Source organism: Schistocerca cancellata, chromosome 2 (assembly GCF_023864275.1).
Source record: "Schistocerca cancellata isolate TAMUIC-IGC-003103 chromosome 2, iqSchCanc2.1, whole genome shotgun sequence".
Classification (NCBI taxonomy): Eukaryota; Metazoa; Arthropoda; class Insecta; order Orthoptera; family Acrididae; genus Schistocerca; species Schistocerca cancellata.
The window spans coordinates 671,267,651-671,339,739 of record NC_064627.1 but is presented as its reverse complement, the minus strand read 5'-3'; the positions used below and the strand labels follow the sequence as shown (position 1 = coordinate 671,339,739).

Here is a 72,089-nt window from a genome sequence, read left to right as displayed (position 1 = left end):
ATTTCAAAATTCGGCAAACAGTAGTTTGACTAATTCCCAATTAACAACTTAATTACAGATTACTAATTTAGGGGTTGTGATTCACTGCAGCTAATACTGCAATTTCATTATTGTCTCTGGCAACTGTTCTTTGATGGTTTCTTTTTTGTGGCTATACAGTTCCCTCAGTGCAGAACTATTGAATATCCCAACAGAGAAAAGCATGGATCACACACTGTTTGGGAAATGTTGAGTATAAAGGCTTACAGCATTATCTATATTCCTGCCAGTTTCTCCATAGATGTAAAACATTTCAATGTTGTCTTTTACCTAATAGCTTGCATTCTAACTATTGACACAGGCCTTTTTTATTGCTAGTTTAGTTCCCCGCAAATGGAGTGGGCTGGCAGTGAATAAAAATTGCTCTTCGGCTATAGGTTACACAAATTAAAAGATGATTTAAAATACATAAAAACAGATGACAATATGTGATCATTTTTTAAAAACACAATGGTTAACAATATTTATGTTATTTACAGAAAAGCAGATACCAGAACTAATATTTTAAAAAATACACTGGAGAACAATATTGGAGATTTTTAAAAGTTATATAGATAACTTCATATTACATTTAAAATGAAATCACTGGTGATAATGTGAATGATGTTGTGCTATATTGATGATGATGGTGGTGTATGAAAATGAGCATGGTTATGACAAAGTTGGAATGATGTGTATGACTAAGGGGCCCTGTGGAACTGTAGGAAGTGACTGAAAAATAATAAGGCAGATTGCATGTCTTTATAGGATTTCAAGGGCCTTATAGAATTTAGGGAAGGCAGAGATCCAGGCAACATTGGCATATATGAGGATGAGGCAGATGAGGGATTTATAGGTGAGGATAATGGTAGAAAGATGTAGACTCCAGGTGTGGCCAGTTATTAGTTCCAGGCTTTTTAGTGGAAGGTAAGGAGATGTGCATTCCATGTTAGTTTTCTATTCAGAGTTAGTCCCAAAAACTTTACTGTGTTAGTCAGAAGGGTGGGTTTTTTGTAGATGGAGAGATGGAAATATGAGTGACGGTAACACTGTGTGGTGTGACCAAAACTGGTGACTTGGCTTTACACCACTTGACCAGGAGAGCCAGGTGGAGTTGGAAGGAAACATGAGAGTGTTGAATGGTGTGGTGAGTGGCTAGGAGGTGGTGCATAGGTTTGTAGCCTGAAGAGCAATCCAGAATGCCATACCCAGTCAAAGGCTTTTTGAATATCATGGGAAACAAATTTGGTGGACTTCTGTTTATTTTGTTAACGAGAGATTAGGTGGGTAATGTAAAGAAGTTTGTCATTGATGGAATAGTTAGGACAAGAGCCCCATCAAGTGTTGAGAAGGGATAGGTGGATTGAAAGATGCTGATTGATTTGTTGGCTAAGAAGGGTTTCAAAGCTTTTGATGAAAACTAAGATGGTGCTGATAGGTCAATAGAATGAGGTCTTTGAGCAGGGCTTAAGTTTCAAGAAGGGGAGAACTTTGGACACTTCCCATTACCATGGGCAATGATGAGAATAGGGAATGGTATTGTAAAGTATGGCAAGAGTTTTGTGATAGTTTCCAGGATATTCCCTGATGTGACAAAAGGGTACTGTATATCGACCAGGATCAGTGTTTCAGTCTATAGTGATTGTCTGTCTCATGTTTTCAGTTGTTTTTGGTGTGTTTAGTCCTGTTTGTGGAGTGCAGTGTAAGTATTGGAAGTTTGGTGTGAGAAGTTGGATAGTTGTGTTGGTACATCCATATACATAGGGGTCCATCAAGTGTTTACATTCCGCACTGACCAGTTGCAGCTGTAGCGGCGCATCGTAAGCTAAGTACTAATTAATTGTTTGTGTATAGTGGTTTATTTAGGAACTTTAGTAGTCTTCAACCGGTGTTCTTGGTGTTTTCTGGTGAAATAATTTCAGAAGAACCTTTTGGGAACTGTTTACAGCTTCGTTACTGTGTCATTAGACGTTTGATTCTCTTTCTGTATTAGTCTTTTGTTATATTCACATTTGTTGTTTATTAATACTGTTAATAATAGTAGTTACTTCCCTTGTAGAGTAAGTTTGTGATTATTGTAGTCAGGTTTTTAACATCTTCTTATTGTAGTAGCGGAACTTAGAAAAAGTAAAATTTTACCATGAGTGAGAAGTGTGGGCTTTGCCGTAGGTTCGTGAGTAAAGGATTATGGTGTGAGACTTGTTCGAAGTATTTTCACTGGGGGGAATGCAGTGGGGAAGCCAGTGGGCATTCTGGTGAGATCCTCTCCTGGAACTGCAGGTTATGTAGCAAGAGTAAATTGATAGAGGAGCAGGAGCGTAAGATCTGTGCCCTTCAGGTGCAGTTGAAAAACGCACAGGAGGAGCTAGATAGGATGAGGAGGGAGAAGGGGGTTGGGGAATGGGAGCTGGCTGTTGGAAAGAGATCTGCTAGGAGAAGAAGATTTTCAGATAGTTTTACTATTGGTGTTTACAATAGATATGACCAACTGTCAGAGTCTAGTGGAGAGGAATCTCTAGTAGCGGTAGATGTAGGAAGTATGCAGCAGACCTCAGTAGTTACTGTGCCTAGAACAGTTGCAAAGTCGAAGAGGAAGAAGAAGGTTCTGCTGTTAGGTAGTTCTCATGGCAGAGGTGTAGGCCAGCAGTTGCAGGAAGTGCTGGGGAGTGAGTACCAGGTCACCAGCATTGTGAAGCCTAATGCAGGGTTGGCTCAGGTGACTGTTAACATAGGGGGGTTATGTAGTGCTTTTACTAAAGAGGATCAGGTAGTGATTGTAGGTGGGGCTGGTAATAGTATTGATAGGGATGGGGAGTATAACATAGATGGTGACCTGGAAAAGATAGCCACTCAGACTGGCAACACGAATGTGCATTTCGTGGAACTGTTTCAGCGTCATGATCGACCTCATCTTAATACAGCCGTCAGGCGTAATAACATGAGACTTGGGGGTGCGCTGATGACAGAAAGCATGGGGCACATTTCAGTGGTGTCGGTGGAGTATATCAGCAGGACGGGTTTCACAAGACACAGCCTGCACCTCAACAGGTATGGGAAGGGGAGGTTGGCAAAGCTTATAGGTGACAGCATAGGTGGGGTTGGTGGGATCACTCATGGGAAAGTTCCTGCAGTAGTGGGTGTTAGAGCTGCACCTTTTTTAGATTGAAGTCAGCTGATAGGTATTCCTGCTTAAGAGAAGTCTCTCTAACAAGGGAATCACTTTTGACAAAGCTTAGGTATCCGAGTAATGAGGGCATTAGTATATTTCATCAAAATATACAAGGTATTAGAGATAAAGTTAGTGAACTGCTTATAGATGTTGACTCTGAAATTATTGGTATATCTGAACACTTCTTAAATAAGGAGATAATTCAGAGGCTTCCTTTACCAGGATACAGGTTGGCTGGCTGCTTTTCAAGGAGCTCTTTGCGGTGTGGGGGAGTAGCCATGTATGTGAAAAACGGCATCGCATTTGAGTCAATTGATGTTTCAAAGTACTGCACTGAAAAGGTGTTTGAATGTTGTGCAGGTGTGGTTAAATTTAACGGAGCTAAACTTGTAACTGTTGTTATTTATAGATCCCCAGACTCCGATTTCACAACATTTTTGCTAAAGCTAGAGGAGGTTCTTGGTTCACTTTATAGGAAATACAAAAAGTTAGTTATATGTGGTAACTTCAATATTAATTGTATAAGTGATTGTGCAAGGAAGAGGATGCTGCTAGACCTCTTTAATTCATATAATCTTGTGCAAACCGTATTCTTTCCAACGAGAGTGCAAGGGAACAGTAGAACAACCATAGACAACATTTTTGTTCATTTCTCATTACTAGAAGGACATTCTGTTAGCAAAAAGGTGAATGGCCTTTCAGATCATGATGCGCAAATTTTAACTTTAAAAGATTTTTATGCTGCAACACGTGTTAAATATAGTCATCAGCTGTTCAGGAAAGCTGATCCAGTTGCTGTAGAGACCTTTGTAAACCTTACAAAGGAACAAGAGTGGCAAGATGTTTATAGCGCTGATACAGTAGACGATAAATATAATGCTTTTCTCAAGACTTTTCTCATGCTCTTTGAAAGTTGCTTTCCATTAGAACGTTTAAAAAAGGGTACTAGCACAAACAGGCAGCCTGGGTGGCTGACTAGAGGGATAAGAATATCTTGTAGAACAAAGTGGCAATTATATCAAAACGTTAGAAACAGTCAAAATCTAAATGCAGCAGCCCATTACAAACAGTATTGTAAGGTGCTTAAAAATGTTATTAGGAAGGCAAAAAGTATGTGGTATGCAGATAGAATAGCTAAGTCTCAGGATAAAATTAAAACCATATGGTCAGTCGTAAAGGAAGTTGCTGGTTTGCAGAGACAGGTCGAGGACATAGAATCAGTGCATAGTGGGAATGTCCGTGTTACTGATAAGTCACATATATGTACAGTATTTAATAATCACTTTCTGAATATAGCAGGCGAACTAAATAGAAACCTAGTCCCAACAGGGAATCATATAGCGCTCTTAGAAAAAAGTGTTCGGAGACTGTTACCTGAAATGCTCCTCCATGATACTGACAAGAGGGAGATTGAGTTAATAATTAAATCACTAAAGACCAAGAACTCTCACGGATAAGATGGGGTATCTAGCAGAATACTGAAGTATTGTTCTATGTATGTTAGCCCAGTTCTCAGCCATATCTGTAACTTTTCCTTTAGGAGTGGTCGGTTTCCTGACCGATTAAAGTACTCGGTAGTGAAGCCACTTTATAAAAAGGGAGACAGTGATAATGTTGACAATTTTAGACCTATTTCTATGCCATCGGTGTTTGCTAAAGTTATCGAGAAGGTTGTATATACAAGGTTACTGGAGCATTTAAATTCACATAATTTGCTGTCAAATGTTCAGTTTGGTTTTAGAAATGGTTTAACAACTGAAAATGCTATATTCTCTTTTCTCTGTGAGGTTTTGGATGGATTAAATAGAAGGTTGCGAACGCTAGGTGTTTTCTTTGATTTAACGAAGGCTTTTGACTGTGTTGACCACAAAATATTACTGCAGAAGTTGGACCAAAAAAAATGGCTCTGAGCACTATGGGACTTAACATCTATGGTCATCAGTCCCCTAGAACTTAGAACTACTTAAACCTAACTAACCTAATGACAGCACAAAACACCCAGCCATCACGAGGCAGAGAAAATCCCCGACCCCGCCGGGAATCGAACCCGGGAACCCGGGCGTGGGAAGCGAGAACGCTACCGCACGACCACGAGATGCGGGCACCAGAAGTTGGACCATTATGGAGTAAGCTTACAATTGGTTCGCCTCTTACTTTAAGAACAGAAATCAGAGGGTAATTCTCCGCAATATTGAGAGTGGTAGTGATATTCAGCCCCAATGGGGCACTGTTAAGTGGGCGTTCCCCAAGGGCCGGTGCTGGGGCCACTGCTGTTTCTTATTTATATAAATGATATGCCTTCTAGTATTACAGGTGATTCAAAAATATTTCTGTTTGCTGATGACACCAGCTTGATAGTGAAGGATCTTGTGTGTAATATTGAAACGGTAACAAATAATGTAGTTCATGAAATAAGTTCGTGGCTTGTGGAAAATAATTTGATGCTAAATCACAGTAAGACTCAGTTTTTACAGTTTCTAACTGACAATTCAACAAGAACCGATATTTTGATCAGACAGAATGGGCATATTATAAGCGAGACGGAACAGTTCAAATTCCTAGGCGTACGGATAGATAGTAAGCTGTTGTGGAAAGCCTATTTCCAGGATCTTGTTCAGAAGCTAAATGCTGCTTTATTTACCATTAGAACAGTATCTGAAATAAGTGGCACTTCAACACGAGATGGTATTATTTTTTGGGGTAATTCTTCTGATTCAAAAAGGGTATTTTTGGCTCAAAAACGGGCTGTTCGAGCTATATGTGGTGTAAGTTCGAGAACCTCTTGTCGACCCCTATTCAAAAATCTGGGAATTCTGACATTGCCCTCACAGTATATATTTTCTTTAATGTTGTTTGTTGTTAGCAATATTAGCCTATTCCCAAGAGTTAGCAGCTTTCACTCAGTTAATAATAGGCAGAAATCAAATCTGCATGTAGAATGCACTTCCTTGACTATTGTGCAGAAAGGAGTGCAGTATTCTGCTGCATCCATTTTCAATAAGCTACCACAAGAACTCAAAAATCTTAGCAGTAGCCCAAACTCTTTTAAGTCTAAACTGAAGAGTTTCCTCATGGCTCACTCCTTCTATTCTGTCGAGGAGCTCCTGGAAGAGCTAAAAAATTAAGCAAATTCCAGTGTTACATTGTTGATTGTCTTCATTTAAACTTACGACTTATCACCTGAATATGTTTTTTTTTATATTTCATTTTATCTGTTTCTAATATCGTGTTATAATTTCATGTATTGACTCGTTCCATGACCATGGAGACTTCTCCTTAATTTGGTCCCACGGAACAATAAATAAATAAATAAATAATAAAGTAAAGCAAGCTCGGATCATGTGAGATGGTGTACTTGTCTTTCAGGCAGGATGTGAAGTTTTAGGCTTTGGTGTAGTTGTGGGGACATTGTCTGTTGTAATGTAGGATTGGATTGATGAGATTCGGATTGTTTCCAGAGAGTCCATGAGTTTATAGCTGTTTTGTTTAGTATAGTGCATATCATGTGGCAGTCCCAATGTCATTTGACTTGCAATTAACTCCAAACATGTCACTCAAGCAGTTGGTAATGTGTGATCATGTTGCAGTCATGAGCATAAAGGAATTCTTTGTAGACACAATGGGTTCTTGGAGTAGAGCAAGAGCACATGGAGGGAGAGTAGGACAGTCATAGCAGAGAGTTTGGAGAGGGGTTTGATTGGGAATTGCATACCAGATGGCGTGTTGGAGGAAGTCAGCCTTGTTTTGGATGTCATCAGAATTTTGAGCATTGGGTCATGGCTTTCGATTAGGATGTGGATTTGAGCACAGTATGTATTCCAGTCTACATGGGAATAATCCTGAATTTGTGGGATGGATGATTGAGAGTGGGATGGATTGGGTTTGGTACTTGGCGTGACATCTGGAGAAAGACAGTTGGATCTAGAACTTCTGCTGTGGTACACCTCAAGAGGTTAGAGGAGACAATAATGGTACCAGGGGATGTACCTCTGTCATGACAGGTGCAGACAGGGATATGGAATTGTGGCCATTGATATACTGATGCTACCATTGTCTTTGGGGAAATGTGCAATAGTGAAGGTGAAGATCAGCTATAGTTATGTATAAGGTAAAGCTTCGGCACTACATGTGTTAGAAAATCATAAGGGATGTGATGTGATAGGATGGCATCACCATAGATGGCAATGCATGCTCTGCAGTGTGCTCCAGTGCTGGTCACAGGATTGGTAAGGAGATCTTGTGGCAGGGCATCCCATTCTTCCACCAGTACCATTGATAACTGCTGAATGGTCAATGGTGCAGGTTGATATTCTGCAACACATCTTCCCAGATCATCCAAAATGTGGTCAATGGGATTTAAGTCAGGGGGTCAGGGGAATGGACAGGTCAGTCCTTTCACCGAAATCCTCTTGCTCCAAGAGCATCTATGCAGTCACGTATTATCAAAATAATAATGATAATAATAATAATAATAATAATAATAATAATAATAATAAACCCCGTGGAGGCCCGGGAAAAGAATAGGCCTCCAGTATGTTCTGCCAGTTGTGAAAGGTGACGAAAAGAACAAACCACTAATAGGGCTAACCCCCCTTTTAGTGTGATTACTTGGTTCAGGACAGAACTAAAGAAGCCTCGGACAAGTGCTGTCATGGTCGGGGACGACGCTTGAACCCTATGACCGCCCACAATGGTAACAACACTGCTAGCCAACTGGAAAATGATTTAAATCCAAATAGAGGTGTTTTGCAGGATATGCTTCCTGTAACCACCCTAGAAGGAAAACAAAGACAGAGGATGAGATGGTCAGATGAAGTTAATCGACACCTCATGTTCCGTTATTACCAAGCAACAAACCTAGGAACCAACACAACTGGATACAGATCACAAGTATACACAACATTTATTACCAGATACCCAGAATTAAAATTTTTAACAGAACAATGACTAGCTGATCAGATCCGTGTAATAATAAAAAATAACAGGATACCCCAGTCAGAATTAGAAAACATCAAACAACAAGTACAACAAATACTGGAACAAAATAATGTACAATCAGAAGAAGAAGAAAATACAGTAATGGACTCAAACATCCCAGAGCAAACAAACAAAGACCAACACGCATCAATTAAACAATCAGAGGAAAACAAAATCTTAAGACAGCCACCAGAACAAGCACAAATAGAACACGAAGTGACGCACATGTTAGATATAGAAGAGAAATTTCAGCTGACATATATAGAATACAAAGACACAAATACAGACATTAGACCATTCTTGCATAGACCGCCAAATAACCCACAAGTCGAAACAATAATAAAAACTATCAACACAATCATGCACAACAAAATAAATGAAAAGACAACTATGGAAGAGTTACAACTACTGGTTTATATAGGAGCACTCACTACACTAAATATACACACTAGGCAGAGATCAGAACCAACCAACACACAGAAGAAACCCACAAAACCAGCATGGCAACACAGGCTACAGATCAGAATAGAAAAACTGAGAAAAGACATTGGACAGCTAACACAATTTATAAGAAATGAAATGTCAGAAAAAAACGAAAAAGGTTAGGTAAAATCTCACAACAAGAAGTGATAGAGCAATTAGATGAAAAGAAGCAGAAATTACTAGCATTGGCCAAACGACTTAGAAGATACAAAAAAAGTGAAAATAGAAGGAAACAAAACCAAACATTCAACACAAACCAAAAGAAATTTTACCAGACAATAGATAACACACACATTAAAACAGACAATCCACCAAGCATAACAGACATGGAACACTTCTGGAGCAACATATGATCAAACCTGGTACAACATAACAGGCATGCACGGTGGATACAAGCAGAAACAGACACATACAAGATGATACCGCAGATGCCTGAAGTGATAATTTTGCAACATGATGTCACCGAAGCAATTAATTCTACTCACAATTGGAAAGCCCCTGGAAAAGATAAAATACCAAATTTCTGGCTAAAGAAGTTCACCTCAAGACATTCACATCTAACTAAATTATTTAACATATCTAAAAACAAAGATGATGTGACTTACCGAACGAAAGTGCTGGCGGGTCGATAGACACACAAACAAACACAAACATACACACAAAATTCAAGCTTTCGCAACCAACGGTTGCTTCGTCAGGAAAGAGAGAAGGAGAGGGAAAGACGAAAGGATGTGGGTTTTAAGGGAGAGGGTAAGGAGTCATTCCAATCCCGGGAGCGGAAAGACTTACCTTAAGGAGAAAAAAGGACTGGTATACACTCGCGCAAACACACACATATCCATCCGCACATAGACACAAGCAGACATTTGTAAAGGCAAAGAGTTTGGGCAGAGATGTCAGTCGAGGCAGAAGTACAGAGGCAAAGATGATGTTGAAAGACAGGCGAGGTATGAGCGGCGGCAAATTGAAATTAGAAATTAGCGGAGATTGAGGCCTGGCGGATAACGAGAAGAGAGGATATGCTGAAGGGCAAGTTCCCATCTCCAGAGTTCTGACAGGTTGGTGTTAGTGGGAAGTATCCAGATAACCCGGACGGTGTAACACTGTGCCAAGATGTGCTGGCCGTGCACCAAGGCATATTTAGCCACAGGGTGATCCTCATTACCAACAAACACTGTCTGCCTGTGAACATTCATGGGAATGGACAGTTCGTTGCTGGTCATTCCCACATAGAAAGCTTCACAGTGTAGGCAGGTCAATTAGTAAATCACATGGGTGCTTTCGCACGAGGCTCTGCCTTTGAGCGTGTACACTTTCTGGGTTACAGGACTGGAGTAGGTGGTGGTGGGAGGGTGCATGGGACAGGTTTTACACCGGGGGCGGTTACAAGAGTAGGAACCAGAGGGTAGGGAAGGTGGTTTGGGGATTTCATAGGGATGAACTAAGAGGTTACGAAGGTTAGGTGGACGGCGGAAAGACACTCTTGGTGGAGTGGGGAGGATTTCATGAAGGATGGATCTCATTTCAGGGCAGGATTTGAGGAAGTCGTATCCCTGCTGGAGAGCCACATTCAGAGTCTGATCCAGTCCCGGGAAGCATCCTGTCACAAGTGGGGCACTTTTGGGGTTCTTCTATGGGAGGTTCTGGGTTTGAGGAGATGAGGAAGTGGCTCTGGTTATTTGCTTCTGTACCAGGTCGGGAGGGTAGTTGCGGGATGCAAAAGCTTTTTTCATGCTACTCTATAACTGTTAAAGTCTCTTCATCTCTAACTACTGTAACCTACATCTTTTTGAACCTGCTTACTGTATTCATTTCCTGGTCTCCAGATTTTGAACTTTTGGCTATTTCAGTCGTTGTCCTTCTGCCAGTTAAACATTTTTTGTCTCTGTAAGGACCTCCCTCTGCCATGCTGGAAACCTCTAGTAATTTGTCAGAATGGAGACCAAGGACCTGCGCAGCATTGTTAGACACAATGGGGCAATATTCTAAATTATGCCATGTACTACTGAAAATACAAATCATTGCTGCTTCTTCTGCTCTGACTGGTGGCTATGTAACCTGGAGAAGAATTCACCAAATCCAGTAGTAGACTTTTGGCAGCCAGGGCGCTGCATCAGCTTGGAGTGGAAGTTGATGACTCCCTGATGTGACGATTTTGCTGCCTGCTGGTGATGTAGACCCTCCCAGTTGGTAGCTCTGCTTTTGGAGATGGTGGTGCCCATGATGTGTGCATTTTGATTCACATGTCTTTTTGGGGTATTCTCCTTCCTTCACAGATCACTTCCAATGTTTTCCTTTCAGGTGACCCAATGTTGGATGCTGTGTAGTCATGCTGAATGCTAAACCTGGCCCACCAGTATGGTAAGCCTACAGACTCAGGTGACGGTGGACTTTAAGGCTGGACTGAAGTCATGTTGGTGGGCTCTCAGTCTGACTGCTGTGCTGATGTCAGTACTGGATGCTGGACTGAAGCTTCAAATCATTGATTTTCTCGTAGGCCAGCAAGTGGAATATCAACACCAGAACATTCTCCCACACAAGATTTTACCATACTGTAACCAGAAAATCAAGTGTGAATGACATGAATGCCACTGATCTTACTGATCGAGTGCCGAAAGCTAGTGGAGTGGAATATTTATGTCATTGAGGGGATGCTCTGCTCTACGATGTCATTCATAATGACAAAACTGATTATACTGTTCCTGAGTTATCAGCAGTCTTCAGTTCTACTAAATTTACTTAGTGAAATTGTTACAGGGTCTTTACTGCTTAGTCAGACTCTTGCTAGCTATTGTTGTGTCCTCCACTGTCTCTTGTGTAACATTACGGAAGTAATAAAAGATGTTCAGCCTGCACCATTATAACCATTTTCTGCTGAGGTGCTTATGGTCTCTTCCAGACTTAGCAAAGTGGCTGTTTTGCCTGGCCCAGCAAAGGTGTTGAAATGTTTACGCTTTCCTGTTTGCAACTGGCGACACTTCATTGTGGTTGAGCAACACTGGCTGTTAGAAAATTTTTACTCTCCAGTTCTCTTACTAGTTCTGCTGCATAACATCTCTTTTAGCATCTGCAGAAGGCATGACAATGCTGCTGCTCGGCGTGTTCTGTACAGTACTTCACAGTCACCAGACTCGGTTACAGCTGGGGACAGAAGCTTGTGAATATAATGAAGTCACTATGGGAAGCAGAGCACCTGTACCCACATAGATGTGCACACTACAATAATTCAGCATGCAAATGTTGTGATCTAACTGTGCAGAAGGACTGGCCTATTGTGCTTACTGCTGCTCACACGTAAACAGTTCCATCAGCTGATCTGTCCATATCATATGATGCATGTACCCTCCATGGCAGGTTCCTAGACTACTCCATAGTTTTATCTAGGTCAGCTCATCTGCCTCTGCTGGGATGCCTGATGGTGGAGAGACTAAACCTCCCTTTGTGTGTAAACCAAACTCCTGGTAGGGGACTTGAGTTATGGTTCAATTGATATTGTTGCTTCTGAAATGAGAAGTTTATTTTCATGTGTTTATGAATATTCCAATAAACATGTTATGCATCATTTAGTGGCCCTTAATCTCTGTGCCTGCCACCAGCATGAGACATATCAATTACTAGCTCTAATATTTTGCCATATGTCTTGTAATGAGAAATCTCAGTTATGTGACTCGCAGGCATTTGAAAAACGTTTGCACTATTTAACAGTTTACACTAGATGCAGACAGCTGGGGTACACTCTTTCCATCCTGGAGGATATTGGGTGGCAACAGGAAGGGCAACCAGCCACCCTCTGTAACTAACCTTGCCAAACTTCATAGTAACAACACATACCCGGCAGTTGCTGGAGCGGGGTCCAGATATAGATAGGTACAGTTTCCCTTTTGTTTTACAAAATATCTTTATTCTGTGAGTAATCCATGGCTTCTTTGTAGACTTTGGTATAATCTGAGTTAGGTTTTGGGGAAACAGTGTTCAAATAAGGTAAGGACTTAATTAATTAAAGTGTTGTATTTTTCATTCATGTCATGAGCACTGTGTTCATCACTCCAGTTCATGTGTTTGAGGAGTGACTTAAATTAATTAATTTTTGGTGTAACCACTAATTTCATGAACCCAGATTTAGTAGATTTATATCATGTTTTGTATTAAAATGTATTCATATTAAAATACTGTCACATTGCAAAAGGCCATTGACTATTGGTTTTGTAATACAATTTTGTTCATTAGACCTATCTATAAAGAGGTTATCAATGGTTGTTTGTACACAATTAGCTACCCAAGTTGGGAAGTGTACAGCAGAAAATAAGGTGAATGATAATGTTACTGGCTGCAGTAAATTCTTACTGCAAGAGTAACAATCTGCTTTAACATCACCAGCAAACACTGTTTCTTTATTTTTTGCTGAGCTTCAAGATAGTTTATGACCAGATTAAAATTATCTGCAGGTTCTTAGTATGTGCTTACTATTATGAAATTCTACTTCATTACAAAAGCTTCTGTATGCTGCTCCAGGAAAAATTTATGAATGTCTGTGTTCTTGTATCTATGATAGTTTCTGATTAATGTGCAATTCCTCCTTTCTCCATCTCTACTTTACAAAAGTGAGATGCAAATCTAAATCCTGTAACACTTAACACATCTATACTGGTGGTCACATGATGTTCATCGAGGCAGATTATGCCAGCTGTGTTTGTTGGCTCTAATTCATCTATGAAAATAGGTAGTTCATTAATTTTACTTCTTATTCCTTGAATATTTTGGTGCAATAAGGATATCTGGCGTTACACATTGAGTGAGATAAAACTGGGTGTAAATAAAATTTCTGCTGACTGCTGAAAATTTTTGTCAAGGTGCTGTTTGTCCTAATGAAATATGACAGAATTATGCTCTTTGGTTTCTTTTCACAAAGTGAAGATTTGTTTCAACCCCAACCTCCCTTAAAACTCTATTTCTTTCTGTCCTTTCTATCCTGAAGAAGTTGTTGTTCTGACACCTGTAACCACTGGTACTTTACCCCCTCCCCCCTTATATTTTCTGCTATTGACACAGCCAGTTTATCCTTCCCTTTAGTGTTGAAGATGAAGACCATGCCAACTACTCATATGATCCCACCTACTGGCAGAATCAATGGGAACCACACAAATACGTGAACCTGCACCTGACACATTCAGCCTTTCCAACTCCAAATTAACTCTTCCGATAGAAGAGTTCAAATGAGGTTGGTCGTGGCATCTCAAAACAGATACAAACTCAACACTGATATGTCTTGATGCTGAACCAATCTTTATCATGTCACACTTTATATTGTACCCAAGATTTCTGTCAATAATATTGCCCAGCCCACCAATTACAATTACAATGTCTTCCTTGGTGAAGTCTTTAGAAGGTTATCCTAAATCATCAGTCACTGGCTCCAGGCCAGCACTAGATTTTAAAAAAAAGTACTCTGAGCCTAGTTCATTCTGTTAAAGTTGCCCCACACCTCTAGCACCAGAACTACCAAACAACAAGACTTACTCTTCATTTCCTGACTTCCCCCTGCATTCTTACTTTCCAGTTTACAAGTGACAGTTTATTTTGCCCTGCCTGGACCTACATCAGTTTCTAACTGAAGCAACAGTTCAAACTTATTTTTCACATTGACCGTAAAGCTGTCACATGAAGTTCTAAGCCTGATCCTTCTGTTACCTGTTGGCATTTTCCACCTCTCTTTACCCTTTTTACCCTTCTCTCTTCTTAACATGTCTAGATCTTTCCTATCATTGTTCAATTCAGCCTGAAGGGCAGCAATTTTCCTCTCCTGTTCCACTGTCTTCCTATCTGTACTACATATCCTACAAAACCACTGACGGGCCTCATTTACTTTCCCAGTTCCCACACTTCTAGTCATCCCAATGGAAAAATCTGCTGCATCTTTCACATCAGATCCCCAAACTAACTATTTCATTGTGAATCAGGCACTTATCATACATTAAAAAAATAATACTTTACTAAGAATAAGTAAAATTTCCAATAAATAAGAAAACACATTTACAAAAATTTACCCTATGTGCAACTGTATGTAAAAAGTCTATTCAGGCAAAGTTTCTGAATCAAGCAATTTAAATGCATACCACATTCTGGAAATATGAACTCAGTAATGAACAACACGCTCTACTTAAATTGCTGGAAATAAAAAAGAACAATTCAGTGCAACTTATGGGGACTAAGATGGAAGAGGAGATCCTAGAACTTTTCGATCATCTTCCTTACTTTTTGTTCAGTGACCAATATTTTGAGGAAAACCCTCAGTAGCTAACCTTATTTTGCAAGACCTCAAGGACAAAGCACTTCAATCAGCAGTTTTCAAACCTAAATGTTTTTGGACATATATACACAATACCTTTGAGGTGTGGTCACATAGGGTAGCAACGAATCCTTCTTTTTGAGAACATCCCAATGCCCTCCAGCCGAGCATTTGTTTCAACATGGAAGAGGAGGAAAATAGTGATCTCCCATCTCTGCATGTCATGGTTCATAGGAAATAAGATGGCTCCTGGGTCACAGTGTTTTGTAAAACAGCATGTACCAACCTATACATATGAGTTATAATGTTACTGTGTATTACGAACACTCATTCATAGAACTTGATTTGGAGAGACTGCCAGTAAAGTTCAGCCACCTCCACTGTATGTTTGTCTAGAACAGACACGCCAGTAGGCAGATTCACAGCACATTCTGACCAGCATGCATTAGATCTCCAGAGCAGCCAGAAAAAATGGAGAACTCCACTAGGATGGTTTCCCTGCTTATTTTGGCAGGCTGCCCTTCAAGACTGGAAGGCTTTCCACACACACACACACACACACACACACACACACACACACACACACACTCCTTGTTCGGGACCTTAAGGCTCAAGAGATGTTGATTAGCTGCTGCCATTTGGCCTCAACTGATGCAGTTTGGAGTGCACACACACACACACACACACACACACACACTCCTTGTTCGGGACCTTAAGGCTCAAGAGATGTTGATTAGCTGCTGCCATTTGGCCTCAACTGATGCAGTTTGGAGTGCATGCGGTCAGTACACCACTTTCCTGACAGTTCTGACTTTCCAGACCTATGAGCAACTACTTCCCATTCAAGTAACTCCTTAACTGACACCATGAGTCTGAATGCACTCCATACCAGTCCCATCAAGCAAAAATCCTGACAGTATCAGGGATTGAATCTGGGTCCTCCGCTTGGCAGCTATCTACGCTGACCACTCGGCTATGAAGGTAGACCACACAAGACTAGGTCAGCCAGAATAATCTAGAGCTGCTGAGCACTGTGTTGATAAAGAACAAAGCATGAATTATGGAGAGATCAGGATTCTCTCACCCTCCTTCACACACTGGTTTTGGTGAAACTAATGCATGGTTGGCTACAGACAATGGAATACAGTGAGAAAATACTGATGAGGAATCAAAGCCAGGAGAGCTAAGCTGGCACCAACACCTTACCCATGTACACCACAGCTAGCTGCCACAGCTGCATGATGGAGGTATTGTGCACCTTAGACAAAATGGTCCAACAATACTCCTCAGAGCCTTTCAAACAGTAATTGTATTAGGAGAGTGTCAAACATCTAAGCTAGGATAATGCAGTTTCATGTGTATATGAATGTTTGTTTTTGTTAACCAATTTTGCTGAAAAAGAACATTGTCAGAAAACTCATCAGTGTTTAAAATCTTATTTGTCTGTCTGTTTTTCACTTGATAGGTCAGATATTCGTGGATTGTTACCTTTACTCTTTCCATTTTTAGTATTTTCATTTTTTTTTTATTTTTATTTATTTTTTTATAAATATAGTTAGCTGATCAGACAAGGTGGATAAAGTTTCTCATATTACCCATGAGCAGCAAGTTTCAAATGGTTTTTGCATTTCTGGAAGCCTGAAAAGTGTTATTCAAAGCATGTAGGTACCTATCCTATTCTTCGCTTTTGTCCCATTGTATAATGGGAGTGTCAAGCTTGACATCTGATGCCTTATACTGCCCCTACAACAGCAGACCATCTGCTCCATCTGCTGATCACATCAGTGCAATGCTAGTGTTCTTATGGTACCTGCTAATTTTCTTGTTGTGTTAGCTGCTGCCACAGCTTCAAGAACAATGAATCAATGAATACACACAATTAAGTGCATGCTGCCTCTTTGTTAGATTCCTATAATTAGGGAACATGCAGCACCATCTTCTCTGTGTCTGCACTTGAAAAATATTTTTTATTGTTATGATCAGCCAGCTTGACAGAGCACCTCTCATTACCATTAGATGATGAAGTTGAATGTCAGTAGATGGGGAATTTATCTTTTCAAAACCTCATCTTTTATTTTTTTAGAATATTATGAATAATTTTTGTTGTTGTTAAAGGACAGAAAATGGACTCAGTATGCTTCTCATTGAAGGTAATGCATGCATGACTGGAGTAAGAAGACATGAGTGATATGCCCGCTGAACTGTTGTTAATGGCTGAAGAATGAAGAAACTCTGCAGTCATGTTTCCCGCCATCAGGACACTGCAAAAAGAAAACAGTAAGAGTTATATTCTGCAGAAATACATATTACATGCTACTAAGACTGCAGATTTAAAGCTGTGAGAGAAAACAATTCATTATGTTCTATAAATGTAATAGTTGTGTCTAATTATTTTAACAAAACCCTTTTCTGTTTTTGAGACTCATATTGATATCTTGCTAAATGAAACAGTTCACAGGCAATAAACACGAAGTTTCGATAATACACTATTCCATGACTGATATGTTATTGTATGGTGAAGTATCATGGGCTGTGAAAAACGGTCTAGTATCTAAAGAGGTTGTCATAAAAGCTTTCCATACATGCTCTGCTAGTAATCAAATGCACGTGATTATCAGAGTCTGTAAATTATGCTCTATGTGTGAAATAAGAGGATGTCTGTTGGTGCTGATGTACTGTATAAAGTTGGCACTATAACAAGAATATTACAACTAGCAAAGCAATTATCAAACAGTGCATCAAAGTATTTCCTAACATCATGCATAATATGTGTTTCATCACTGAGATGACACCAACCTCTCAGAATTTTTAATCTCACTTCATTTCAAATGTATCAGAGTACATGTTAAAAAATCATTCTACAAAAAGTTTTATTTAATGTCTTAGGAAATGCAGTTAGTGGAAATAAGCCTTTGAGAACCATAGATATCGTCTATTGAACCTCAACAGAAACTTTTATGGACAGCCTCTAAAAGTTAACGATACAATTCCAAACCAGCTTCTACTGGCCAGTTATGGTACCTCTGCATCACTGCACTGCAAGTTGATAGCTTTCTTCAAAAGTACTGCAACTCCCAATTTACACAGATATTGGATGATTGGCAATAGATAAGTAGCAATCCTTCATGTCTTAATGCATGGATTACTGTCTTTTCTTAGTTCAGTGACTAGACTACTGAAGAATATCTCAACACAAACCACAAACATTATCATACATTGTAGTATATGCAGGTGTGTGGTTTGCATATGCAAATGACTCAATGTTATGTGAAGTGTGCATACAGAAATTTAAACTCTTGAAATCGTTGATAATACCATATGGTTGCAGTGGCTCTCTCAAAATATCTATGCATTCTTAATAAAAATGATTCATTTTGATATGGTGTTAGTTAATGAAGCAAGACTCAGAACCAGTCTCTCTTTACTATGTAAGTGGTGTTTCACACATAGATACAGACGCCTTCAGCACAGGAAAATGAGTGAAAAGATTGCTAGAATTTTACTGTCATAACAATTTCACACATGCCTGAAACTAAATAGGGTGTAATGCAAAATGAAAACATCAATGAAACATCCTGCTTTCCATACTGTGAATATTTATCTTGATAGTATGGTAGGAGAGCTAATAAATTTACAAGTGCCTCAAAGTGTTATGCAGATAAAATAACTTATATGAGGAACAGAAAAAAATGCAAAGAAGTATAAACATGGAAAGCTCATCAAAAGTGTGGATAAAACTACAGTAATTCAGTTCTCATTGCAAGTTTGATAATACTTAAGAAAGTCCAGACTGGTCCTGCAGATACCAGTGCAGGTGAAACAAAAGATGCTACTCATGTACAAGGTGTGATTGGAAAGTCTTAAAAATGGATCTACTACTGCTTACTGGTTTGGCAGGCAGGTACACAGAGGGTGGGGAGTGAGTCATTGCCTTGTCCTTGAACGCCCTCTGACAGAAAACTGCATTTCCTTTATTCAGTTTGCAAACAAAAGATGCTACTCATGTACAAGGTGTGATTGGAAAGTCTTAAAAATGGATCTACTACTGCTTACTGGTTTGGCAGGCAGGTACACGGAGGTTGGGGAGTGAGTCATTGCCTTGTCCTTGAACGCCCTCTGACAGAAAACTGCATTTCCTTTATTCAGTTTGCTGTGGCAGCTAGTTGAGTGCGGGTCTGTTAGGGCTTGTTGCCGGATTCTGTCTGCGTGAAAATGGATGTAAAAATGGAGCAATGAGTTTGTGTGAAATTTTGTTTTAAAACCAGAAAATCAGCTTCTGATACTTATGAACTATTAAAAACTGCTTTTGGAGATAATTGTATGAGCCAGTCAAATGTTTTTGTCTGGTTCAACAGATTTAAAAATGGTCACGAATCATTTGAAGATGAAACACGGACCGGCTGTCCTTCCACCTCAAAAATGAATGAAAATGATGTGAAAGTTTGCAAATTAGTGCACTTTCATCGTAGACTTACAGTTAGGGAGACGACTGATGAACTTAATCTAAGTTTCTATGCAGTTCAGTCAATTTTAACTGAAAATCTGAACATGCATCGAGTGTCCACAAAATTCATTCCAAAAGTGCTGCCAAGTGACCAGAGACAATACCGACTTGAAGTGTGCCAAGAACTGATTAATCGTACTACAAATGACACAGCCAGCCACTGTGGCCGAGCGGTTCTAGGCACTTCAGTCCAGAACCGCGTTGCTGCTACGGTCACAGGTTCGAATCCTGCCTCGGGCATGGAGGTGTGTGATGTCCTCAGGTTAGTTAGGTTTAAGTAGTTCTAATATAGGGGACTGATGACCTCAGATGTTAAGTCCCATAGTGCTTAGAACCATTTGAACCATTTTTTTTTATAAATGACACAGATTTGTTAAATAGGGTAATTACAGGTGACAAATCATGGATATATAGATATGATTCTGAAACTAAAGTGCAGTCTTCGCAGTGGAAGACTCCAGGCTCACCATGACCAAAAAAGCATGGCAAAGTCAGTCAAAGGTGAAGACAATGTTGGTGATTTTTTTTCCATTCTACCAGTATTGTGGGTCATGAATTTATCCCTGGAGGACAGCCAATTAACCAGGAATACTAAAAACGTGTCCTTTAGCGTTCGCACAAAAAAGTGTGGCAGAAAAGGCCTGCATTGTGGAAAGACAGGAGTTGGGTGCTACACTATGATAATGATCCAGCTCATCTTGCCTTCTCCATCATAGAGTTTTTGACCAAATTCAAAATTTCTGTGCTTCCACAACCACCATATTCCCCTGATCTGACCCCTGCGGACTTCTACCTTTTCCCTAAACTGAAATTTTCACTGAAAGGGAAGTGATTTTACTTGATTGAAGACATCCAGGCAAATACAGAGAGTGTCCTTACCAAACTTCAGGAAAAAAAATTCCAGGGATGTTTCCAAAAGTGGAAACACCTTTGGAGTCAGTGTGTTCAGTCAGAATGGGACTATTTTGAATGAGATGCATCACAGTAGCATGTAAGCACCACCATTGTATGATTACAAGCCCATTCTTAAAACTTTCCAATCACATATCACATAGGCAGCAATACAATGACTTGTTTTATTTATCACCTGGCATGAAATCAAGAAAATCAAATGAAAATAAAAATAAAATATCTGTAGACATAGATGAAGAGCCAGATTGTGAATTTGAAGACTGCACAGGATATATACATCCAGACTAAACTAACAAACAATATGTGCCTTTCAGCTCAGATAATTTTTGAGGGAATTATACCTATACCTATACCTATACCAAAGAAAGGGAATGAAGAAAACATGAACTTAAAGGCTAGCATCTCTGCTGTCATCTTTCCAAATATAAAAAAATTAATCATGACTGCCAGACTGGAGAATTATCTTGAAAAATACAATCTCCTCAAAATACCACAGTTTGGTTTCCAAAGTAGTGTGTTTTACAAGATTGGTATGTGATGGACTATGTATGTATAACCAGCATCTCCTCCAAAACCCCTTGATTAATATCAACAAAATTTGGTACACACACACACACACACACACACACACACACACACACACACACACACACACACACATTGGTACATGAACAGATCAGTCTCTGCTATGTAGGCTACTCTGTACCACAGGTGTACTGTGTGGGAATAGTATCAACCTGCCTTGTTGACCTGCTTTTCAGGGCAGCCTACATGTGTGGGATATGAAAAGCAAAGAGAATAGTCAAAGAGAGTGGGGAAGGAGGAGACAGTCAGATAGAGAGGGTAGGAGAGGATGGTCAGAGAGAGGAACATTTTTTGTGGATAGTATCAACATTTCTTGCGGGTGTTACATGCGCAGTTGGACAGTTCTGATTGTGAGCCATGAGAGAGGGGCAAGGATACGCATAGCTAGACAGAATAAGGTGAACAGAGGAAGGGAGGAGGAGACGGACTTGAGAAAAGGGAAATAGGTGATGAAAAGAGAGAGGGGCAGGAGGAGATGGACAGAGAGAGGGGAAGAGGAGATGGACAGAGAAAGAGAGGCAGAAGGGAGATAGACAGAGAGAGTGTGGAGAAGGATGAGGTGGACAGAGAGAGGGGGACAAAGGTGTTGATATGTGGAAGGGAAGGAAAGTGTGGTCATAGAGAGGGGGAGGAAGAGATGAACAAAGAGCGGGGAGAGACAGAGAGAGTGGGGAGGGATAGTTGAACAGACAGAGAAGGAAGGATGAAGTGGTCAGAGAGACCAGGGGTGGGGGAAGGGCAAGAAAAGGAGGATACAGAGAGTGGGTAGGAAGAGATGTGTGCAACATATACATTGAACACATTTTTTAATAATGTGTAGCAATGACTTTATATTTTGTGTAAGTGGTGCAAATGACGTGGGAAGAAATGAAGCTGATATCTGCATTGAAGCCCTGAAGAACTTCCTTGACGAAAATAAGCAGAAAAATACAATTGTCACAACTGTTCCGCATCGGCACGATCTGATCTACAACTCGTGTGTAAACAAGGAAATACAAAAAACCAATATTAGAATTAAGGCACTATGTTCAAACTAAGGAAATTGTTCTATTCTAGATATAGGAAAGTTGGATAGAGGTCAACACACATCCCATGGATTGCACTTAAATTATGCAGGTAAACGCTATTTGTGTGAAAAATTAAATTTAATCATAAAAGAAAGAATCGAATTGAAAAACTTAATATATAAAAACAGTTTGTTCACAACTGAAAGAAGTTCGACAGAAACTTTTTTAGACTAACTCAGCCTACACCATACATACGTTAAGGTGAAGTACTTGACAACATCGCAAATCACAGTAAAATCAAAATAATATCGCAAAATGTCCAATATATTACCAATAAAATTGAACAAATTGATGAATTTCTAAGTGTTAGTAGCCCTCATATTTATCTTGTGAATGAACTAGGGTGCAAAACTGAAGAATTAAGCAGCATTAATTTAAATAATTATAAAATTGTCAGTGTCTATTGTAGGGAACAACATAAAGGTGCTGGTGCTGGTATTTATGTCAAAAATAATTTCCAGTGTGAAAAAATTGATTGGATGGATAAACTTGCATGTGAGATGGTCTTTGAAATAGCTGCCACAAGAATAAAGCTCAGATATAGCAGTTCAATAGTAGCTAGCCTGTACAGATCCCCTAACAGTAACATGGAAGAATTCTTTTGCCATTTAGAGGAACTTATTTATAAACTCTCACTTCATAAAAAACAGACTATAATAGTAGGGGATGTGAACATTGACTCCTTCACTAATAGTGTAAGTTACCTTAGATATATTGATATATTACAGTCCTATAATTACAACCACGTGAATTCAACACCAACAAGAATTACAGGTGACTCTTAGACATGTATTGACCATGTTATTACAAACTTAAGTAAGGAGGACCTTGTAGTTGTAACTGTTGAGAATCACATTTCAGATCATAGTGCATTAGTCCTAGAGCTTCACACTGACAAAGAAATAGTATCTCACAAGGAACAATTTACTTATAAAAGAAAGCTTGACTATCATACATTAAAGGAAAAACTGGCACACATAAACTGGTATCAGGTAGGCCTATATGCAACAGAAGACATTAATGGAAAGTGGGAAATATTTTATACAACATTAACCCATTGTCTAAATCAAGTATGCCCAAGGGTCAAAATACTAAAGAAAACTGACAGTTCCAGGAATCTTGAACTCCCCCCTAATGTGATGAAATTAAAGAATGACATGAATGATCTATATATTCTTTTTAAGGACACCAAACTGCAGTACTTTCAGTCTAAAAACAAAGCCTGTAGAAAAACTTATAGGGAAGCACTTAAGACATTAAAGGCTCATAAGTATGCTGAACAGGTGAGTCAGTCCTGTAATGTTAGCAAAATAGTGTGGAATATAGTAAAGAATGAAAGTGGGGGGAATGACAAGGCATTGTGTAACAACATAATAAAAAGGGGCAATGAAAAATTGGTTAGTGACCCAAAAGAAGTATGCGAGAGATTCATAGATCAATTTAGTAAGATGAGTAAGGAGGATGTGATCAACCCACTGCAGGTGCTAAATCCCAGTAATGTCAGTAATTTGTTCTTCCTGAGGTGTGTTACAGAACAGGAAATCCTGAGAACCATTTCCAACTTAAAAGCAAGTACATCCAGTGGCTGGGATGACATCTCAGCCAAATTTCTGAAAGAATGCAGTAATGAGTTAATAAAGCCACTGCAACATTTAATAAACAGCTCTTTCAGACAGGGGACATTTCCTGACTTGTTAAAAGTCACTGAAATAAGACCAGTGCATAAAAAGGGGAAAACTACTGATGTACAAAATTATAGGCCTATTTCATTGACATCAGAACTTAGTAAGTTTTTGGAAAGGCTATTTCTTGAGCAAATGGAATCATTTTTCTCTAAGTACAATATATTAAAAAGTTCTCAACACGATTTCAGGAAGGGCAAGTCTACAATAACAGCCATAGCTGCATTTATTCAAGCAGTATTGAATAAACTTGATGATGGAAACAAAGTTATTGGCACCTTTCTAGACCTATCTAAGGCTTTTGATACTGTAAATCACTCCATTCTTCTATATAAGTTAGAAACTTATGGGGTCAGAGGAGTGGCATTAGATTTGTTAAGATCGTACCTTGCTGACAGGAGACAATGTGTTAAGTTGTATCATACAATAATTCAAAAAAATGCAGACCTTGTGAATTATGCTGACGACACCTCCTTCATAAGCTAGGTCCCTACAAAACAGCTAGCAGTGCAAAATAATATGAAGAACACTAGCCTCATCACAGAATACATGACTAAAAATTAATTGGCATTAACTAAGGAAAAGACAATTCTAATGGAGTTTATGCTAAATTACAAATCAAGAGAAGTGGATACTGAGCCAGAGGTATCAATTGAAACAATTGATAAACATAAATTCCTGGGTATTATAGTTGCTGAACATCTTACATGGAAGGAGCACATCAGCTACATGTGTAAAAAAATCTCGTGTAATACCTACCTGCAAAACCACCTTTCTAGCATAATAGCGTCACCAGTCTTAAGACAAATCTATTTTGGTATTATACAATACGGTATTGAGATATGGGGCGGGCACCAATGGTATACATGGATAGGGCTTTTAGAGCCCAGAAGAGAGCAATTAGGATAATAGCGAATATTAGTAAACATCAATCCTGTAGAGAATACTTCATTAAGTATAATATTCTAACAGTGTATTCATTATATGTTCTAAGGACTATACTGTTTGTAAAAGAACATATGGAGCACAGTATAATAAATAATGATATCCATAGTTATAATATAAGGAAAATTCAGAAACAAAAAAGCAACCAATCATAATCCATTTTCTGCCGGAAGATCTTTTTACAACAGACTGCCAAATACCATAAAAAGGTTAAAAGGAAACATATTTAAAATAAAATTAAAGCAGCTGTTAATTGCTAAATGTTTTTACTCCATCAAGGATTTTTAATGTTGTATGTACTGTATTTCTACTACTAAATTATTATTATTGTTCATGTATGTACTGACTGACTACCGGACAAAGATACGATCCAGGTTTAATGACACAAACTGAAAAAAAACATTGCATAGTACCAAAAGCAAAGGGAGCAAGTGAAGTGCTTAGTATATTACAGGAAGGGGAACTATTACATTTAAAGCCAACTGTTAGAATACTTCACCAAAATGTTCAATACATAAACAATAAAACAGAGGAACTAGAGGTAAAATTACAGGAGTATAGGCCAAACATTCTAGTAATTACAGAACATGGGCTAAAAGAAAATCACATAGGAATGTACAATTTGAAGAATTATGTGAAAGTAGCCAGTTTTTGCAGAACTTCCTATAAAGGTGGTGGGGTTGCCATTTTTTCTAACTATAAAACAACTAAAGCCATAAATATAACAAAATATGCTATAGATTTGAGCTTTGAAGCTACAGCACTGGAAACTAAAATTGATGGGAATTTATGTTGTGTATTAGGTTTGTATCGATCACCAAATGGTATAATCAAAACCTTCTTTGAACAGCTGGAAGATTTAATCCAACACCTTTCAAAAACATATGCTTATTTGATAATTATAGGAGATCTGAACATAGACACAAGTAAAAATACAGAAAATACAAAGACCCTATTGGACTTATTGTGCATATGCAACCTAAAAATAAAAATAGATAAACCAACCAGAGTAACAAACCATAGTGAAACTATAATTGATCATGTAATAACAAATATTCCTACATGCTATTGTGACACACAGGTAATAAACTCCACATTAGCAGACCATTTTGCAATCATGATAGACATAAATATAAAGACTAGTGATTCAGTGCAGAAGATATGGGAGATGAGAAGACAGAACTACCCACATAACATAAATCTACTAAAAAAGATGTTAGAGGCAGAAAACTGGGAAACAATATATGCAGCTAAAGATGCAAACACCAAATGGAACCAGTTTTTTTATTTATTCAATTATTATTATGACGTTACATGTCCTGTTAGTAAAAGCAACAAAAAAAAGAAAAGCTGGGTGACTGGAGAAGTAATCCATGTCAGAAATAGTCTGAGAGTGTATTACGACCTCTCCAAACAAAAAAATACTGAGGCCTACAACACACTGTATAAAATAAAAAAGAAAGAGTACTATAGTTTTATCAGAAAAACTAAAGCATCATTCATCAGGGTGTCTATAGATAAGGGAAAGAACCACTCAATATGTTTATGGTCGTTCATTAATGAAGAGAGGAAAAGTAACAAATTGGGCGGAGGACATCTGCCCACTGATGAGTGGGAAAAGCAACGCAAACCCTCTAGAAGTAGCCAATACTTTTAACAGATATTATATTACTGTAGCAGATGAATTAATCAGTCAAAATAAAACAGATGCAGTAAGTAAATTGTTACACCCCCCCACATACAAATCATACTATGGTTTTCATACCTACAACAGATGCAGAAGTGTCAAACCTAATAAAACAACTTAAAATAAACATTCATCTGGCTTGGATGGTGTCACATCATATCTCATAAAGGAATGCAGAGAATGTATATTAAAACCATTGACACACATGCTGAATGCTGCGATAGAAGAAGGTATATTTCCAGATTCACAGAAAGTAAGTAAAGTGAAGCCAATATTTAAGAAAGGGAACAGGGATGAATTAGGAAATTACAGGCCAATATCATTGATCTTAACATTTGCTAAAATCTATGAAATGATAATAAAGAATAGAATTGTAAGTTTTATAACAAAGTACAGTATACTGCATTCATCACAACATGGTTTCAGAGAATGGAAGTCAACAAAAACAGCATCAACAGATGTAATTGAGCACATTCTTAATTTACTAGACAGGCAACAAAAGACTTGTGGGATTTTTATGGACCTATCTAAGGCATTTGATTGTGTGAACCACTCAAAATTAATGATGAAATTATATCAGTATGGAATTAGAGGAAAATGCTATGACATACTTAAATCATACATTACAAATAGGAAACAATGCACAGAAATCAGACATACTAGTGGGGGAAATACACTCCTGGAAATTGAAAAAAGAACACATTGACACCGGTGTGTCAGACCCACCATACTTGCTCCGGACACTGCGAGAGGGTTGTACAAGCAACGATCACACGCACGGCACAGCGGACACACCAGGAACCGCGGTGTTGGCCGTCGAATGGCGCTAGCTGCGCAGCATTTGTGCACCGCCGCCGTCAGTGTCAGTCAGTTTGCCGTGGCATATGGAGCTCCATCGCAGTCTTTAACACTGGTAGCATGCCGCGACAGCGTGGACGTGAACCGTATGTGCAGTTGACGGACTTTGAGCGAGGGCGTATAGTGGGCATGCGGGAGGTCGGGTGGACGTACCGCCGAATTGCTCAACACGTGGGGCATGAGGTCTCCACAGTACATCGATGTTGTCGCCAGTGGTCGGCGGAAGGTGCACGTGCCCGTCGACCTGGGACCGGACCGCAGCGACGCACGGATGCACGCCAAGACCGTAGAATCCTACGCAGTGCCGTAGGGGACCGCACCGCCACTTCCCAGCAAATTAGGGACACTGTTGCTCCTGGGGTATCGGCGAGGACCATTCGCAACCGTCTCCATGAAGCTGGGCTACGGTCCCGCACACCGTTAGGCCGTCTTCCGCTCACGCCCCAACATCGTGCAGCCCGCCTCCAGTGGTGTCGCGACAGGCGTGAATGGAGGGACGAATGGAGACGTGTCGTCTTCAGCGATGAGAGTCGCTTCTGCCTTGGTGCCAATGATGGTCGTATGCGTGTTTGGCGCCGTGCAGGTGAGTGCCACAATCAGGACTGCATACGACCGAGGCACACAGGGCCAACACCTGGCATCATGGTGTGGGGAGCGATCTCCTACACTGGCCGTACACCACTGGTGATCGTTGAGGGGACACTGAATAGTGCACGGTACATCCAAACCGTCATCGAACCCATCGTTCTACCATTCCTAGACCGGCAAGGGAACTTGCTGTTCCAACAGGACAATGCACGTCCGCATGTATCCCGTGCCACCCAACGTGCTCTAGAAGGTGTAAGTCAACTACCCTGGCCAGCAAGATCTCTGGATCTGTCCCCCATTGAGCATGTTTGGGACTGGATGAAGCGTCGTCTCACACGGTCTGCACGTCCAGCACGAACGCTGGTCCAACTGAGGCGCCAGGTGGAAATGGCATGGCAAGCTGTTCCACAGGACTACATCCAGCATCTCTACGATCGTCTCCATGGGAGAATAGCAGCCTGCATTGCTGCGAAAGGTGGATATACACTGTACTAGTGCCGACATTGTGCATGCTCTGTTGCCTGTGTCTATGTGCCTGTGGTTCTGTCAGTGTGATCATGTGATGTATCTGACCCCAGGAATGTGTCAATAAAGTTTCCCCTTCCTGGGACAATGAATTCACGGTGTTCTTATTTCAATTTCCAGGATTGTATAACAAACTACAGATCAGAATTACAAACAGTTAAACACGGTGTGCCGCAAGGGTCTGTGCTTGGGCCAATACTATTTATACTCTACGTAAATGACTTCCCTAGCTATATAAGTCAGAAACTTATAATGTATGACACAACAATCATTTGCACAGCTGACGCAAAGGAGGAGCTTGAGAAGGAAGCACTCCTGACTATCGAAAATGCAAATAAATATTTAACACAAAACAACCTGTTTATGAATCAGTCTAAAACAGTGAAAGACCAAGCATAGTGAAAATTATAATACAAATGTTAATATAAATGGAAAGACTATTAAATAAGTAACCAGCACAAATTTTCTAGGAACTATAATAGACAAACATTTGGGATGGGGGGAGCACATAGATGCACTGTGTAAAAAGATAAACAAACAGATCTTCATCATGCATAAAACAGCTAAGACTGTGAATGATAAAGTCCTCAGATCAATGTATTATGGACTTGTCTTCCCACATTTGTCTTATTCAGTTCATATATTGGGAAGTGCACAAGCTGGCTACCTAAAAAGAATATTCTCAATTCAGAAAAGGGCAGTGAGATGCATTGCAAAAATACCACCAAGACAGACCTGTAGGCAAGCTTTTGTACACTATAATATTATGACAGTATATTCACTGTACATATACCAAAGTATAAAGGGAGTAATTTCAACCAATAAACACCTCCTAAATAAAGATGTACACAAACACGGTACAAGAGGAAATGAAAATTACTACATGATAAACAGAAATCTAAAACTGTCTATGACTGCCCCAGAAGAAGCAGGCAAAAGGTTTTTTTAATAAACTCCCCAAAATCATTAAAAAAGAAACAGACCTAAAATGTTTTAAAAATCATTTGAAACTATATCTCACAGAGAAATGTATATACAGTTTGAGTGAATACTAAGATGGTGTTTAATATGTTATATCATTACTGAAATGTACCTTTAAAAATTATCATGTATGTTGTTTGGATTTGTGTGTACATATAATGTGAAACATGTAAAACCTTTGTATGATTATGGACTATTTCTGTTTAATCATTTGTTTCATTTATATATAATGAAATCAAGTTTGATAGCCTATTGTATGACACACCCAATACTCCATGGGTAAAAAATAAATAAATAAATAAATAAAAACTATGTCCATGACTGTAAAAGTTATTATGGAAAAATAAACCATTATTATTATTATTATTATTATTATTATTATTATTATATAATAAAGCAGACTGTAAGTATGAATGCTCATGATCTGACCCTCTGCCCTATTCAGTGTTATTAATTAACTTTACATTTCCATCTGGGATATTTCTGCAACACGATTCTATTACATTCATTTTACTTTTGTGAAGCATGTAAATCAATATATAATGCCACTTTTAAAAGTGTGAAATATTTTATTCATTTGCTATGCTCCAACATAGGTTTACCCAAATGAAAAGAAATTTTTACAATGAAAAAATATTTTAAACAAGGCTTTGTTAGACTTCTAACAATGGCCACAGTTAGACAAACAAGATATATTTGAAACACTCATTTAAAATAATTTAAATTGGATTATGTTTTCACATTATGAAACAACCAATTTTGGATCTAAGACAGTTGCAAGATATGAACCATTAATCATCATTGATGGTGGTTTATATTATTTTGTGAATAATAAATATTATGAAAACAGTAGATGATAACATAAACCACAAACCTTGTCATGCCATCACAAGAAGAATCAAATGATTTGCTGCATATTTTAATATTTTTTCTCGATAAATATGGCAATGATCTTTGCTACAAATGCATTTAATATTTATTTAGTTTTTATCTATCAATATAACACACACTTACCTTATCTCTGTTGCATACATGTTTTTCGAACACATTAGCTGTTTTTGAAATTTGGTGCTCGTTTCTCAACAAAAGCTGTCATTCCTTCCTTGCGGTCATTCTACAACAAAGAATATGCATCTGTATTTGGTATTCAAATATAATAAGTGATCTGTGATCTATTATTTATAGTTCAAAATCAATACTAATTACATTTCAATGAGTCATAACAACAGATTTAAGTTTACTTACTTAATGCTGAAACAAAATATGTAATTTCATGAAGACAGAAAATAATTTGAACAGTTACTTGTCCTGAACCATGAGTACACAAGAAAATTTGAAATTTATGAAGTTATCTTTACAGTCAACTCATTATAAAACTGAGAGAAAACATTAAAGACAAAACTACTTATGAAAAATAAATTGTTCATTAGAAGGAAAGTATCATTTGTTGCTCTTTTTGTCCTCAGTGGTACACACCTAAACAGCTGCAAAATTATCAATCCATAACAAATGAAGTAAAGTCACCACTTATTAATTACAACTGCAGTTTTAAAAGTTCAAAATAAGCAGACAGAAAATAGGTGTGGACATGTCTTTCCCACTAGTATTTGGAATATTCCTATAGACATTTTACTAGTGGTTAGCTTTGACCTTGGTAGCTATGTATAAATAAGGAGAAGCCATTAGTGTAAATTTTTCTCCCAGATTGATAATTGCAGCCTCTGGCTCCATGTTAAGAATGCTAGAAGAGGTATGTAGATGAAATGTGCCTACATATCATAATAGTTTTTTATTTCATTGTGTTGAAGACTGTTAGCATTGTGAAAAGAGATTCCAATCAAATTTTAGTACCACAATTGTTGTTTATTTTATGTTAGGTGTACAGTAATCTCTGAGTGACAGTGCCCCCTTGAAAATAGATTCATATCTGAATTCACAATGTATCTCTCTCTATTAGAGGAATATCAGTTTCTGAACTGTTTATTTGTTATTGCAGACACCCATGCCTTAGAATGATTTTGCTGCACTTTGCAGAATAATTTTAAGATTTTTATTCCTTGTCTATTTGTCTCAGGTTTTCACAAACTAATCTGGTATACTCATTGAACATTAAAAAGTTTTTATTATCTTTCAGGTTTCATTTACTGCTTTATATGCAAGTATGCAAATTTGAATTAGTAACATTTCATCAATGATTTTGGTAATTTTTTTAGCATGTCCTCTGGTGTACACTTATTGTTTCCAGACCACCTCTTGCTTCTGCTATTGACTGCATTAGTTTATTTCTCTGCTCTTTTTACTGCTGGTGTTTATTTATTAATTCATTTTAGTCCAATATTAGGTTGAGCTTCGAGCAGCCATGACTCTACATATTTGTTTTGTTTAAACTGAGTGAGAAGAGGCTCTGCCATCCTGATGAAGTGTGAAAGTTGTCCATACAAGCATGAATGACCTAGATGAAGTAATTAAAAGATTCATTTGGAATAAACCTCTTTCGCATTCACTGTAAGACATGGCAATTGTGCAAAAGTTGTGGACTACTTCCTAATTTTGGCTTCATCAAATGTCCAATACTTTCTCACCAATATTTGCAATTTAAACTCTGGTGCATTCAAGCAAATCAATGCCATATCCTTGAGCAGATGCTTTCCAACAGCTTCTTTCAGATTTTTATAAAAATCATGATGAACTAAGTACAGGGCAGTGACTTTCATTTTTATGAAGCTCATTTCTTTTGAATTTCATTGTCTCCTTACTTGGACGGGAGATACTGTAGTTTGGGCCAGAGTTGTCAGTTCTTCCTTCAAAAATTTAGTTTGTATACATTGTCCTTCTGTGTGCTTTGCACAAATCAGTATTTCCCTTTTGTAGACTAGGTCATCCAGGTAAATGAACATTGTGTTGAACAGCTCTTGGAAGGCTGCACTACAATAGTGATTCATGATACATACAAGTTATTAGTACTAGAAGGCCAAGAGTAGCAGCAATTACTTCCACAGCATACAATGAATTTACTACTGACCAATCAAATACAGAGACATTAGATTTATAATGTGGATACAGCATATGCTACCAGCAGACAATAATTTCAAACATTCAGTGCCACAATATTTGAAGTAAAAATAATTTCCATGTAGGCTATGCATCTCTGACTAGAGTTCATAATAGAGTTTTATATTCTGGTGGTACAGCCTATAAAGGTTGTTGGCAGCCATCATGCATGAAACTGGAAATCCCCTGATATTAAAAAAAAAAAAATAAAGCACATATTCTCTCATTTCCAAGTCGACATACGGACTTCTCCCCAGCATAAGTCAAAAATTTATCCGCTATATTCTCCATGTTTTTTCTGAAAAATTCTGCAACTCCAGCTTCTTTTGAAGTGTGTTATCCGTATAAGTGTTCAATTACAATGTTTGATCCACCTTTAATTTCTGCCGTGACTCTGACTATTTCAAATACAGAGTCTGCAATAACCTAACTTGATGTTATTGTGTCCTTTACAGCAATAAATACATCATAGCCATTGTATCTAGCTAACCTTCCTATATATATTCCAGTCTGAATTTAAGATTTTGCTACTATTCACTTCCAACTTGGCCAACTTTTAGTTTAGTACAAATGGTCTCTGCTAATTTACTTCTTTACCTACTTACATCTTGTAATTTGTCATCTAGTCTCTTAGATATTCCCTTAACCTACATAAAATCCATGTGGATGGTACACATACCCAATTTCATCAAAAGTATCTGGGCACCTGCTAGTGGACTTTAATATGGAGTGTACCCCTCCCCCCTCCTGCCCTTCTTCTAGCTTGAACTCTGCTGGGATATATCAATATCTTCGGAGGTTAGTATTAGTTTAGGAGCAGGCTGGAATATACATTGTGAATTGACAGCTGTGAAAGGCCAGCACAGCTGGCAGAAATTTCAAGTTTGGCTGTGCAGGCCAAATAAAGGCAATTGGAGTTGGATTAGAGGTATGCTGTGAGTGTAAACAGCTGACCTGTCATGTGACTATTAGTGCAAGACTGTGGCAGTGGATGTCTGTATGTTTGGCTGAGCAGTACTGAGGTGGCAACTGAGACTGGGAACTAAACTGTGTCCTGCAGCTCTCAAATCTGAATTAAGATCTGCTGACTGAATGTGCTAGGGATTCATTCATGACTGTACTTACTAGTGAATGACAGACATGGAGTTTTAGTCACTCTTTAATGATTAACCATTGTGTTCACCAGGTACATTATTGTGTACATTGAATACAGAGGGTGCATAGCCCTTAATGTTATTGCAATACGATTTTGCTTTCATAATAGGCTCATAAGTGTAGTGAGTGGTTAGAGTGTGTGCATATGTGTATGGTGATTACATCAATTTCGACAGTCAATTTCCAGTTGTTTTGCATTGTTTCTTTCATGTGTGTAATTCATCTCATGAGTTTCATGCAGTTATGGCGATAATTTCTGAACCTCCAGAGCCTTAACTGGCACAATTTATACTTAGACCGCATTTTCTGTGGAGATCTTGAATGAGTAGTTTGGCTGATTGTACATTTGCAGCTATTTATCTGTTGTGGCTACTGCTAGCTCAAGAGGTGAATGTTTCTGTAGCATTTACTGTTAGTTAATCTTGTATGTTTAGGGTGGTCCTTAGGTAGATTTTGAAATAAATTACTAGCTTATTTATGTGACTAAACCATTTTATCTCCAGCAGCTGTGTTTTCATATGCAGGCACTGTACTAATATTATTATTAAATGTGTTTGCTGTTAATGCCATTAACTACTTATATCGAGGCAACTTTTCCTTCACCTAACTTGTTCACATGCTATTGTACCCCTTTAATTTCAAAGATTAAGGACTTTCTTAATATTCTGTTGGTGTTGTTATCAACTGAAATCTTACTTACTGTGTCATTAGCAGTAATTTATTACCTTGTGGCTGTAACTGACTCTGTTGTTGCTTACGATATTGGGTCGCTTACTTTTTTTCAAACTTACAGCTGGCAGTTGGCCGTTACTGTGAATAAGGGGTTACATGACTGAAAATTACCACTAATATCTCTCTGCTTGAAGTAACCAATGTTATGATGCTCATTCAGTTGGTGCCTCCAAAAATTAAAACTCTGAATTGTTCCCATTAAATAGTGTAAATAGATATAAATTTTTGACTGATTGTTTACTTCCTTATATTAGCAGCTGTTAGGCCATTATTGTTACATGGCTATGGCACTCACTATTTGAAGTTACTTGCATCACATTTAAACCTCAGTCCTGTTTAGGTTTACATTACATAAGTAAATTTAAGATTTGTTCTAAAGATGGCTATTTGTCCTGAAAGTTCTTTCTTCCAGTTCTGAAATGAGCCATTGGCCATTAAACAATTAACAATTACTTTTGAGATTTTTCTATAACTTGACTATCTCATAATTGAATTACTTTTTTTATTTTATTACTGTGATACCTTTGATACAGTTTGGGGGCCCATAGTAGCAGTGGTGTGGCTGCATTATGCTGACTTGCTTTTCATATTAACTAGTTTTAAATTTTCCATCTGTATCATTTTTGGTCAAGTGTACTTTAATTATTATTTTAATGAAGGGTGTTAAATTATTTTTTGGATATAATGTGTCAAATACCCTACCATTAATCTCACCTGCTTCATACCAGAACTTTCAATGAGGTGTCTGAGTGTCTGTGGAGGAATATCAGCCCGTTTTTCCTCAAGAGCCAAAACCAGATAAGGTAGTGTTAGTGGATGCTGGGATCTGTAGTATGGTCAGCATTTTAACTCAACTCCAAAGGTGTTCCATTTGGTCAAGGTTGGAACTCTTGACAGACCACTCCATTTCAAGAATGTTATTTTTCACACATCATTACTTCATAAATACTGCTTTATATCAGGCTGTATTGTCATGTTTATGCACTCATTGTCTCCATACTGTTTCTATATTGAATACAGTACACAATGCTGTAAAATGTTTTCTTATGTTTTTCCATTTAGTATTTTCTGAAGTGTGATAAAGGGACCACATCTTAACCATGAAAAAGTTTCAAGAACTGGCTTTAAATAATGACTCTAGGAATATGCAACAACCCCACACATATCACTTACATAGGGATCATGAGGATGAGAGTAGAGTAATTATTGCATGCACAGAGGCATTCAAACAATCATTCTTCCCATGGTCCATATGGGACTGGAACAGGAGGAAACCCTAATAACTAGTATAATGGGACATACTCTCTGCTATGCACCTCACAGTGGTTTGCAAAGCATAGGTGTAGATGAAAAACGTCCCCGTACTGTAACACCACCTCCTCGAACTTCATTGTTGGCACTACACATGATAGCAGGTAATGATCTTGAGCCACTCATCAAACCCAAACGCTTTCATCAAATTTCTCAAGGGTATAGCATGATTAATTGCTTCAAATCAGTTATTTTTTGTCATCCATTGCCCAGTGATGTCATTCTTTACACCATTTCAAGTGCTGCTTAGCACTTACAGAATTGTTTAGCTTATGAGGGCCTACTTGATCATCGTACCTCATTCTTTTTAAGTCTCTATGTATGGTCACTGTGTTAGTTGGACTGCTGCTAGCACTATGAAACTCACAAGTGATTCCTTTCACTGATTTCACATGTTTTGTTGCAACACCTTCCACAATTCTCAATGGTCCTTGTTCTTCAGTACATGATGTCTGCCTTGTCTTGGTTTAGCTTTGGTTGTTCCTTCATGTCTCATTTCACAGTCACAGTCGACTTGGGAAACTTTAAATTGTTAAAATGTCCCTTGTGGATTTGCTACTCAGATGACTTCCATTGTCTAGTCCACATTCAAAGTCACTTAGCTCTCCTCTCTGACTCATTCAGCTGTTACTGCATCTCTAAAGACAACAAAATGCTCACTGCCTCCTTTTATAGTGGTGGATACACCTCTCATGTTATCTAGAGGTCAAATCTGCATTAAATAAGGATGTCTATATACTTCTGATCAGATAACATATTCTGATATATGAATAGCCATTTCTTTTCTATTATATACTCCCAAACTACTGAATGGTGCACTACAATTCTCTGTCCAATCACAGAGATCAAGAAAGCCATATACAAGGTGCGACAATAAAGTAATGAGACTGATTTTCTTTGCAATATGTGGCAACCCTGCAGGCTTGTGTAGGCACAATATCTTTGACCTTTGTCTATAAGCTGCTTCTAGTCCAAGCAGCACATCGACGCAACTGCTCATTTGTGAGTTGTGCTGCAATAAGTTAACATGTGTTTGTGTCTCTCGTCATGGAAATGGGACCGCATAATACTGCACAACGGTATGTCGTTACTTTCTGCATTAAACCGGGTGAAAACGCGACGACAACTTATGGTAAGCTTCAGACGGCTTTTGGAGAGGAGGTTATGTCAAGAGGTCAAGTTTTTCATTGGCATAAAATGTTTTGTGAAGGCAGAATGAATGTTGAAGATGAAGACCGCAGTGGACGGCCATCAACCTCACAGACGGATGTCAGCTTCGCCAGGGTGCATGAACTCACACGATCTGATCGAAGATTATCTATGAAAATGTTTGCAGAAAAATTGAACATCAATTAAGAAACAGTTCATCTAATAATAACTGAAGATCTTGGTATGAGAAAGATTTGTGCAAAAATGGTCCCCAAAAGTCTCACACCACAACAACGAAAAACACGGAAAAATGTGGCAGCCGATTTGTTAGAGCAAGTGGAAATCAATCCAAAATTGTTGAGCCATGTTATTACTGGTGATGAAAGTTGGTTTTTTCAGTATGATCGAGGGACAAAATGCCAAAGTTCACAATGGTGCTCAAAGGGATCACCCAGACCAAAAAAAGTTCGCATGTCAAAGTCAAAAGTGAAATGCATGCTTGTGTGCTTCTTTGATTCCAAGGGAATTGTTCATAAAGAGCGGGTGTCTCTTGGACAAACAGTTAACCAATATTACTACAAAGAAATTTTAGAAAGACTTCGTAAAGGAATTCTTCATGTCTGTGCCAACATTGCTGATAGTTGGATTCTGCATCAAGATAACGCGCCATCCCATACTGCTCTGTCAGTACAGCAATTTTTAACCTCAAAACAAATTTCAGTACTACCACAGCCACCTTATTCACCAGATATTGCTCCGTACGACTTTTTTCTATTTCCAAGAGACGGCGGTCAAGGGACACCATTTTCAAACAACACAAGATGTCCAAAAAGCTGTGACGAGAGTCTTGGATGATACTACAGAAGATGAGTTCCAGAAATGTTATAATCAATGGCAGAAGCGCTGGAAAAAGTGTGAGCAATCAGAAGGGAACTACTTTGAAGGAGACAACACTAAACTTGACTAAAAAGGTAAGCAACGTTTTTTTTCGCATCAGTCTCATTACTTTATTGTCGCACCTCGTATAAGTGCAGTGCAGAGCTGTCTGAGCCCCTGGTTTAAGTCTTCAATTTGGCACCAATTTACAGGACTGCAACTGGCTCTGCGTACGATGCTGCCTCAGAGACGCTGCCTCAGAGGTGCTACCAAAACTATGCAGCAACTAATACTTGTTGCTGAGGTGACAGTCATTTGAAAAGTTCCTACATTGCCTCCCACAATTATGAGGTCAAAGTGATCAGAAGTAGTGCATCAACAGATGCTATTGCCTCAGGGTTTCCAGGAAAGTCCAGAGGCACTAGAGATGTTCAGTTGTTGCAGCCCGCTGCAGCAATCCAAAAACTGTTGACTGTGGCCTATGCTGACTGATGATGAACAGGAGTGAATTCATCTTGTTTTTGCACAAAATATGCACATTCCCTGTCCATTTACTACTAGGCAAAACTATACAATAACCAGAAATATTGTACCAATGAATGCAGCCAGAGCCTAACACTGAAATTATGGTCTACTGAGAATCATAACTATCCATGGCATCTATTAAATAGGGGCGAGAGCCATACTACTAAATGCTTTCACGAAACAAAAGTGCATGAGGACTGACTTATTAACCACTATTATTCTCCACATGGTCTGAAAACTAAATTCCCTGTCACAGAACATGAAATAGCCTGCTCACATCTTCCATATTTGATATTCATGAAAGGTTCTCTACAGAGAGAGCTATACTAATTCATATACTGAAATTATATGTGAGTGCAACTCAAACTTTCATAAAGTTTCTTTCACCTCATCCCATCTGCTAGATCATTCAAAGAATAGTTGTAGTCAGGACAAAAGTTTGTGGCAATTTATAGTGCTAATGATTGATATAATTTGTTGTGTGTAAATTTGTCTTACTTAATAAAGAGCAAGTTTCTCAAGTTTCCTAAAATCAGATGACCATAATATCTCCCTTAATTAACTGAACTTACTGTTGCAAACGTTGCATGGAATGTCCTCTTTTCAAAGTGAAGGCCTTCCTGAAGAGTTGTTTCAAGAGCTGAAAAAATCAACATTTTTTGTTTACTTGTTACATGTCTCCCTTAAAATTATTTTTAAACTCTATCCAGTTTCTGTTTAAATGAGAATGTATGTAAAGATAATTGATAAATAATGATTTTCATCAGTTACTATTTCAATATGATTACAACTGTGCCTAAATAATAGGAAACATTTCTGTATTCTGGTTTTATAAGATCTTCATATTTCATTTCTCATCATCAAATACTATTTTAATAATGGTCCATTTCATTTTAGTACATTATTATCACACTTCCCAGAAGTGTGTACTTACCAGTGTTTACTGCTTCTTTGCACAGAGACACAATCAAAGGTGAATGTGAAGAGATCTTCTCAGCTAATTTGATGGCTTCACTCATAAGCTGACTGGCAGGGAACACTTTGCTCACAAGTCCTGTAAAAAGTCTCACATTCTGTATTGTGTCCCTGATTCAGTATTTACTGAGCAGCTGTGCATGTCTCACTTAGGATAATAAATACACAAAACTATGGAACATACAAATAATGGAAACTCTAGGTTGGAATGCCAACAATATTAGGAAAAGGATAGATTGTTACTCACTTTAAAGATGACCCACTGAGTTGCAGAAAGGCACAACAAAAAGACTGTTACACATTATAACTTTTGGCAAAAGCCTTCTTTAGCAGAGAAAACACATACACATCCACACAAGCAACCACACCTCACACACATGACCACTACCACTGGCACTCTGATGGGAAATACCGGTGAGAGGTGCTTGTGTTTGTGTTCATGTGTGCGTGAGGGGTGCTTGCTTGTGTGAATGTGTGTTTGTTTTCTCTGCTGAAGAATGCTTTGCTGAAACTTATAACGTGTAATGGCCTTTTTGTTGTGCCTGTCTGCGACTGAATGTGTCATCTTTCCTAATATTGTTAAACATAAACACAAGCTTAACAGTAATTATTCATAAGAAAAACAGAAACAATTTTCACTCTATCCTTTACATTGTCAAAATGCAAGACATAGAAAAAGATGAAGAAATGGAACATCTATTCTCTGTCAAAATCAGCACAACTCATGCAGTTATTTAATTCATGCGGTGAGAAGGACAAGACCAATCTAAAGTCAGTGGACACCCGCCACATCATAAGCTGCAGAATTTCTTTAACGAACAAAGAAATTATCAGCTGAATCACAAATTTCAGGCATATAACTGTGGATGAAACTATTAAGGATCTTATATTTAAGACACATGAATTCTGCATTGCAGTGGAATACCAAGTAAGATATTAAAACATCATGCAGGCTTAATTATTATACTAGTTGGTAAAACAAGCTGTACACCATAGTAATTTTCAGTATGCTGTGAGCTTTTTGTATCAAATTTACTTAAACTTATATTTTTTAATCATACATTTGATGTATTACAATTGGTGAATGTTGTATCATTACATATGAGCCTTGACATTTTGATTCTGCTATGACATTTATATAGTGTGCTTTACAATTTAGTTCACATATAGAACATATTACAGGATAATAAATATGTGCTTTTTGCAGTGTATTAAGTTCTTCTTTAAAGTTTATGACTAATTCCTTTACATATAAATTTACATAGGTATATATTACATATCAAAACTAAATGACAGTTACTTTCATTTTCTTGCTTTGTGTCTATCTTCTTTTTGGATTTACCTTCCAATGATCAGAAAATTCATGTCTGGAATAAAATGGATCTTAATGCAATATTTCTCTGACTGTGTGCTTGAAGGCTTTAATGCTCATTATTTGGCTGATATTGTTTGAAAGACAAATGAATAGGTCCATCCCCATATACGGTACACGTTCCTCATAACAACTTGTCCTATGCTGAGTTGTTTTTAGTTTCCACCAGTTTCTTGTTTCGTGTTGGTGCAGTTCCTCATTTTTCTTAAAATGACTAATGTTTTTCTTGGTATATCCTAGTATTTTATAATGTTTGTTACTGGTAAAATATTTAGAAGTTTGAATATTGGTCTGCATTTCATCTGACATTTCTCATTGGTCATTATGCCAATAGATCTTTTCTGTATGGTAAGTACCTTCTTTGTACTTACTGAGCATCCCCATGGTTATATTCCATATTACATAATGGATTAAAGAGTCAAAAGTAAAATATTTTGAGGACTTCAGTATTAACAATTTTGGCTAACTCCATTAACATATAGTAGTCTGAATTTATTTACTATTTCTGATATGGATGTGCTCTGTCCATGTTAATTGATCATAAAGTCAGAAACCTACAAATTTTTCCATGGTACTTGTTCAGATTTGTTCTCATTGATTTTTATCATTTTGTTTATGAAGTCCATAATTTCTTAACTATCAGTTTATTATTTCTAAACTATTTATTTAGTCTACGTAAAAGTCTTTCAGCTTCATTGTGGCTCCTTCTAGATTGATCCCTTAGTTAAAGTGTTGGTGTCCTCTGCAAATAGGCTATATTCCTGTTGGATATCATGAGGTAAGTCACTAATATACAATATACTAAAAAATCTCTAGAACACTTCCTTGAAGCCTACTGTTAATGATCTTCCCCACGTCTGAGTAGTATTGCCTGTCGCCCCATAGAATTTTAGCTTTTCTAGAAAAATTTTGTGATCATCTAAATCAAAAACTTTTGATAGGTCACTGAATACATCAATTGTTGATTCTTCCATGTCCCTGTAGTACACAGCGAACAAGGTATTGTGTTGCTGAAGCAATGGATTAACCTGTCTGGAAGCTCTGTTGGCTTCTGAATAAAATAATTTGTGATGTAAAGAAGTTTCTTGACCCATAATACAGAATATGTTTGAAGATTTTTGATACTACTAGTATAATACTAACAGGTCAGTAGTTTTCAGGTTCTATAGAATTGACTTTTTTGTGTAATGGTGGGAACTTAGCAATTTTTAAACTCTCAGGATACAGTCCATCTGTGTGAATTCATTAATTCTGTTGATCAATGGTTTAACAATAAATTTAGATGACAGTTGTATTTGAGATATGGTAGATGTTCTGAGTCTTGGTGTTTTCTAGTTAATCTATGATTCTGCTTACTTCTTCCTCACTTGTTGGAAACAGATATATGGATTTCTTAGTGGACATGAAACATTTATATCATTTGTTCTTGAAATCTGAGATATACTTTGTTAAATATTTGCTTGCATTTACAAACTAACCATTAAATGCTTTGGCTATGGCTGTAGTTTCTGGATTTCTGGATTTCTCTGTAAAGAATCGCTCCAGCTGATCTCCTTGGGGCTGTTTCTGAACTTATGATCATTCACATTGTTTTTGGCTTCTTGTCTGAGATGATAATTACCTACCCAATAGCAATTTTCATATATTTTAGGATTATGGTGTGGTTTTTTATTTTTCTTTTAGTGTCATAAAAATCTATGCAATTAGTTTTATATTTACTGATGCTGTGTGTCACTTTAAACATTTCTCTAGTAATAATGATACCCTATGCAATCCAGTTATTTCATCTTTGCATCTACTTTTGGTGGGAATAGTTCATCAGTATATTCACAATATCTGGTAATGAAGAAGCTAAAACTGTTTATTCAACCTTTGCCATTTTGGATTTCAGACCAACCTTTATTAGCCAGATTGTGATTGTAGGTATTTATGTTGTTGTCATACAGTTTTTGTATTTAATATAGAGTTTCCTAGGCTTTACATTTTGTTCTACAGGGATTACTTATTCTTCCTGATCAGACAGATAATTTTAGTTGCTGTTTGCTATAAAGTTACCTCCTGATTGTTGGTGATAATACAATTTATAACAATACCACTGGCCATAGTAATTCTAGTATAGTCATTGAGTATATTGTGCAAATTGTAAGAGATGAGTAGTGAGCAAATATCCTATTTCAGTTTGGATACATTACTATAATCAGTATAATCACCACAGTATATTATTTTGTAGTTACCTTTGTGACTACTCACCTAATTTGAACAATTTTTTTTTTTAAATTCTTCAGCTTCTGTTACCCTTTCCCAATTCCTGTCACCTTCAAAGTGCACTGCCCCCAACTGTCTTTGATATTATCATCACATGCCTAGCCTGTCTACCTGCCACCCTTCCCTCCTGCATTCCTAGCCTAGCAAGTACTGTTTCTTTTTGTCTGTGTCTACCAATGATGCAAAACTTCTGCTTTTTGGTAAGACCAAAATTATATAACTTGATTCATGCCATAACTCAGATCTATATCAATTAACTTTTTTTGGCTTGCTTTAATGTCCTCCCAATGGCAATAAATAGTTAAGCAAAAATTGAAAAATAACAATGCACTTATGGGCACCATTATTGCCTCTGAACCCTTTGACATCCTTTCACCTACTGTACACCTTTCTCCACTTTTACCACATTTCCTTCCTTCCTTTATTTCTTTATGTTTAACATTGAGAGATGAAGGTTCAGTCCATTTTTAAAATTTTATAATTGCCTAGTCTACAGATATAAGATAAAAAAGAAAAAAAAAGAGATTCACCATGAAGGAATAATCCAAATGGGATGAAAATCAGCAGGTGTTATGCACATGCACAGACAAATAAATGATTACAGTATCAGAAAAAAATGGATGATTTAGTCAAGAAAAAGAGCTTCACAAATTGAGCAACTCAATGACGTATTGATCCACCTATGGCCTTTACGCAGAATTGATCTATAGAGTTGCTGGGTGTCCTTCTGAGGGATATGGCACCAAATTCTGTCCATTTGGCACGTTAGATCATCAAAATTCTGAGTGGTTGGAGGGCACTGCCCATAATGCTCCAAGCATTCTCAACTATGGAGAGGTCTGGTGACCTCACTGGCCAAGGTAGGGTTTGGGAAGCATGAAAACAAGAAGTAGAAACTCTTGCAATATGCAGATGCATATTATCTTTCTGAAATGTAAGCTCAGGATAGTTTGCCACGAAGACAATAAAATGGAATGTTGAATATTGTTGACATACCACTGTGCTTTATGGGTTCTGCAGATGACAACCAAAGGGATCTTGCTATGAAATGAAATGGCACCTAAAACCATCACTCATGGTTTTCAGGCCATATGGTGGTCAACTGTTGTGTTGGTATCCTATCAGGTCCAGGAGGTATCCAGACATGTCTTCTCTGGTCATCAGGGCTGAGTTTGAAGCGGGACTCATCACTGGAGACAATTTCACTCCTGTCAATGAGATTCAAGGCTGAAGATGTATCTGAGACACTCCACAGCAGTAGAATACCAGTGTAAATGTCAACCACCACATTGCCCATCAGCCAGGAGTGATGACCTCATAGCAGGACCCGAATGGTTGCCATCCACAATACTCTTAAGCATGGGAGTACATCAATGATATTCTATGCCCTGTTTTGTTGCCCTTCATTGCAAACCATGCTGGGATTACATTTCAGCAAGATAATGGTTGCCCCCACACAGTGAGAGCTTCTACTGGTTGTCTTCATGCTTTCCAAATCCTACCTGGGTCAGCAAGTTTGCCATATCTCTCCTCAATTGAGAACTTTTGGAGCATGATGGGCAGTATCCTCCAACTATCTCTGGATTTCGATGATCTAACATGCCAACTGGACAGAATTTGGCACAACATTCCAAGACATCCAACAACTTTATCAATCAATGACAAGCTGAATAAGTGCTTGCGTAGGGGTCTGAGATGGACCAACATGTTATTGACTTGCTCAATTTGTGAACCTCTTCCTCTTGAATTAATCATACATTTTTTCTGAAATTATAATCATATATTTTTCTGTACATGTACATCACATCTACATATTTCTGATCCATTCAGATAATTCCTTCATAGTGCATCTTTTTCTTTTCTTTTTTTCTTAGAGTGTAGATACCTTCTTGTGATTTTAGTTTCTGTCACATTATCAGTATAATAAGGTACAACCCAAATGCAAGTGAACCTACTGGTGCTAGATATTTTCAACAGGAATGGCGGCACTATTCTCTAGAATGGAGGGGACAGAAATGACTGTAAATGGGAAATAATTTTTGGAAACAACTCAGGATATACCATATCATTTAACAGCATTTGTCATGTGGGAAACTTGATTAGTTAAATTTTTATGCTCATGTATATCAGTTTATTGTTGTTGGCTGATGAAACAGTGCAGCAACGTAAAACTAATAGAAACTCTTAGCTATATTCCTGTTGTTACATAACAATGCTGATGAAACAGCAATACTAAGAAACACATGCAAGAGCACTATTTAGTTTTGCTACATTAATTCTACATCCATTAGTTTCAAATAACAAATTTTTGGTGTGAAATTTACCCATTTTCTCTGCTTCTTCTGCAGAAACTGGAGTTCCAGTTAAGCATATTTCCATAGCTTTTGATTTACCAACGGCTCTTGTTAATCTCTGAGTACCACCAGCTCCAGGTATTGTTCCAATTATAATTTCTGGTTGTCCAAAACGAGCTTTATCACCAGCATAAATAATGTCACACATCATTGCCATTTCACATCCTCCACCAAGCTGAAATATTATTTCAGTCTGTTTATTTTTTTCTGAGTATGACCTATAACTACAGTTGTTAAAGAAACATTTGCAATCATTGTAATCTAAACAGAAGGATATAAGATGTTTATCAGTTTGTAAAAGATATAGTATGACATTCTTGATAAGATGTCCATTGAGTTTTTCGTGCACTTCTGATGAAACCCATCAGTGAAAATACAATACTGAGGGTGAAATTTTAATAACATATTGGAGAGCATAAAAAGTGATATAAACTGATCTCTTCAGTAATTTCTTCATGCAGCCCTGATGAACTCAATATGACTGATAACCAGGTCTACTCCCTTTATCACCCAACTAATAATTAAATGAAACTCTATGGTTCTGGAGATGTGTTCAAGTCTCAGACATCTATGATGTATACAAACAGACTTAAGCTACATATGAAAACTTCTACCAAGGCTGGGATTTGAGCTCCTGCTCACTAGGCAGATTTGCTAACCACAATGACACCCTTGATTAAAGCACATATGCCTTGGTTTCAGGCAGGCTGCACCATCTTGTTCAATGCTGAGGTGCTATTCCAAAACAGGTGGAGAGCCTCTGCAATGCTATTCATGTTTAGGAGGAGTCGTAAGAGGGCTGCAGCATGAATGGGAATTTTGATTGTGGAGGTAAGTGTGCTAGGGTAGTCCATGCAGTAGTGCAAAGCCATTGTGCCAGGGTGGCATAGTGATAAGCACATCTGCCTAGTGAACAGGAGACCTGGGTTCATATCCCAGCCTTGATAAAAATATTCATTCTTCACTCTAGTTTGCATATATACATTAATAATGTTTAATATATTTAATTTTATTCATTCAAAATTTGATTGGTCTCATCCTTATATTGCCTCATAAGAAATCTACCATGACATTTATGTATTATGTCATATGCAATTGCTTATGATAGTGACCTGAGTCATATCAATGATTACTATTTTAAAATTACTTATTCAATGTTGAGAATCCAATCTCCTGGTTATTTACAGATAAACTGCTGTAAATATCTGATTTCATTGAGCGAGCTGATCCATAGGATATCATGTTGGATAACAAAGTGAAGAGTTTTTATGCTAGCACAAAGATGACAATGATAACAATGATATTTAATTTTTTCTGGGTAAACTTCAACTCTCTGCCACTATAAAGTTCTGTATTTTGGAAAGTTTATTCCCAAAGCAAATTCATTAAAAAAAGAAATGAGAGGCACATTTCAAATGTGATCATGTTTTTCTTGAATATAATCCAATAAAAGGCCATCAAAAAAATTGCAAGCACAAACAAAAATTCAAATTGGATGATTGACAATAGAAGCTGTATAAAATAGCTGACTTCATAGGGATGTCAGAAGAAAGGCAGTACATGCACTACATTTACAAAAAGGATTGACTAAACAGATGCACAGTTTGACATTTGTTGAATGCTGACCAAAGTCAAATGTGAAAAAAATTGCAGCAAAGCTTGGATCATTTTAAAAAGAATCCAACAGAGTTTTTGAAGTATTTTGTGATTGTGGATGTGGTGTAGTCCCACTGTACCATGCCACAAATCATATGGCAAGCAAAGCAGCAGGTGGAAGCCAGGGATCCTGGGTTAAAAATAAAGTGAAGTCAATTTCATTTGCCAAAAAGTATGTGATCAGTATTTTTTAGGATGCAGAGGGGATTCTTGTCATTGATCAGCTTGAAAAGAATAGAACAGTAGTTAATGAATAATTCATATATTTAATGGCTTAATTGAATGAAAATGTCTAAGAAGAGACCTACACTGCAAAATGGGACAAAACCGTCATTTATTAGGATAGTGCACCTGCTAACATAGATCCTTTGGTTGTGGGAAACTGAGGCATTTGAAGTAAATATCATTAGAGCATTTACCCTAGTCTATAGATCTGGCACCTGTTGACTTCTCTCTTCTCCCACATCTAAACAAATTTGCTGGAAAACGTTCTGCACCCAGTGAAGAATTTATGGCAGCTGCAGACAAATATTTTACAGATCTTCAAGAATTACACTTCAGGAGTGAATGCAGTCAATGGAAAGATGGTGGAGGAGTGAATTTACCCAGTAGGGAACTACATTTTTAAAAAAATGCATTTTTTAATCTCAATTTCCAGGCTTCAGTGACTGTCATAATTTTCACCTCAGCTTCATAGGAAGGTACATCTACTGTTTCATCTGTCACTGTTGAGCTGCTGGGAACTATTCATTCCATATCCAAATCTGGATTAAAACTAAATTAAGGTGTCAATTGTTTCCAGCATTTTAGGGCAAGAACAGAACCAAAATTATGAAAAATGTTTGAGTTATGACATAGTAATTTCTGCCCATCTTTCAAGATCAGAATCAAGTGTAAACATCACTTATACCAACAACATGACAATACATTCCTTACAAATTAGATATATGTGTTAAGTTGTGAAGCAGAAACTGCTTTAAAAGAAAGAGACGTTACTGAGGATGACATTATCGTCTAAAATTAAAAATGGGGGCTATGATGGTCAGTACACAGCTACTATAAAGACAAACATGGACTTACAAAACAATGAATCAGTAAAAACTTACCGCATATCCATTTACTGCTGCTATCACAGGTTTGGTGCAGTGTGAAATTCTTTTCCACTCCCCAAATAAGCTTCCCCGCATGACAACAGAATATGTTTGGTCCAGCATTTCTTTTATGTCAGCACCTGTTTGAAAGTTCACATAATATTTTGAGGTGAGAAATAGAAATAATTCTAAAAATATAAAATAGCAATTATTTACCTTAACATATATTTAGGGCAATAAAAGCAGAAAATATTATAGTAACATTTTTCATTGGCCTTAGGCAAAGATGTAAGAGTATGGGCACAATAGCACTAGTCATACTGTGTTTTTACTATGATTTAGAGAAATTGTCTATGATGGCTGTCTCTGTCTTTTAATATATAATTTTACTTGTTCCTCGTCCCTGGAGGCTCCCCTTCATTTGAGATTTATGAAACATGACATGTAGAAGGTAAACTATTTTCCCTCTTTCTCAAATGTGTCAGATCAGCTCATGCTCTTTAGTGGAAATAGGGAATCAATCATAGCTAATAATAATGTGCATATATGTGAGCGAGAATTGGGGAGTGAGTGGGTCACAAGTAAGATAATAGGAGATGTGTGGATATGTATGCCCTCTGAGGAACACAAATTCAAAAGAACTACATTATTTCACTCCCTTTTTACATATTCATCAGCTGCTCATTATGTGATAAACAGTTGTCTTTACTATTAAACAATGGAAGGGAGTCAAAGGTGAACAAAAAACATCAGTATTTTAACCAAAAAAGCTAAAATTATAAAAACATATAATATGTACCAAAATCAAACAAAAAAGGAAAATATAAAATATTACCAAAATTGTAAACCAGGATGGCATGTAGCAATATTATGAAAAGAATAGTTGCTACTCACCATATAGTGGAAATGCCAAGTTGCAGATAGGCACAACAAACAGACTGTCGGAGAATGAGCTTTCACCCAACACGGCCTTTGTTGAAAATAGACAATAAACACACACACACACACACACACACACACACACACACATGGCTACAGTCTCTGGCAGCTGAAACTGCAGCAAGAATAGACTAGTCTCTTACTAAGAAATAAGTATTTTTAGGGAATCTGTTTCTAATGTCATGTAAGATATTTTTGCCTAGAAGCCAATTTGGTACATTTATAATCAGTAAATTTATATAAGATTCTAAACTGATATTATGTAATCAGTTCACCAACCTCTTACAGATATTTGTTAGAGGAATACCCCAAATTTAAGGATGAATAAAAAGTAGCATCATATTTTCCATTTTGCTGTTTTTGATATGAAACAGGCAAATTACTTTTTGTGATTAGCATTAATGAAGCAAACCTTCTCCATTGTAAATAAGAATAAAATATTTATATTTCATTTATATTCATTAACAACAGAGATAGCTATTGTGCTTCAAATTGCTTCACAGTTACTAACCTGCAGCAAATGCTTTTTCATTCCCTGTGATGATAATAGCCCCAATTTTATCATCCTTCTCAAATTCAGCAATAGCTTTATCCATTTCCAGTATTAAATCAGTACATAAAGCATTCAGTGCTTTTGGCCTATTCAGCTGGACTAGACCAACATTTTTCTTTTCACCTAAAGTGTCAGTTAATATGTACTGGTATGATGCACCTGAAACAAATTAGAAGAATGTAAATGTTCCACATTTGATTTCATTGCACATTTCAAGCTGATGTAATCTCTTGTTTAATACAACAGAAAACAACATATTCTTTGAAATGTACATAACATTTTCAAAATTCTATGGTAGCCAAAGGAGCTTCAAAATAATTTTCATCACATGAAAATATGAGAGAGAAAGAGAGAAAGAGAAGCTACTTTAGTATGTATCATATACACATATAAAAAAAATTTTGCACCACACCGGTTCCCAGAACTCCTGAAGATAGACATTGACTGTGGATATTGTATCAAAGACACAGTCCCTTTGACTGTTCAGAGCTATCGCTAAACCTATCCAATGATGTAAACAACCATGCATGAGCATCACCTATTAGATGGAGGGGGTCCGACAGGCGATCAGTTCCAGTCATTCCACCAGGAAGGAGGTACACAGGTCGTGTTGTCTGTAGTTCATCTATGCCTAGGCAGTCAGTCCCACGCTTCAATTGCATGTGCATTATTACTTTGTGCAGGTAGAGCTCTCACCAAGGGAAGTGTCCAGGCATCTTGGAGTGAACCAAAGCAATGTTGTTCGGACATGGAGGAGATACAGAGAGCCAGGAACTGTCAATGACATGCCTCGCTCCGGCCACCCAAGGGCTATTACTGCAGTGGATGACTGCCACCTACAGATTATGACTCAAAAGAACTCTGACAGCAACACCACCATGTTGAATAATGCTTTTCATGCAGCCACAGGATGTCATGTTATGACTCAAACTGCATGAAATAGGCTGCATGATGTGCAGCTTCACTCCCAATGTCCATGGTGAGGTCCATCTTTGCAACCATGACACCATGCAGCACAGTACACACGGGCCCAACAACATGCCAAATGGTCCACTCAGGATTGGCAGCAAATTCTCTTCAACGATGAGTGTCGCATATGCCTTCAGACAGACAATTGTCTGAGACGTGTTTGGAGGCAACTTGCTCAGGCTGAACACCTTAGACACACTACCCAGTAAGTGCAGCAAGATGGAGGTTCCCTGCTGTTTTGGGGTGGCATTATGTGGGGCCGTACCGGCTGTATGATACATGAATGCCATCCTCTGACTGATAGTGCAACCGTATCGGCAACATATTGGCGAGGCATTCATCTTCATGGATGACAATTCGCACCTCCATCACACACATCTTGTGAATAACTTCCTTTAGGATAATGACATCGCTCGACTAGAGTGGCCAACATGTTCTCCAGACATGAACCATATCGAATATATGTGGAATAGATTGAAAAGTGCTGTTTATGGATGACATGACCCACCGAGCACTGTGAGGGATCTATACTGAATCACCATTGAGGAGTGGACAATCTAGACCAACAGTGCCTTGCTGAACTTGTGGATAGTATGTGACAATGAATACAGGAATGCACCAATGCAAGAGGACGTGCTAATGGGTATTAGAGATAGCAGTGTGTACAGCAATCTGGGCCACCACCTCTAAAGATCTTGCTGTATGGTGGTACAACATGCAATGTATGGTTTTCATGAGCAATAAAAAGGGTGGAAATTATGTTAATGTTGACCACTATTCCAATTTTCAGTACAGGTTCCGGAACTCTCGGAACTGAGATGATGCAAAACTTTTTTTTATGTGTGTATATGGTTATTTTAATGTGTATTTACAATTCATCTCCTAGCCCCTCAGGGTGTGCTACTGCTCGTGTTAAGCTCATGACACTGGATCATTGGGGCTCATCTGTGAAGGGTAGAGTTGATGTGATATCATCAGCAGGTAGCTATGGGTTTGGTTGGGTTGTTCGGGGAAGGAGACCAGACAGTGAGATCACTGGTCTCATCAGATAAGGGAAGGACGGGGAAGGAAGTCGGCCATGCCCTTTCAAAGGAACCATCCTGGCATTTGCCTTGAGCAATTTAGGGAAATCATGGAAAACCTAAATCAGGATGGCTGGACACGGGATTGAATCGTCGTCCTCCTGAGTGCGAGTCCAGTGTGCTAGCCACTGCACCACCTCGCTTAGTCTGGTGTCTATAACAAATCCATTGTGGGATATGATCTGTCCATCTCCATTTCTAGAAGCATGTTATAGTGACGTGAACTGAGGTAACGAAAGTCATGAGATCCCTCCTAATATTGTGTCAGGCCACTTTTGTCATAATGCAGCAACTTGATGTGGCTTGTACTCAGCTAGTCATTAGTTACCCTGCATAAATGTTGAACCATACTGCCTCTATAGCCATCCATAATTACAAAAGAGTTGCCAGTGCAGGATTTTGTGCATGAATTGACCTACTGAGTGTACCAATATTCTGAGAAGGAAAGTTTCTACTCACCATATAGCGGAGATGCTGAGTCACAGACAGGCACAACAAAGCTTTTGGCCATTAAGGCCTTCATCAACAATAGACACACACACACACACACACACGCACACACACATGCACTCTCTCTCATGCAAATGCAACTCACACACTACTAAAACCACAGTGGTTTCAGTTGCCTGAGACTGCAGTCGTGTGTGTGTGTGTTTTGACAAAGGCCTTAATGGCTGAAAGCTTTAATTGTGAGATTCTTTTTGTCATTCCTATCTGTGACTCAGCTTCTCCCTTATATAGTGAGCAGCAGCTTCCCTCCTAATAATACCATTACATTACATCCTGGAATTTCCTATTGAATGTGCCTGATAGTTGTTTAATGGAATTCACTTCATGTGATCTGGTTGGCAAAATCATTCATTCAAATCATCTAGAATGTTCTTCAAACCAATCGCAGATTTGTGGTCTTGTGACATCCTTACTTGAGAACATGATGTCTTTAAATGCAAATGGTCTCCAAGTAGCGAAACATAACCATTTTTGGTCAGTGATTAGTTCAGTTGCACCAGAGGACCAAGTCTATTCCATGTAAACACAACCCACATCATTGTGGAGCCAACACCAGCTTTCACAGTGCCTTGTTGACAATGTGGATCAATGGCTTTGTGGGGTCTGTGCCACATTTGAACCCCACCATCAGCTCTAATCAACTAAAATCTGGACTCATGTGACCAGGCCACCATTTTTCAGTCATCTAGCATCCAGCCGATATGCTCATGAGCCCAGAAGAAGTGCTGCAGGTGATGATGTACTGTTAACAAATGCACCCACATCAATCATCTGCTGCCATAGGCTATTAATGCCAAATTTTGCCACACTGTCCTAACAGGTATGTTCATTGTATGTCTCACATTGATTTCACTGGTTATTTCAGGCAGTGTTGCTTGACTGTTAGCACTGACAACTCTATGCAAATGCTGCTGCTCTTGGTCATTAAATGAAGGCCATCAGCCGCTGTGTTGTTTGTAGTGAGAGGTAATTCCTGAAACTTGGTATTCTCAAGATACTCTTGACACTGTGGATCTTGGAATATTGAATTCCCCAACAATTTCCAAAATGGAATGTCATTTGCATCTAGCTCCAACTACCATTCCATGACTAAAGTCTGTTAATACCCATTGTGTGTCCATAATCATGTCCAAAACCTTTTCACATGAATCACCTGAGTACAAAAGCTCCACCAATGCACTGCCCTTTTATATTTGGTGTAGGCAATACTACCACCATCTGTATATATGCATTTCACTATACCATGACTTTTGTCACCTCAGTGTAATGCCTGTTGGCTTTTGTCTTGGGCTCTTCAGCTGAAGTTTGTTTAGCAGTGTTGTGGTGACCTGGCTACTTACATTCTGGGCAGCCAATCCTGAATACAGAAAAAACAGTGTGACATCTGGCTAATATGGCACCACACCATTCCTTGACAATGATCACTTATATTGCATCTTGTAGCTTTAGCACAGTGTCAGCTATCCATATGACCTGATGGCAACATCAGCAGTCATTGTGTCCTGTGAGCATAATGGTTGCAACCCTCAAGAATGCAGATATCGGCTGTCGATGTAAAGGCCTCAGTGTACATCAATGTAGGTTATATGAGCCAGACTCAAGAGTTCCGAATCCTGTCTCATCTCCTGGAGTGTGTAATGCTACCATTCAATAATTTTTGAAAAATCTTAATGATAATCTTTAACATAAACTGAATTTTGAAAACAACAGGTGATTTAATTGCTAGAAATTGTCAGTGCACATCATCAAGAGACAAAGACATCAAATGGTAAAGTACAATTGAGATAAATTTTTAACTGATTAATATTTTTCTGTGGGAAGTGTAACTGCAATATTTGTCTAGGTACTTTGTATGTATTGTAGTAAACAGAAAACTTTTTGCACATTCTTATGTTTATTAAATGCAGTTTATGAAAAGAGATCAGAACAACTGATAATGACTAACATAGAGTTACATGGAGTTACAGCAACTGGTGCTCCTCACACTCAGAATTGTTAGTCATTGCCAACGAACTATAAATAACATACAAAAATTACAAATTTCATAGTATTATTATAACAAATGCATAATTCAGCTTTTAATTACATGTTGTAAATATTCACAAGTCTTACTACAGAGTTAGGTTTTAAAAAATGAAATAATAGTTTTTACATTATTGGAAATTTGGTAAAAATACATTTCAAATATGAAAATTACTGAAATTGCTTTTGTAAACAGTCATGCCAAATTAATTTTAATTTACATTTTAATTGCATTATTAGTTTTGGTAAGGTACTAATATTATCACTAAATCTCAGACAAATGCTGAGCAGGTTATTACACTGAGATATTTGATAAATGCTTCATACATTTTTCTAAGCAAGTTATAGGTTACGTTGTTGTGTTCTCAATTGTTCCAAACAGTAATTTTGTGTAAAATAATAATATTAATGCATCCAGCAGTATACTTTTTAAGTATAATAACATTTGTAAGCTGATAAAACATTGAAATTATGAATGATAAATAGTTATCAGTAATTTCAAATATTGTCATTCCTGTGACCTCTGTATCCGGTTGTTCATTAATCTAAGGGACGGTATTGTACACTAGTCTGACATATTATAAATGCCTCGCACATCTGCATCTTGAAAATCAAGCTGTGCCATTTGACGATGGATGGAACAGAATAAATGTCCTCAAGTCAATCAAAGTATGTCAATGCACAAACCTGTAAATCTGGCCATCAGTCAGAAACTTTTACCCAATGTGTGTGTGGGTTTTGAATAGGATGTGTTGGACATTTGACAAGTGACTGTTCTTACAATGGTCTTATTCATTACTGCTAAATGGACTTATTTATTTGCAGTTATTAGCAAGTTATTAGTTTCTCCATGTCAGGATGATGCTCAATCCATAACTGTTGTTCAATTAATGAAAATCCATTCCAGATGCTTTTTTAGAGCTTCATTAAGTTCATATGACACATTATCATGTGCATCTGAAACTGTTTCAGTTAGACTTGATAAGGGCCTAATATAAAGGCTGAAACTGGTCACGTGACCTTCATAAACTTCTAAAAAGCAGATGGAGTGGCTTTTTACTAATTATTTACAAGTCTTTTGATCTGTGACTTCCTCTATCACCCCTTAGGAGATTAGTAAAAGCCCAGACCAGAGAATTATGGGAATGATGACGTGGTCACTTTTGCTTGATAAGATTGCCTAAATCTTCGAAAGATGACAGAAGGAGAAGAAGTTCTTGGGGCCTGATTGCCATGGGTGGAGCTTGGAACATTACAGTAACTCAGTGCCAACACCTGACAATGTTGCCACTGTTTATGTAGACATCTATAAAAGTAAACAAAATGTATTTGTGCTCTGTAACAAGATGTAAGGAAAACACTTAGAGGTAGTCTGGAAAATTATGGACAATATAAATAAGTTGTTATGATGATTCTTACTCTGCTTAGGAACTATTATTTTGACCTTCAGATATGAGCTTTGTTTTGATCCATGTGCTGCATAGTGCAATGTCACTGCACAGAGGCCATATGTTGATACATCTGTTTGGGGAACCTTGTGTGAAGTCTTTGAGGCAATGTTTCAGCTGACTCAAGTCCTTTTCACACTGTACAGTACAAACAAATGATGCACTGACTTTACAGAACTCATTGAGAAGCTCTGTTTTGTGATGTCATCCAGGAGCAATTTCAGGTAACAGTACATCTTTCTGAGCACAGATTGTAATCTAATGATGTTGCAAACTATCAGGAGATACTGGATGGCTTTCAGATAAGAAGCTGCTGGTCATGCCTTCTTCTCACTGAGTAAATTTCCCACATACTCAGTTTCTGGTTGAACGAGCTGACACTTCTATAGGCTTGCAACATAGGCCTGTCTGTTGCAAATACTGTCAATTTGTGCCACTGTATCACATAAATTCATGTTACAGATGATTTAAATGATTGTATATGTCCCCCTCCACCCATCCCCTCAGCCCTATTTTAAAAATCCAGTGGAAGTAACTACTGAAACCACCATCATAATGGACATAATCAGATCAGTCACAGTTGTTCACATGCATGGTTTCAGTTGTAATTTCCTTTGGATTTGCAAAGTATGATATCATATACCATGGTTCCCATCAATTAAAAAGTGAATTTATATTGTCCTACAGCACAAATTGATGGTGCATAAGACTGACATTTACGTTGAAATTCCATTAACACTTAATAAAGAAAGACATAATGTACCAACTGTGGGCATTTTATCAAGAGGAACCTCATACAATGGTAAAGGCATATAGAAGCTATAGCAGAGATGACTGAAAAACAATTTCCTCGCAAGCCAGTTTCAATGAGAGTCTATAATGTTGGTATGATCTAAATGGGGTCTTCATCACCACTGATTTTTGGGATTTGTCAATAGTAATTGGAAAATTTACTTCCGTAAGATCTGTCTTTGAAAAACAAAGACTACCTGTCAGGTAACTTTTCTCGACATGTTGACAAGCATGTATTGATGACAGAGTAAGAATGACTGATTTCATGAAGCCATCATGGATTAACAAGTAGCCTTTGGACTCATGAACCACAATGATGGAGCCTTCATAAGTGCCAGGTGCCGAACTACTGCTTTGAATTGGAATGCTGCATGCCAGCCTTGTGTAGGGCAGCAAAACAGATAAAATTTTCAAAGTCCAAGAGTGATGCTATCTCACTACATTATGGCGATGTTGACACGAGGCAGCCATGATGAAAATGTTTCACCACCAAGACTAGGTCAGGGCAAAACACAACATTGGCATTTCAGGTGAACTAGGTAGCAGACTTCAGCAGAATATTGTGGGTCAGAGCAGTGAAACAGGGTTACCTTCATTATGTGATAAAAGAAAGACTAAGATGAGCATGAAAGAAGTAAAACTACTGACACCTTCATAATAGCAAGCCCTACACAGTCATGACAAATGATGTTGGTAAATATTAGCCGCTAATTGGCTCCATGAATACCCCCGCAGTTTAGCTCATAAGGCAATTCGTCAGACGGATCAAAGGCCTACATGACATTTGCACTCAATTCCATGACTGCAATGAAGTGATGTTTGACACAAGTCTGTTGCAGATTTCAGCATGCTACAGACAACAACAGCTGCTAATGGGAGAAATGGATACGTCACCATAATCATCAGTTGCACAGTTCAACACCACAGTCTGCCTCTGTCACAGATGGGAAGACCTAGAGGTTTTTTGTGCCCACCAGGATCAGGACACAAGTATTCCTGACATTCTGATGAACTGGATAGAGTCTGTGTGGATAGCACACCAATATCGTTGAACTCCATGGCTACACGGCAACCCTCATCACAGTATGATAAATTACAAAGAAGGGTGGTGAGTGGGAGGGTACAGAGCACGTCCCAAGTCACCATGCGTAAGTTCAATACATGTGCCACTGCCACTCTCTGCCACGGCGTCAAGGTACAGCTGGTGCCAGGGTCACCGCAAGCAGCATACCACCAGTGGAGCAGCCGCCTGGAATGAAATGTGTGTGGTGTCAGCTGTCTTGAGCGGGCTGAAGGCCACTTATGGAACAATTCCTCTGCAGGCATTGACAGGTGATGCTAACCATGAGTCAAGATTCTACCTGTATTTTTATTGAAATAAATAACTTATTCTGAACCTTCTTTCACTGCACCTACCACTGATTACAGGTCACTACCACCCTTCCGAGGATTATGCCCTCCCAATAGTTACCTCTTGCAAAAGTGGTGTCAGAAGTGCCCATGCTTCTGACACTTTCAGTATCTACATCAGAAGGCCCTGCAATGCATTTTGTACAGAGCCACACCAGCAGTTACAACAATTGTGGAGCGAGTCACCGAAAAGCTTTGTTTCTCACACAAGTATGTTGTAGAGATGATCACGTCCAGAATAAGACACAGTGGGTTCAGAGTTACTTGTTGCAGAACCTAATATCTCAGTTTAAGAGGAATCATAGTAAAGTGTATTTTTTACAGGTAGATTGCAAAATTTGTAATTTGTCTTGATACAGAGCACCTTGAGATAGGTATATTCCTGTAATGTATTCCACTTACAGTATGGCCATGGAAAAGAGAGCTTTATTAAGTGTCATTTGGTGGTGATGAAATGAAGTAATAAGTAAATTTTGATATTCATTATAGTGTATATTGTTTGTTGTGTATAAGGCTTACTGGGATAGAAAATGGAAATGCACAAATATGGCACAAATGGACGCACCTACTACAGCAGACATGGTACCAGCTCTAACAGAACAGGTTAAATCATTAAAAGGAGAGAATGAGCAAACAGCGCAACAGCTATGTAATCAAATGGAAGATTCTATACAATCAGGTCCTAGTGAAGTTAAATCAATATTGGCAGTACCTTCCCCATCAATGTATCCTGTAGAAGCTAGTCTTATTTCCCTTTCTTCTGGCAAAACATCAGAGGATGTCACTATTTTTATCCAGAACATGTTATCTTCAGCCAGCTTGTGCAACTGATCTGAACAAACATCACTGCAGATGGCCAAATTGCACTTGTCAGGTGAGGTTAAGATGTACATCACATACCATGAGGTTTTGAGAAAAGTGCCAACATTTACAGAGTTACTAAATGGCTTAAAGCATTGCTTCAGAAAACAAAATAGTGCTTGTTTCTTTCAAGAAAAATTATGTAATTTGAGAGAATTGCCAAATGAGACTATCGAAGCATTTTTGTACAGGATACACAAGATAAATGCCAAAACTTATGAGTTGGCTGACGAACCAGAGGCTGATGTAGTTTATTGAGAGAGGCTGAGGATAGTGTTCTGGATGTGTTCCTAAAAGGGTTTCTTCAGAATTTTCTCAAATAGTGAGAATGGATAATCCACAAGATGTAGCCACAGTGCTGCAGGTAGCCAATTGTCTGCAAGAGAATATTTATCTTGATAGTATGGTAGGAGAGCTAATAAATTCCTCATAGAACGTAGAAACGAAGTAAAAATAGATGTGCCTTTTTTTCCTCACGTGTTGGACAAATTGATAAGTCTGGATACTGAACAGGAACTTTATCTACCAATTTGTTAGCCTCATCAGTCATCTGAATTCTGTCTGTGCCGTGAGCTCTGGAGGTATTTTGACGTCTCAGGTTAAATGTCTCACCCAACATTTTATTCAGTAATTATGGGAATTTTGTAAGGTCATTTTTCGCAAAACGCAAAGAGTGTTAGATAATACAAGCACCGTGATCAACAATGAAACAACTGAGCTGCTGAGTTTAAATCAGAGGTGTCTAACCCACAAGCCGAATAGCGGCCGAGATCAAGTGTCATTGAGCACGAAGAAAGGAGCATCTATCACACGATCCGTAAAATAAAAAAAATAAAAAATCATAGAATTCCATTTATGTAAAGTCACGATAAACAAAATTTTCCTCCTGTCACACGAAGCTATTCTCTCATTGGTCCATTCCGTTCTTTCTTTTTTGCTCAACAGTTATTGTTAGTGTTTATTATATACTCGCCTTCTTCCAATGTGGTCCAAGTGCACTAAAAGATCTTGCACTCCTGCTTTAATTGTTTTATATGTTAAGCTGAAACGGTGACAATAACAATTATCTCATAAAAGCAGACTAATGACAGTGCGAAGAAATATGCAATAGTGTGTCGAATGATTGTTAATCAAACGTGTTTATGGAACTTCAGCCAGACATGAATACACAGTCTCTCTTCCATCGACAGGAAACGTACGTTTGTATTTATGACTACGGCGGGGCGGAATAAGTTTACAGTTGATTTGCGGAACTGTCCATGCGGCATTTGCTAGATGAAAAGAACTGTTAAACCAGCGGAATATGAACAGCCAACTCTATAATATGAACAACCAATTCTGCCAAACGTGCAAGAGCTTTACCTGCTAGAAATGCAACTCTTATTTTCGTCATCTTAATCAAGGTACCGGTACATCGTAATGACCGTCGTAAAAAAATATTTTTTTCTTTTCCCCCAAACCCACATAAACGCAAACTTATCGAGAGAGAGATTTTTTAACATAAGCGTTTATATTATACAAATTATACAGATCTGAGATTAAAGAAGTGCGATTGTTCTGAAAATTAAAAAAAATCGTGGATAAATATTGAAGAATAACAGCAATGCTTTGGTTTCTTTAAAATATTGGATTTCTTTCATTCAGATATAGGGCTGTCACCAAAATGCACGGGAATATAGCTGGAGAATAGGAACAATTTTAAATTCATATGTTAATGTTTCTAGACCATGTACTCGTCAAATTGATGATAATGGTACATATATTGTAAATTAGAAAGCACATTTTGAAAATTTGTTTAACAGTCACATCTCCGCAAGATCTACCGCACGTGTGTCTGTAGAAACGCTTCTGTAACATTTTCTGCTTCAAATTATTGGAAATACATATAATGAAGTTACATAACGGAGTAGGCCCCTACTCTTATCGCGTGTAGGCTGACATAGCGAGTTTTTCTCTGATTGGTTACGCAACTTCCTAGCGACGCTTGCTTTAAGAGCACTCCGCAACGTAATCGCCTGTAACAGCAGACGGACCTACGTATGATTGCGCAAGACGATGACAAAACAGCGTTGCCTGGGCACACATGTCTGATACTTACTGCTCATACATTTCTGCGCCGTCAGTAAGGTCCCTCTGCTGCTGACATGTCCTGCCTGGAACAAAAGCCGAGATATTTTAAGTGCGAGGACCATTTCGGCTAAGTCCGCTTGTGACCACTGCAAAGTGAAATCTGTGCTCCGCTGTCTTCGCTCCGTAAAGATACCTAGTAGCGCTATCACCTACAGGTTGCTCCGCACGTTCCTCGGACAAAGTCCATATTCTCGCACGTTTTGCAGAAGATCCAGTCATGGCTGTGAAAGGAGGTCAAAATCTGGTCTTAACGCTCCACCGACTAGAATGTAGGCCTACGTCTGCTAACTTCCGTGAATATCATCGGTGAAAACGACGGTACCATGAATCACATGCAAGTTAGAAATAACTCATTAGAATAAGTTAATTACGAGCGGAAAAAGATTACAGACAAAAGGCAAGGGCGTGGTTTAGCAAATGGTAATATACTGTGGTGCCCGGTCCACATAATAATAATAAACAATAAATAATAATAATACTTTATTGAACATCGAATGATGCACTACATATGTACAAAAGCAGGAAACGTTACAATTCGCGAGACATAATGCGTTTTTCTGAACATTAACATAAGATAAGATTACAAATAAATGGTTTGTTGCTATTTACATCTTTTTTCCAAGCACTTATTATCTATGAGTATTGATCTCGTTGCCGACTGTACGCCGAGGAGAAAAAGGAAAAGCAAAAAAACGGGACACTCTTTTTACTAATTGACAACCAGGAACTTAAGCAGCTGACTTACACGGATGACAGACGCTATTTGAAAGTTATACAACAGGGGTGTACAGACTTGCAAGTCTTGTAGGCCGCAAACCGCTCACTGTGACTATGAAAGGACCACAAATTGAAAAATAATGTGTCGTGAGACAACGTATTATTATTCCGAACTGTGATCCCCAATGTCAGCTAGACTCACTAGAGTCGGCTCGAAAGACCACATCATTTGTGAAGAACATTCTAGGGAACAGAGATTAGCTTGTTGGTAAAAATCAGGATGCTTCCACAAAAACAGACAGAAGTTGCAACAGCATACAGAACATTCAGGCACAAAAGTAACATAGAAAGACCACTGCAGCAGGGATAAAGCTTAAAATAAATCACCTAGCCATATTAAAGCAATACAAAATATTAACCACTCTACCACATCTCTTAAAGTGTATTTTCTAAACAAGTGCTGTTACACCGTAAATGAATTTTTAATGGCGTACATTGTGGTGTGCTAGAGTCTGTCCAATCGTTATTGATCCCGACATTTTAAATACAGCACTTCGTACTCACTTTGTGTTTACGTGTTAAGTAGTGACATTTTAGTTCTAAAATTGCTAAGATATACTGTATATTTTTTAAAAAAGTTTGATTTTCGCAATTCACTATTGCGAACATGTATTAATTTACTACTCCTGTGTTCATAAAAAGATGAAAGAGGAGCATTAAAATAAAATGGTATGCTATACTATAGAGCAGCCTGCTCATATACGGAGTTACAGGAAGTGCTGACTTTGCGTTCATGTGAGATTGTTAAAAAATGTGCCACAGTTTTATTTTATTTTTATTTATTTATTTATTTTTTTGCTTGGTTTGATTGCGTCCTCCGTCTGTCCCTACATCATGCCAATATCTCCACCCCTACACACATACATAAGCAAACACACTGCATAATCTGTTCGATCTTCATTTGACCTCTCAAATCTGCGTATGTTACAGGACGATTTTAAAAAGGAAGAACACATGTAAAGTGTATAATGAAGAGGTACCAGAAGCATTAGACGAGAAAATAAATCACTGCAGTGCCTTTAACAGAAGAAGAGACAGTTTAGTGAAATCTACGGGGTCCAGCAGAATGAGTAGTAGGATCTGGGTCACGTAGGACGGCGTCGTTGCTGCGCATGGGCGGAATAAGTATGCTGCCGCGGCATTGATGATAATAATAATAATAATAATAATAATAATTTTATTGTCATTCGGCCATTACAGCAATAGAGAACTTCATATACACTCCTGGAAATTGAAATAAGAACACCGTGAATTCATTGTCCCAGGAAGGGGAAACTTTATTGACACATTCCTGGGGTCAGATACATCACATGATCACACTGACAGAACCACAGGCACATAGACACAGGCAACAGAGCATGCACAATGTCGGCACTAGTACAGTGTATATCCACCTTTCGCAGCAATGCAGGCTGCTATTCTCCCATGGAGACGATCGTAGAGATGCTGGATGTAGTCCTGTGGAACGGCTTGCCATGCCATTTCCACCTGGCGCCTCAGTTGGACCAGCATTCGTGCTGGACGTGCAGACCGCGTGAGACGACGCTTCATCCAGTCCCAAACATGCTCAATGGGGGACAGATCCGGAGATCTTGCTGGCCAGAGTAGTTGACTTACACCTTCTAGAGCACGTTGGGTGGCACGGGATACATGCGGACGTGCATTGTCCTGTTGGAACAACAAGTTCCCTTGCCGGTCTAGTAATGGTAGAACGATGGGTTCAATGACAGTTTGGATGTACCGTGCACTATTCAGTGTCCCCTCGACGATCACCAGTGGTGTACGGCCAGTGTAGGAGATCGCTCCCCACACCATGATGCCGGGTGTTGGCCCTGTGTGCCTCGGTCGTATGCAGTCCTGATTGTGGCGCTCACCTGCACGGCGCCAAACACGCATACGACCATCATTGGCACCAAGGCAGAAGCGACTCTCATCGCTGAAGACGACACGTCTCCATTCGTCCCTCCATTCACGCCTGTCGCGACACCACTGGAGGCGGGCTGCACGATGTTGGGGCGTGAGCGGAAGACGGCCTAACGGTGTGCGGGACCGTAGCCCAGCTTCATGGAGACGGTTGCGAATGGTCCTCGCCGATACCCCAGGAGCAACAGTGTCCCTAATTTGCTGGGAAGTGGCGGTGCGGTCCCCTACGGCACTGCGTAGGATCCTACGGTCTTGGCGTGCATCCGTGCGTCGCTGCGGTCCGGTCCCAGGTCGACGGGCATGTGCACCTTCCGCCGACCACTGGCGACAACATCGATGTACTGTGGAGACCTCACGCCCCACGTGTTGAGCAATTCGGCGGTACGTCCACCCGGCCTCCCGCATGCCCACTATACGCCCTCGCTCGAAGTCCGTCAACTGCACATATGGTTCACGTCCACGCTGTCGCGGCATGCTACCAGTGTTAAAGACTGCGATGGAGCTCCGTATGCCACGGCAAACTGGCTGACACTGACGGCGGCGGTGCACAAATGCTGCGCAGCTAGCGCCATTCGACGGCCAACACCGCGGTTCCTGGTGTGTCCGCTGTGCCGTGCGTGTGATCATTGCTTGTACAGCCCTCTCGCAGTGTCTGGAGCAAGTATGGTGGGTCTGACACACCGGTATCAATGTGTTCTTTTTTCCATTTCCAGGAGTGTACATACTAAAATACAATTAATAGCTTGAAAGAAACAACAGGTTTGTTGTTAACATTATAGTATTATATTACAGTTGATAAATTCTCTTATGCCATAAAATGGGTGGAGGACTAGCCAGTCATGAATTGTTTGTTTGAATAATTGTTCAGGTAATTCTTGAACAGATTGAGGAAGATTATCAAGTAATTTGTACCCCTTGATTTCGTAGCTGTTGAGTGACTTTGACAATCTGTGTTAAGGAATATAGAGGCACCTATTCCTTCTTGTATTGTGGTTATGTACATTTTCTCTGGTTTTTGTTTCTGGTAATTTCTTCTGCGTATAAATTAGAACATAGTATATCTACAAGTTTATAACAGTCATGATTTTCTGTTCACAGAACAATGGTTTACAGTGTGCCTTACGAGGTGCAGTCAAGTTCTAAGGCCTCCGATTTTTTTTCTAATTAACTACTCACCCGAAATCGATGAAACTGGCGTTACTTCTCGACGTAATCGCCCTGCAGACGTACACATTTTTCACAACGCTGACGCCATGATTCCATGGCAGCGGCGAAGGCTTCTTTAGGAGGCAATAGCAGCACGGCTGGTGAATGTGCGGCCGCGGAGAGTGTCTTTCATTGTTGGAAAAAGCCAAAAGTCAATAGGAGCCAGGTCAGGTGAGTAGGGAGCATGAGGAATCACTTCAAAATTATTATCACGAAGAAACTGTTGCGTAACGTTAGCTCGATGTGCGGGTGCGTTGTCTTGGTGAAACAGCACACGCGCAGCCCTTCCCGGACGTTTTTGTTGCAGTGCAGGAAGGAATTTGTTCTTCAAAACATTTTCGAAGGATGCACCTGTTACCGTAGAGCCCTTTGGAACGCAATGGGTAAGGACTACGCCCTCGCTGTCCCAGAACATGGACACCATCATTTTTTCAGCACTGGCGGTTATCCGAAATTTTTTTGGTGGCGGTGAATCTGTGTGCTTCCATTGAGCTGACTGGCGCTTTGTTTCTGGATTGCAAAATGGCATCCACGTCTCATCCATTGTCACAACCGATGAAAAGGAAGTCCCATTCATGCTGTCGTTGCACGTCAACATTGCTTGGCAACATGCCACACGGGCAGCCATGTGGTCGTCCGTCAGCATTCGTGGCACCCACCTGGATGACACTTTTCGCATTTTCAGGTCGTCATGCAGGATTGTGTGCACAGAACCCACAGAAATGCCAACTCTGGAGGCGATCTATTCAACAGTAATTCGGCAATCCCCCAAAACAATTCTCTCCACTTACTCGATCATGTCGTCAGACCGGCTTGTGCGAGCCCGAGGTTGTTTCGGTTTGTTGTCACACGATGTTCTGCCTTCATTAAATGGTCGCACCCACGAACGCACTTTCAACACATCCATAACTGAATTTCAATTGGTTTCACACCACGCAAATTCAAAAAACGAATGATTGCACGCTGTTCAAGTAAGGAAAACGAAGCCATTTTAAGTATTTAAAACAGTTCTCATTCTCGCCGCTGGCAGTAAAATTCCATCTGCTGTATGGTGCTGCCACCTCTGGGATGTATTGACAATGAACGCGGCCTCATTTTAAAACAATGCACATGTTTCTATCTCTTTCCAGTCCGGAGAAAAAAAAATCAGAGGCCTTAGAACTTGAATGCACCTCGTATATGCAGAACCAGCTTTTTTTTTGCAGTATTAATATGTCATGTCAGTCGCAGGTTCGAATCCTGCGTCGGGCATGGATGTGTGTGATGTCCTTAGGTTAGTTAGGTTTAATTAGTTCTAAGTTCTAGGGGACTGATGACCTTAGAAGCTAAGTCCCATAGTGCTCAGAGCCATTTGAACCATTTTTTTAATATGTCATGTACACAGCTAGAGTTCCCCCACAAAATAATTCCATATGTTATTATACTTTGAAAGAATGAAAAATAGGATGTTCTAACATATTTTTCAGGAACACAATAAATAAGTCGCCTTAACAGGTAAATAACTCTTGACAATTTACCACTAATATATTGTACATGTTGACCCCCAAGATAATTTATCATCAATGTATACCCCCAAAAGTTTGACATAACTTGGATCATCTGACAGAAGCTTGTCTCTAAGACTACAAACCATCTGCTGTGTTTTGTTTTCATTCAGCAGGAATCCATTTGCCTTGAACCACTAGGATGCTTGGTCAATTGTCTTTGCTGCACAAGTTTTAAGGCTGTTGAAATCATCACTATAGTTCAATTCTTTTATCTTGGCGGCTCGCGCATGCCCGCCCAGACGCGGGAGATTGCAGCGTTGCCAGTTGCACGCGTCAAGTGAAGCAGCGCCATAGCAGTGTAGTTCGCAAACTTACGTTTAGGGGGGAGCGCGTTTATGAAGTAAAGCCACCACGGCCGCATTAAACATTTCGCTGCTACAGAGACGTGCTCCCGGAGGAGGTTAGAGTCCTCCCTCGGGCATGGGTGTATGTGTTTGTCCTTAGCATAATTTAGCTTAAGTAGTGTGTAAGCTTAGGGACTGATGACCTTAGCAGTTAAGTCCCATAAGATTTCACACACACATTCAGAGACGTGCTCCCCGCATTCCGCGCCGTGCGCGATTTTGTAACCACTGCACTGCTCGCCTGTGCAGACGCATAGTGTTCTGACTGCTTTGACACACTTATCATTCGATTTCACAAAAACTATTTGGTCCAAAAATTTGATTTTGACACATCTTCTTGACTGATAACTTCCCCCCATAAATGACTTAATTTTGTTTCAATTTTCAACGCAGTTATATTGCAGCATTAAATGTAGTAAACCATTGCACGAAATTTTGAAGAGTTTGCAGAGGTAAAGTTCATAGCGTATACTTTCCGTATGTTCGATTGTAGTTGCAACAATGTTGAGAATGAAATGTGGACAAGATACCTAAATTTCATATAAAATTTACTGTATAACAATATCTCATTTAATTTAAGTACCAGATTGGTGTCGTATGTAATATTGAGAAATATTCCGTCTTCCGCGACTGTAATAAAAGTTTTATTTACACCGGGCGCGTTTGACTTTATTTTGAAGCACTTTAATCAAACAAAAGGAAGTGCACAAAATACATTAAACAAAACTGTGGACTTACAAAAACATTAGGACTTGAATATACTGTGCTCTGAGCTATGTCAAATATAATTTTTGTGTGTGGCACACACAAAGAGCATTTATTTGCTAAAACACTGATCGGCTGACACAAACGTTGAATATTGTGTTACCTCAGCACAAAACTACGAAAGGTGGCTTGGTAATGGAGGAGACAAAATGCTGTCCACTGAAGATGCTTCAAAAGAGAAAAACGCGACTGGTCTAAATAAGACGCTTATTACAGTTGCAGAAGAGGAATATATTTAAATACCATTGGTAAAATTGCAACTGTGGAACAAAAACAACAAAGAGAACATGAGTATTATTGTGTATGTGCCTTACCTTTCATTGTTGTCAATCGCTGCGATTGTCTTCTGCATCGCTGTAGTCAGTGTCGCAGTCCGAATCATCAGGTCTTAGAGTGATGATGATGGGTTCAAGCAGATTGTCAATTACAGTTTCCCTGTCCATGTCCTCCTCCTGTAGCCTTTGCGCATGCCGTAAACATTCATCCCATGCTGAAGGAGTAATTCTGTCAAGTGCTTGGTGCAGAAGCCTTTCTGTATCGGCAATTTTAAATGTCACGTTTCGTTCTGCGACATACCCTTTCTCTTGTGCCCAAATTAACTCTATCGCTCGCGGTAGCGTTCTCGCTTCCCGAGCACGGGGCCCCGGGTTCGATTCCCGGCGGGGTCAGGGATTTTCACCTGCCTCGAGATGACTGGGTGTTTGTGTTGTCCTCATCATTTCATCATCATCCAGGAAAGTGGCGAAATTGGACTGAGCAAAAATTGGGTAATATTACGGGCGATGATAACCACGCAGTTGAGCGCCCCACAAACCAAACATCATCATCATCATCAACTCTATCGGATTCTATTGGCAATGGTACGGTGGCAAACGCAAAACTGTGTGTCCATGTTCCTGTGCAATACAATCGATTTCATAAACTTTTGTGCGAGGCTTATGAAGCACTACAAGATTCAACATTTCAGCACGAGTTTGGTTGGCAGTATGTGGTATATTTTTACTTGCAAACCATAACATGATATCGGCTTTTTTTGTTCTTGTTGTGGGTGTCTTAACAACAACAACAACAGAGTGATAACTCGCATTGTCCATTACAATCATCGAGTTTGGAGGCAAGTAAGGGAGAAACTGATTCCTAAACCACAATTTAAATGTCTCCGAGTTCATTTCGGAATGATAATCCCCTGAATTTCTCTTTTTTGCTCGGAACACTAATTTGCTTTCTGGAATGAATCCAGAAGCAGAGCCAGCGTGAAGCACAATTATTCGTCCACCTTTACCAACTGGTACTTTAAACCCACCCGAACCACCACTCATTTTCCAACACGCTTTCCTTGTGTGATTTTGGTTTATCCATGTTTCGTCCAAGAAAAAAATGTTCTTATTCCCGGATTTTCTTACTTCAATAATACGTCTTAAAAACTGGGCCCTTGAAGCAACGATATCACTACGTTCCATTAAACACTTTCTTCCGTCATTTGTATGTACATATTTGAATCCAATGTTTTTAAGTATTCTATTCATTGAAGTCATGCTACCTTTAAAATTTATGGTTTCAAGCATTTTCACAGTGATTTTTTTTACAGTAGGAAATTCGCCTGTGTTGTACATGTTGAGCACTTCTCGTCTTAGAACATCTTCGTCGAAATTATCTAATTTAGTTACAGTCCTCTCACGAGTGCGATATTTCCCTGGCGATCTGAAAAGTGGGCTTCCACAGGTCTCCGTAGATAACTTTCCTTCATTGGCAATCCGCTGAACGGTTCTCAAGCTAACGCCTGTCGCTTCTGCAGTGCGTTCCTGAGATCTGGTGACATCCGTGATAGGTCCACCGTTTTCTGCTTCGCGCTTGAAAAAAGCTTGTATCCGGTAAATTATGTCCCTCGCCTGTTTATGGAGAGTTTGTCGCTTACCACCATAATCAGCCATGACAACTCGCAACAAATGCGATAAAAATTCACCAAAGAATAACTACAATCACATTTAACACTCGCACTCGCCAAGACTTCCCAGCAGACCGTTCAGAAAACTACTGAACACTCATTGGCTGTCAGCGGATGCGTGACGTCAGGTGCGTAGAACGATCCTTAAATCGACCGCAGTCGTTCATGGTTCCAACTATACAGTGTTCATTTTAATTGGAGACATTGAAATATCCGCAAATCTACTCATTGGATCAAACAAATTTATAACTAGATTTTTTTTGTCTCAGAGGGGGACATCCAATGATACCAAATCCGACGAATTTGTGGTCAAATTTGTTATAATTGGATGTCCCCTTCCGGGAGGAACTAATTTTCATTAGGATTTCTTTTGGCTCTGTGTGTCGTTTTCAAGAGATTTCAATGTCCCCAGTTAAAATGAACACCCTTTATAACAAACAGTGTTTATAAATTGGGAAATATTCTATCTTTAGCAACTGTAACAAAACTTTCTTTATACCAGAGTCATTTCGCTATTTTCTAAAACGTTCTGATTAAAACGAAGTTGGCGAAGTACACAAAACTGAATTTTGGACGTAATAAAACATAAAACTAAAATATATTGCCAGTGAGGCGCAGTGCGCAAACATTTTATGTTTGTCACAACGGGCAGCAAATACTTGCCAAAACATAGATCAGTCGACGAAAACATTGAATATGATGTTGCCAAAGCAGCGAAGCAAAGAATTCCGTCAGACAATCAAATAGCTCGACAACGTACGAGCCGAAATTCTGCTCTAAATAATACTTTTAATACTGCCGCAAAAGAATATATCTCAATATGAATAGTAAAACAGCGACTGCGGAAGAGACGATATACAAACAAAACGGATAACATGAATATTGTATGTGTGCCTTTTCACTGTTTTTAATTACTGTGAAAAGAAATATTGGAGGAGAAAATTAGAAAAACTGAAAACTTATTATGATTATAATGGAGAGACAAAGCACAGGAAATTTCAAAACATTACATTCAAACGAATAAAATTCATTAAATAAGACATTTCGCTATTGTTTTTAAATAAATAAAATATTGATTAACAACAAGGCTTGAACTCAGAATCTTCCGATTAGCAACCCAACACCTTAACCATTACGCTAACGCAGCAGCTTGTTTCAGACACTCTTGGAGCACTCTAAACGTATGCAAAATACCGACAAACACTGTTTTCTTTATTGCGAAAAAGCGGTTCGTGAGACTGATACAAACACCTTTCCTTGCTACTGCCTGAATCAGGAGGCTTATTGTTTGTTTGGTTTAATTAATTAACAGAATATGAAGCAATTGGTGTAAAGAATGCTTTTTCCAAACTTTCTATAAAAGAAAGTCTACTATCAAGACAATGCTTTTGTTCAATTACTTCATTTATGACTGAACGTTTCTTAAACTGAAGACACTCGTCGCTGCTCTGCACTGCAGTCGAGATCTGGCAACGTCGTTCTCTGTTCATTGGCTGACTGTGATTTGTGACGTCAGATGCGCAGAACGAACCTAAACTCGGCCGCCAAGATATATGACGCGCACTTTAGCATGAAGAAATGTTGTATCATCTGCATACAACACAGTGGTGGACTTGATAAATGACGGCAGATCATTTATCATTATCAGGAACGAAAAGGGGCCTAGCACAGATCCCTGCGGAACACATACCTTGACATGTTCTATACTCGACATTTCTCTCCTTACACAAACAACTTGCTTACGATTCTGAAGATATGATTTTATTAATTTAAGGCTGTTATGTCTAATGCCATAGAATTCCAGTTTTTCTAGGAGTGGCTTATGCTTTACACAGTCAAAAGCTTTGCTTAGATCACAAAATGTGAGTTGAGCATAGCCATTATCCTCAAACATTTGATGTAAGTATTTGACTACAAAGTCTATAGAATCCACAGTAGACAACTTTTTCCTAAAACCATACTGAGATTCACTAATTATTCCTAATTTTTCAAAATAGACAGATAGCTGTTGGTAAATTACACATTCCAGTATTTTAGAAAAAGCTGGGACTATGGAGATTGGTCTGTAACTGGAAGGTGAGTCCATATCTCCCTTTTTATATATTGGAATTACCCTAGCCACTTTGAGTTCTTCGGGAAAATATCCTTCAGATATGCATTTATTTATACAGAATGTTAAGGGGTACACAATACAGTCTATTACTTGCTTTAGTAAATTACAGGATATGTCATATATATCTACACTGTCTAAAGATTTCATCCGTTTGACAATGCTTAGGACATGACTAGGTGAGACCTCGGAGAACATAAACGTACCTGTGTCTGTTGGTGTTCTGCAAACATTTTTAAAAGTAACTCTGATGAACTGATATCAGGTTTGATTATAATATTTCCTACATTTTCAACAGATTTAATAAAGAAATCGTTGAATTTTTGGGGACTTATATTAATTTTTTTGCTTCTTACATCTTTAGCAACACCATTTATTAATTTCCATGCAGCTTTGCACTTATTTGTGGAATTATCAATGGTATTGAAATTATGTGCTTTTTTGGCTTCCACGATGGCTTTTTTATACTCATTCCTGCATTTTATGTAGGCTAATCTGGCATGTTCTGTTTTCTGATTGCTACATGATTGAGAAAGGACGGCATTTGTAGTTATGGCTTTCTGGAGTTCTTCGAGCATTCGCCGTCGAGGCGTCTTTGAAAAATAATGTGTCTGCCAGCACTAATTGGAAGTCTTCACTGTTCTGCTGCCAGATATGCCTTGGCTTTAACAATGTCAGATCGTTCCTTGCAGGGAATCATCCCTGGTAATCTAAATTTCCAATTACATGTCACACAGGAACCAAACGAACCAGATAAAGTTGCTCGGCGAATGTTTGGCTTGCTCTCCCTGAAACTTTTAGCAGCTGTCACGAAGATGCGAAACAACCTATTGATGTTGGATGAGGCCCGTTTTCATCTTGGCGGTGGTGTGAATAAATAGACCTGCACGTACTGGGCGTCACATAATCCTCGTCGACTGCGTAAGAAATCCTTGCACTGTGAATGTGTGACTGTGTGGTGGGTGTGGCTTTATTTG

At 38.7% G+C, this 72,089-nt stretch overlaps 1 protein-coding gene across 3 annotated transcripts; it reads right to left on the bottom strand.

Annotated features, from left to right (window-relative positions):
• Positions 1-16,904: 16,904 nt before the first annotated feature.
• On the bottom strand, positions 16,905-60,634 carry LOC126162388 (enoyl-CoA hydratase, mitochondrial-like). Of its 3 annotated transcripts, none has more exons than XM_049918865.1 (8): positions 60,189-60,292; positions 49,230-49,430; positions 47,795-47,919; positions 45,003-45,207; positions 39,001-39,120; positions 38,639-38,706; positions 30,282-30,381; positions 16,905-17,194 (listed from the first exon to the last, which is right to left on the bottom strand). In XM_049918865.1, the coding sequence occupies exons 1-7, from the start codon at positions 60,220-60,222 to the stop codon at positions 30,316-30,318; spliced, it is 819 nt and encodes a 272-aa protein (XP_049774822.1). In that variant the 5' UTR covers positions 60,223-60,292; the 3' UTR covers positions 16,905-17,194; positions 30,282-30,315. The 3 variants fall into 3 exon arrangements, with proteins under 3 accessions (XP_049774822.1, XP_049774823.1, XP_049774821.1); XM_049918866.1 differs by lacking the exon at positions 60,189-60,292 and adding an exon at positions 59,728-59,836; XM_049918864.1 differs by lacking the exon at positions 60,189-60,292 and adding an exon at positions 60,464-60,634 and having other exon boundaries at positions 16,906-17,194.
• Positions 60,635-72,089: the final 11,455 nt, after the last annotated feature.

What these genes read in the sequence shown, in the direction of transcription:
- LOC126162388 (XM_049918864.1), bottom strand. Translation starts at nt 60,557, where the DNA reads ATGGTCCTCGCACTTAAAATATCTCGGCTTTTGTTCCAGGCAGGACAT. An exon ending in GGCGCAGAAATGTATGAGCA is followed by an intron (nt 49,431 to 60,463) that starts GTAAGTATCAGA and finishes AATTTGTTTCAG; the next exon opens with GTGCATCATACCAGTACATA. An exon ending in CAGCAGTAAATGGATATGCG is followed by an intron (nt 45,208 to 47,794) that starts GTAAGTTTTTAC and finishes ATAATATTTCAG; the next exon opens with CTTGGTGGAGGATGTGAAAT.